General features: G+C 38.3%; 2 protein-coding genes across 5 annotated transcripts; both read left to right on the top strand.

Annotated features, from left to right (window-relative positions):
• The first annotated feature begins 10,006 nt into the window (after window positions 1-10,006).
• Window positions 10,007-62,718, top strand: PIK3C2A (phosphatidylinositol-4-phosphate 3-kinase catalytic subunit type 2 alpha). Of its 4 annotated transcripts, none has more exons than XM_074918589.1 (33): window positions 10,007-10,113; window positions 21,724-22,898; window positions 28,055-28,155; window positions 29,861-30,018; window positions 32,918-33,038; window positions 33,703-33,814; window positions 34,409-34,488; window positions 34,593-34,656; window positions 37,024-37,167; window positions 39,319-39,361; window positions 39,449-39,662; window positions 39,740-39,862; window positions 41,483-41,650; window positions 45,006-45,114; window positions 45,594-45,736; window positions 46,406-46,594; window positions 47,065-47,158; window positions 47,415-47,509; window positions 47,822-48,002; window positions 48,617-48,721; window positions 49,760-49,852; window positions 50,182-50,311; window positions 51,811-51,947; window positions 52,624-52,793; window positions 53,904-54,060; window positions 54,462-54,571; window positions 55,335-55,542; window positions 57,406-57,530; window positions 57,936-58,053; window positions 58,150-58,231; window positions 58,684-58,793; window positions 59,020-59,145; window positions 59,688-62,718. In XM_074918589.1, exons 2-33 carry the CDS (start codon window positions 21,789-21,791, stop codon window positions 59,868-59,870), a joined length of 5,103 nt encoding a protein of 1,700 aa, XP_074774690.1. In that variant the 5' UTR covers window positions 10,007-10,113; window positions 21,724-21,788; the 3' UTR covers window positions 59,871-62,718. The 4 variants fall into 4 exon arrangements, with proteins under 4 accessions (XP_074774690.1, XP_074774688.1, XP_074774691.1 ...); XM_074918587.1 differs by having other exon boundaries at window positions 28,049-28,155; XM_074918588.1 differs by lacking the exon at window positions 10,007-10,113 and adding an exon at window positions 10,237-10,703 and having other exon boundaries at window positions 28,049-28,155.
• A 194-nt stretch (window positions 62,719-62,912) lies between these two features.
• RPS13 (ribosomal protein S13) lies at window positions 62,913-66,869 on the top strand. The gene is made up of 6 exons (XM_074917997.1): window positions 62,913-63,015; window positions 63,466-63,514; window positions 64,905-64,983; window positions 65,469-65,638; window positions 66,018-66,118; window positions 66,791-66,869. Exons 1-6 carry the CDS (start codon window positions 62,993-62,995, stop codon window positions 66,822-66,824), a joined length of 456 nt encoding a protein of 151 aa, XP_074774098.1. The 5' UTR covers window positions 62,913-62,992; the 3' UTR covers window positions 66,825-66,869.
• Window positions 66,870-67,425: the final 556 nt, after the last annotated feature.

Raw genomic sequence — 67,425 nt, 5'->3', positions numbered from 1 at the left:
TTAAAGTTAATATGATTTTCTGAGGTTTTAAGGAACTTTTCCAAGTGAAGTGACAGCACAAAGATTTTTTTAGATAGTCAAATACAGTCTCAAGGCTTTATCATCTGGTCAAGGCAAAACTCCCTTCATGTTAATGACTGCAGACATAGGACTCAAATTTTGGGCAAGAATTGATGTTTTGCATCAAAATATTCTGACTTTTGTACCACTAATGGTTAGTAGTAGACTGCAATCAAGTTATTTAATCATGTAAGGGTTTTCAAAGCCAGTAAAAATATCATCATGAGATTTTTTTTGAATCCTCATTTACAACAAACATTCGTTGCCAGTGCTTTATGATCACAGAAGGACATAGTTTAAGCATGGGGTTTAAAAAAAAAAAAAAAGCTTTCAATACAAGATCTACTTCTGTCATCACATCTGTCTGCCTTTTGCCATTAGGCAAGCAGTGTATTTATCTTTGAAGTCCTTTATTTGCAAAGGTGCTAGTCATGCTCTGTTAGTACTCTCTAATCTCCATATGTGCACTTAGTTGAGAGCATAATACATTTTTCTTTCCTGATGAACTAATGGTTTCTAATGAGTTGCAGGGTCTTCAGTGTTGTGAAGATCTGTTTTGACCCTAAATGACTTGGGTTAGGTCACTAAAATGCTAGGTGATGAAATAACCTAGCATGTTTATTTGAGCTTCCTTAACCTATGTGCTTATTTGAGAAAGGGAAAAAAGCAAAAGAAATACAGCAGTGGAAAAATGTTATTGGTGATCCCACTCCAAAAGGTTAGTGAATTCTTGGAATTGTGATATCTGAAAGGAGATTAAAAAATTGTTAGTATTTTTAAAGTAATTTAGGGTCAAAAGGGTCTTTCTGGAAACCAGTTATGGAAGAGCCTGTGGGAAGCTGGATACCTGAGTTCTAGTCTTAACCACGTCCCACTATGTGGCCTGGTTTTCAGAGGCTCCGGAGTTTGCTGCAAATCCCCTTTATTGAGGGATCAGATGAAATCTTAACAAATTACCTTATGATACACACTGTCACGGAAACAGATAGTTCCAGTTTTTTGCTCTGAATCATTCATTCATTTGTTCTTTCTTTCTTTGTCTGAATGCAACAAAATAGAAGCTTTTGAGACTGCACATAACAGATTCCAAACTTTGGGAGAAGTTTTAGTTATCTGTGAGATCAACCCTGTTAATTTTGGTGCAAATAGAAAATGATTAAAGCTTAATTTCCACTAAAATCAGATTAAAGAAGGATTCTTTAAAAGCTTTCAGTGTAAGCCCTCTACAGCTGTCAGGCTATCTGTCCTTTTCCTTAGAAAGCCATGGTGGCTGCAAAGCTCGTGAAAATGATGTGAGCAAAACTAAGCATGTAGAAGTGGTTTAATTGAGAATAGATTTTTTAGCCTGACTTTTCCAAAATGTAGGATTTGTGATAGCAATAATTTGGGGAGGGGGAATCTTCCAAATCCCTGTCTTCCCCCTTTAGTGAGAGCTGTATGCATACTCAAAAATATGCAAGGAATTCTCTAAAAGGCTGGGCATGTTTCTTACATTTTCAGGACTGAAAAAAGTCTACTTCTGTCTGTCTTTAGAACAAGCTATTAAAGTCTCTCTCAGCCAAAGAGAGGGATCAGAGATGATCAGTACTGTGTATTTTCTGCTGCTTTAGGAAAATGCGGTAGCCAGGAACTACATTAATAATACTTCATTGCATGGCAGGGCCATTTTAAAGGCTAGCATGTTAATCTTTATTCAGGTTTTAAATCTTATAAAGACTACTTGTTTTTAGAACAAATCTGGCTCTTCTGTCTATAACCTTATGGATTTCTAAAGGTTTTTAATTTTAGCTAGAAGATGGGCAATTTACTTCATAATCTAATTAGTAGGTTAGAGTTGGACTTGTTTTGAATAATGTGAGACCAAGAAGGACAGGATGACATTTCTAACAGAGTATGAACAAATAGCTGGAGGACCTAGCTTTTCATTAGTTTGGTATTTTAATACATAGTCTCTCGCAGGTCAAGGATTCAGCCAGGTACCTTTGGGCAATGCCAAAACATTTCAGGTGGATTTAATGGGTTGAAGCAAAGATAATTCTGTTCTTTTTGGGCTATGCTTTCAGTGAAACCAGACTTCCATTGATTTAAATACAAAACCAAGATCATGCTTAATGCTACTGTGATGTGATTCCTGACTTGGATGATGAATTTCTGCTCTTCCAATAGACTATGCAGTACTCTAATGGCAGTAATATTTGCAGGTGACATATACGCAATTTAATATTTTTTTTCTGAAAGGCTTGGGATTTAGTTAAAAGTAGGTAGATGGAATTTTTTTCCATTGAGAAATTTCAAAGAGTCACTAGACCACTCTATACTTTCACCACACACACACATAAACCTAAATACTTGCTGCACTGTGGCAAATTAGTTATGGTATCATAGGCAGCATTAGCCAATGACACTATATTAAAGTGTCATTCCCTTATCCACATCATCTTCCATATCCTTCAGCTACTCTTGAGCCTATTTCTCAAGCAAAGGACCATTACTATTAAAAACATAATATTACATTTGTATTTGGAAAATAAGTAGGTTTTTTAACATTAATACTGTGTTTGCAAATGCTTCAATGCTGCTTGAGCTCTGCTCTTGATTAGGATGAGTGCTGTATTTCTCCATGGCCTGATGTGTCACTGCTTCATTGCAGAAGGATGACTGTGGAACCCAAGAAGGTTTGCTGACAGGTGATTTCTCTGACAACTTGGAAGATGAGAAGTGATGTTGCCAACGTACTCTGCACACCCACACTGGGGTGCATAAGCTCGATCCTAACAGAGTTCTGATACATTTGGTAGAATTACTCTGATGGATGAGGAGTATCCCCAAAGACAGGGTTCGTAATGAGGCCAGAACTGTGCAGTATGCCGATTAGCTGTCCTCCTCCTTGAAGTTTCTTGGTGAGCAGTGCATACATGAACACACACTACTTTTTTCCTCCCACGCACACAAACTCTGCATCAAGTTGCTTAAGTGAGTTGTGACAGTATTAATGCTGTTGGCTTCTTTCTGCCGGGGGCTGACTACTGCACTCTTATCTGGAAAGTTTTCCACCAAACTCAGAGATTATTTTTCATTAAAAAAATATCTGGTTTTGTCCCTCAAGCTTGGGTGTCTTTCTACTCATGAATGTAAACATCAAAGGCAATTAATAAATCCTTTTGAATAACGTGCCAATACTCTACTCTTACATAACTGTCAGTCCTAAGTAGAAGATGCTTTCTTACCAACTAAAGCATCTTGGCAAGGATTTCACACATTTTAAATTAATTCTGCTGCTTCCAGAACATACATTAGATAAAATCTGTTGAATTTGAATCATTGACCCTTAACCTGAAAAACAGTTTTACCAATGTCCTCCAGGAAACACATTGTGCACTTAACTTCCCCTATGAAAACTACAAAAAATTGTACACCAAAATACAAGGGCCAGAGCCATGACAGAATTAGACTTGGACAGGGATATGAAAACTACCTCAGCGTACTTGATAGGATAATTTCAGCAATATAAACTGTGTGACTACAAATAAACGCATGACATTGAGGAATTGTACATTTCTTTTTTAATAGTTTTTTTTTTGACTTGCAAAATATTTCCATTGACTCGCAATGCTTAAAGAACTGTGAAGTCGTGTCACTGATGAACATAGGGTTACTACAAGAAGCCTCATGCTATTAGCTCATACCATAAAGGAAGTAGCAGATTTTGTTGGTGAGGGCTTGGATCTTCGATGGAGTTGCAGGAATTTGGGCAGCTGGGGGAAGACTCTGTAGCCTGTTTCTTAGCAGCCTGCTAAAGAGATCACTGTGGAAGTCTCTTGCTCTAGGAGTCCTACTGCTAGTGGTGGTTTGGGTTTGTTTGTTTGTTTGTTTTGTTTTAAATTTTTGATACAGGATAATTCAAGTGAGTAGTCAGTGTGAAGCTTTATCATCCTCTGCCTTTGGATGTCTGATTAAGCATGACTTGCTGTGATTGGGATTTTAAATACCAGAAGTCTTTCCAATTACCTCAATTACCTTTACCCAAGGAATGATTGCTATTTCCAGGTACGCATCCTGTTGTCCGCAGTTTCTCCCTCAGGATTTTCTGGCATCATTCTTGCATTAATAGGCCTTACGAAAGCATACTATAGACTAGCAACTATCCCACGGTACCTCTGGAGTTTCTTGCAGCCCTGACACACTTTCTGTGTGCATTTTCTAACTCTTCTACATCCACTTCATTTTAGGAATGTTCAGAAGCTTCATTTTATTTAAAGTCTTCAAATGATAGAAATCATGTGTATGACACAGAACACATCCTATCCAAAAAACATTTCTTATAATTTCTTCTCTGATTATAAAAGCCATCTGTAAAAGGAAGTTATATGAAAAAGATTAAAAGGTATCACAAAGTAAATATTTACAGTAAAACAAGTAGTGAAATGTGTTAAATTGTTTCTGTTCTTCAGTTCCGTTCTAATAGCTCTTCTGAACATAATGTATTTGAAAAAATAGACTCAAATATGGAAAATCATTTATGAATTTCAAATGTATGCCCTGTCATGCTGGTTTGTGGAGAGTGTTGTCTAGATCTATGAGGCATACAATTGCTGTGCCAAGATCTGTAGTAGTATTTTGGCTTCTACTGCCTAAATTCCCATTTACTGAAACAGGACCTGAGTCCTAAGAAATGAACCCAAAAGAAGATTTTACTTGCACTTGAAACTATTGGCAGTATTTTTTGATTGCAGAGTAGAATTTTCTTCTTATGTTTGAACCTTAACTCATATATATATCTATGTAACTACATATATATAGTTAGCTGAAATTATTGTATAGATTTTTGAGAGCCATGTGCAGACCTGACATGTGCGGAAAACACATGCAAGCTATTGCATAACAGTGAAACAATAAAAATGTAACCATGGCCTATTTTTTTCTTTCATTCATTATGAACACTGCCCCTTTCTCCCTGAAAGAAATCTGCAATGAAATATTAATAGCAACATACTTTTGAATAAACATCTGCAGATGTAAGCATTAGCCATTTAAGCTTGAATAAACACACAGAACAAGAATAGTGAGTGTTAATAAAGTTCAAAATTACCAAGAAAAGGCATTGTCAGATTAATCCAGGAAATTATACTGCATTTTCAAAAAGTATATTTTTGAAGAAGTAACACAACCTTTTGCTTTCTTTAGGAGTGAAAAAGAACCTGTCTCCCTCTGCTGGCCTTCAGAGAAAAAAAAAGTTTATAAAGACTAAAAAATCATAGCCGAAATTTTGATACAAATTACCATATGTTCCACAATTAGAGTTTAAACTTGTTGCCTTTAAATACATAGAAGTCACCTTGAGGACATTAGAACCACCTGTCTTGATTAGCTGAGAATTGGTAGATTTTTGTAGCATTTACTCTGTTTAAGCTAATTGTTTCTCAGTATATTTGGCATGATTACTTTATATGTCCATCTTTAAAAAAATGTAATTTAATGTAAATTGAAACTGTTTAGCCTTTAATTCAAACCTCACTGAATCTTGTAGCTATCCTGAAGAGCAGCCTAATATCAGAGGCATAAATGTAGATGCATTATTTTCCTTTTCTGCATAGCCTGAGTTAGTGTACTTTATAATTCAGCTTCTGAGGTAGCTTTGCATTGCTCCAGCTGAGGCTGGGTGCTGTGGGATGGGTGCTCGCACCTGCCCAAACGCCGCGTTGCCCACCCTGCCGAGCTGCCAGCCCCCCAGTGCCGCTCCCTGAGGCGGGCAGACACCCACACGAGCTCTGCACCAAGGGGAGCGTGTCAGCGGGACGGGGCTGAACTTTGTGTTGCAGTCCCCACCCCAATGAACAAGTGTTTGGGAATTTCCACGGAACAGACGTGCTGCTCAAAGTACCGTGTTCTGGTACACATCATGGTGTCTGCCAAGAGGTTTCTGTCCTTGGTACGATACGCTCCATCTTCCTATTGTCAGAAAAAACACATTTCTCCTTTAATAACACCTCTGCTTCTACTAACAATTTCTCATTCACAAAAAGGGTCATGAAGTTTATTCCTTTCAGTTAGTTAAAGGCAAGTAGCAATTCCGGTAGTTAAATTGAGGCATTCATCTCTTAATTTGTAGGGCTTACATAAGTACATTTTAGACTGAGAAGAAAATTAAGGCAATTTTGTTTTTAAAGTTTGGGGTTTTTTTTGTGGAGACTTTTTTGTTTGTTTTGTTATTTGTTGGTGGGGTTTTTTTGTTTGGTTTTTTGTTTGTTTGTTTTTTGTTTTTTTTTTTTTTTATTCCCATGTGTTATCTTCACCAAAACACATTTGTTATGCCTTGTGACATGTAGTCGCACTTCTGATCTGGGTATACATCAAGCTTCCTTGTATTCTCAATATTGTGTTAAAAGGCATCTGCCAGCTACTGTTTGTCATATTTCCAGTTACTGCCAGTGTCAGTATCCTTAATTACAAAAGTCGATTCGATTTTTGCATACGTTGTTTGGAATTCTTTTGTGAAGTTTGAATATCAGGGTAGTGAGCACAGCACATACTTTCTCCAAACATTTGACCAAATTGTCTCATGTTTATTCTGCCTGTAGTATGTACTGTAAATTTTAATAGATATGTTCCTAAATAAAATTGTTTGGATTTTTACTGCTTGTTTATCTGCAATGCACTTTTTTTTTTTTTTTTTTTTTTTTAACAAGTTTTACCAAGTGTCTCCTGAAAACTCTCAGGGCAGCTATGGCATTTGGTCAATGTATCACAGCAACATATATAGTAGTGAGGTAGTGAGTCTGCTGACACACACCTTGTGCACTGCATTTACATGGACATATTAATAACTTCCTGTATAAGAAATACTTTAAAACTGATGTAATGTTTTCGTGTGGGAATGTGTAACTTGTAATTATCCATTCATAAGCAAGTCTGCAGGCTATGTCATTGTTCCCTTCATTGACTCAACTCTCTAGGGGATAGTATCGTTTTACCTAGGAGCTGGGCAAGGAGCAACTGCCAAGCAGTTATCTCTCTTGAAGCAGAACTATTTTGGCTGCCAAGTTGTGGAGAATGTTACGTGGCATGTGATATACAAATGCATTTTCTAAAACTGGCTGGTACTGCTTCTAGAGTGCACCTGATAATTAGTATATATTTAACATAGACGTAACTGAGAAACTATGAAAACAGAAGCAAAAGTACTGATGTTGGAGTTGCTCTTCAGTGTAAGGAGCAAAAGCAAAGGAAGGAATAGTATATCCAGTTTGTAATTTAGTGTGGTAAAAGCAAATCAGTATTTATTTAGCATGAAGTGGAATTTGGGTTTTATGCAGTCCTTTGTAACCTAGAATATTTTGCAAAAATTAGATATTGCTAAAAAGCATGGGCTTACATTATTAAAATTCATACAAAATAGCAGGAAAATTTCCTGGCAAGAAGGAAACAATTTCTAAGGAGAATCACAAGAGGCTCTTAGAGTTATCATGGGACTGATAGACAGGCTTGACAATAGTCTAAAATTCTGCACTAATCCATAGAATGAAACAAATAATCTTTTCTATCTTGACTTTTATGACCTGGTCATATTGTCATATATTACATAACGTGATGGGGGTTAGTCAGTCAGATAGTCATGATCCTGCTGAAATTGTTGAATGTGTTAGCCGCCTTCTACTTAGGCTAAGCAGATTAATGCTCCATTGGCTGGTGATGGATGAAAACACAGACAAATGGTTGTCCCAGGACTAAACCCTGTGGCAGGTGAGTCAGAGGTGCAATCCGGAGCAGTTCCCTGCGAGCCCTGTGTGAGGGGCAAAGCAGCACAAACACTGGCAGGACTGTGTTACATCTGGAGGTGCTGGTCCATTAGGATCCCAATGAGAAAGGCATTCTGCCTCTGTAAAGTATCATTTAAATTGCTGTTTATTAGACCCAGCACTACTAAGAGAGCATATAATAAATAATCCTACACCCCTGTAGATGCTGGGAACCCTGTTCAGCTGTGCAGTGTCGAACGGGCGCAGCACATTCTGCAGACCCCATCCTTAGAAAAGGGTTTTCCATGTCAGTCAGTGTAGGATTTTTCTTACAAGAAAACAATGCTGTCCCTCATTTCTACTGCCAAACACGAAGGGTGTTCGCATGGGAAGCTCTTGCTGCACATTGAGGTAAAGGCAAAGATGCGCAGGTGGTATAATCGCCGGTACCAAGCGGGAGCTGCCTGCAGCCCCCTGTTACAGTGAGCCACAGGGATTATCCTGCGGCCAGGGGATGCACACAGCAAGCACTGGCGTGAAGGCCGGGCTGTTCGGGCAGCACAGCCCAGCACAGGCCTCCTCCCATTGTTATGTGGGTCACTGACCCCCACGTACACTGCCCCACTGGCCAGCACCACTGCAGGAGCCCAACAGAAGAGGTGGCCAGGAGACCCGACTGCCAGGACAACAAATCTAAAATGCGATCCCAAAAGAAGGTGTATGTGGACAGGCAGTCTGCAGAGAAACATGGACCTTGAGAGCAAAGCAGATGTCTTCTGATTCTCTGTTCTGTGTTCAAAGTTGGAGCAGAATTGGCTTATTGACTGTCAATACTGGAATTGTGTCAGGATCGATTTCTGCTCTTAACTGACAACCCGAACACTGAGGGCTTAGATCACAAGGGTAGTAAGAACTCTCGTAATTTTTTTTAATCTGTGTAATTAAAGCATCACACCTGTGATGCTTCTACAGGAATGTGTTTTGTGTTGGCCTTCCAAGTGTCCATCTTGCTCTTGGTGAAGTCACCTGCAAGGGCTTTCATTGGCCTAACGGTACCGGGTCAAGATTTATCTGATAGAAAATGCTTAGATGGCTAAAATGGTGGCGTTAATGTATGATCACACAGAAAATGTCACTGCCAGCAGTGCGGTTTTGACATTCATTTACATTGTAGCTTCTAAACAGACACTTTTTTGTGTGTCTTCTATGCTTCATTAAGTGGTTTGTGTTCTTTGGTACTTTGGTGTGCTGCAAGTGCTGAATAAAATCGGCATAAACAGAATTCTTTTGAGTAGTATGCCCTGAATGGGTGGAATGTAAAGTTATTCTCTCTGAGAATTCTTTTGCATCTACATTAAAAATTGTATTGTTACTTTTAATAGTCCATTACGACTTTTAATTTGATTTTATGAAAGGCCCACTGTTGTATGAAATCCCCCATGCAATACTTTTGCGTGTACTCAAACCACTGTATTCTTTTGAAGCTGTTGTGAAGGTCAAACCAAAATACTGTCTTTGTGAAACGTGTTGGTATGTCAGGAAGGTTGGCGTTGACAACGAGCATCTGCCGCGGTCGGCGAAGTAGTTTCTGAAGTTAAATTCCGCGGCATCCGTTGTGGTGGATGGAACCCGTTGTTCCGAGCCACCGGAGCCGTGGGCTGCCGAGGGACGGAGCATTTCTTGCTCCGGCGGATCCCCCGCCGTGCTGCGCAGCCTCTGCCCGCGCCGCTCCCAGCGGGCCCCGGCCCCGCCGCCGCCGCCCAGGGCGGTCGTCGGGTCTGCGGCTCCGCGCCAGCCCCCCCGGCCGGAGGCTTTCGGTGCGCTGGGGACGCTTCCAGGCCTGCCGGGCGCTCCCGGGCGGGAAAGGGAGGAAATGACGGAGCGTCCCCGCAGCGCCGCGCGGCCCCCGCTGTCGTGGCCCAAGGGGCCCGGCCGCCGCCGCGGCGACGGTCACAGCCGGGCCCCCCACCGGACGCTACCGGCCCGTCTCCCCGGCGGGGGCGGCCCCTCGCTGCCGGCCGGGCCCCGCCTGAGCGGCACCCCGGGAGGGGACGGGGGGGGGACGGGGGACAGGTGAGGCGGCGACCGCCCGCGGCGGGGGCTGAGAAGCGGCGGGCACCGAGACAGGCAGCGGGCGGGCGCGTCGCCCCGCCCCCTCCGCCCCGCCCCTCTCCTGAGGGCGGCGCCCCGCCCCCTCCGCGCAGCGCCGCGGGCCGGGCCGGAAGTGAGCGCACGGCGGCGGCGAAGCGGCGGGGGGGCCGCGAGCGCGGCGCCGAGAGGGGAAATGGCCGCGGCCGCGGGGCGGCGGCGCTGCGAGGTAGGCGCGGGGAGCCCCGCCGCGGGGTGCCGGGACGAGGCTGGGCTCTGCTCCCTCCCCCCGGCCCCGTCCTTCTCCGCTGGTGTTCGCTTGCTTGCCTCCCCGCTCCGCTCCCCAGCCTTGCCCCGCTTCGCCCTCTCCTCCCTCAGGGGTCCCCGCGACGCGACCCCCGGCCTCCGGGCGCTCCCCGCTGCCAGCGCGGCCTCGGCGCGGCTCCGGTTCCGGTCCGGGGGCGGCCGGTCGGTGTTCCCCGCGCTGCCGGGACGGCACCTGCGAGCGGCGGGGCCCGGGGTCAGCGCTGCCCCCCGGCTCGTCCCCGCCTCTCCGTGTCGGCGCGGGCTCCCGGGAGGCGGCGGCTGGGGGAGTGTTTCGTGGGTCCGAGCGCTGGAGCCGCCCGCTCCTCACACGGAGCGGTAATCCCGAGGCGTCTCCAGGAGCTGCTCGCGCTTCGTAGCGCCGGGTTTCAGAGGAGCCTTTTGTACCTGCGGGTGAAGTCCCGGGGGCGGCTGGCGCGGAGCTGGAGGCGCTCGGGAGCCGCAGTGCTCGCCCTCTGAGGGGGGACCTTGGCTGTCGCTGCAGAGACCCACCAGGTTTTACCTTTCTTTTTTATTCAACTCCGTGTTGGCTTTTCGAGTGGGTTAGCTAACCTCGGCTTGGCGCCTTCCCGTGGTTCCCGAGAAGTTGGCTGTTTACAGAGCTGATCGGTAAACAGCTCTGCTGTTTCTTCCGGGAGCTTTTCAGACATTGGTAGTAATACGTGGAAGCGTTAACTGCTTTAATGTTCCCAACTTGATTGAGCTTACTGTTCTGCATCAGGGCAATAAAAAAAGGTATGCCTGCATCTTCGTTAGAGCAAGTGACCTCCCACGAACAGCTCTGCTGTTGTTGGGGAAAGAGACTATGGTAGTAACATAAAAGAGCTTGGAAGAGAAGAAAGATTCTGATGCTCTTCCTCGTCATTATATTCTTATTGCAGATGTGATCCTGAAGCATAGTTAAGCTGTTTTTGGGGTAGGGGAGAAATGCAGAGGTTTTAAATAACAGCCTTGCATGCTTAGTGCAAATCTCTTCCCGAAGGGAACTGAAAATTCAAGGGAAAATATGTGATGTTCATAAAAGATCTTGTGCAATAGCTACTTAGAATGTAAACTGTGTTCAAGAGTAGTAGTGATGGGTGATTTATGAAGAATCCAAAGGGGAAGCAGAAATGGGTCAGGGGGAATGAAATCTGGCAGATGGAAGTTATTTTCTTAGTTGGTTTTGTTAGCTTTGAAGGCAGTTGTGTCCTTCATTACCCCAACATAGAGTGGGCATGGAAAAAACTTGATGTCTGGGAGAAAGAGGAGTTGCTTAAATTAGGCTTATTTACTCCATTTGTGGGAGAGGAAGAACAGGACTGTAATACCCACCAAGTTAACTTTTTTTACACTGAAAGCAAGTTGAAATAAAACAGATAAGAACAAATGGACAGTGAAACGAAGTTGCATAAAAGATAAAGGCAGTGGGAGAAAGCACAGGGAGAAGTAACAAATACTTGAAGCTAAATGGCCTTTTGTTTGGGGGAGGGGGGAAACCACAAACCAAACAAGTAATAAACTATTTAGAGTCCCATCTTAAATGTTGTGCTGTATTTGTACAGTCTCTTACATAAAGATTCTTGTATATAAAAAAATACATAGGAGGTCTCAAGAAAGATTTAAAATTCTGATCGATTTAATAAAATAGATTTTTTTTCTACTTAATTGCAATGTAATAGTAATCCTGATTTAGATATTTGAGGTTCTGCTTTCCTTTTGGAGTATTACTGTCATCATTAAGAACTTAAATGTAAAGGTTCATCAGTACAGATAACCAGTGTATATAAATTGATGATTTATTTTTATCTCTTTTTGAGTAGCTGCCTATGTGGCAACAAAGAAAACCTAATGCCTTAAATGGAAAATGATGCATTTCAAAATGTCAAGTAAAAAAACGTTTTCTGAGTTTGTATTCCTCTGCTTACTTCTCAAACTAAGTTAACTTGAAACTGCTGATATTTTTTTGCCTAGTGCTGCTATTATATCTGCTATCTAGCTGAAGAAACTTGAAATAAAACGTTGCTTAAAAAATTAAAAATGCTGAGGTGATCTTTTGGTTTTGTTTGGGTGATTTTTTTTTTTTTTTTATTTATTATTTATTATTGCATTGGGCTTTGGTGTGGGACCAAAACCAGGCCAGTATGGGGCTATCTGGAAAAAAGAATGCTAGATTTGAATTTGATTAGAGCAGGATTGCGTGTTCTTTGTCTTTAAACTCTTGAGCAACCTTAAGCTTCCATAACAAATTGTGATACATTGATAGGTAGGACAGTATAAGCATGACGCTGACATGACTGGAATTCATAAAATTTAGTATGTATTTTAAGGTCAGCCTTAATGACATTCAGATAATGATCTGGGTTTTTATTTTAGATTTATTGCCTTTGAGTGTCTGTGTTAGCATAGAAATTACTGTGGTATTTATTTATTTTTAGAACAGCACAACAAACTTTAAAAAGAGAGTATAGCACAAATGTACCTTGTTTGCCTCATGGAAGTGTAACTGTAAACATATTCCTCTATTTTAAGTAGAAGATGTGGATGTGTAATTACTTACCAGAACCAGAGTTCAGTTTTTATCAGCAGTGGTTAATAACGTCATTCGTCTAACACAGCATTCATCCAGCCCCTTTGTACATGAAAAGGTTTCTGTGATGTCAGTCTTTGCAGAAGAATGCAGAAGTTGTTTCCAGACTGGACAAGTGAAGGAGGAAATGTTTCAAAGGGTGCCAGTGACGATAAACCTCACCTAATCTATCAAAGATTTAGAATAAAATGTTTTCCTCAAAGCTCACATTAAAAAAATTATGAGAAATATTACTTTGATCTGTACCTTAGTAGAAATGCAACCTGAAATTACACTTAGAGTAAGTTTAGTTTGTTCCAAGTGGTGGTGACTTCAGAATGCTTTTATTGAAGAAGCTGAAGTAGAGAGACAAGGTATGTTGTATATTCTATGTAACTTGTCATTTTAAGGTGTAAGGCATTAAAGTTACAAGCAAAACATCACTTACAAAAAACCAGAACTGGAAACTTGCAGTACATAGTGTATCAGGACCTCATGGTATTTGTGTTGAGTATGTCACTAGTTCAGATCTAGAGGCTGGTTACTGCATGATGACCTAGATGAAATAATTGGGCCCATATAGGGTTTGTAGCTCATAGGTTTCAGTACTGTAGTTGATGTTAGTAGTTAGAGGAGACACATCAAGAACAGGTCATTGATAATGGATACGGTTGTCTACTTAGATGGTAGCCAGCGCAGAAGAGCAGAGGGTGGTGACAGAGCTGAGCTATAAGGTGAGTGCTGAAAGTTTACATGAGTTCAGCATGCAGCTGCACAAATTCCAGGAGGAAAATATCCATCAGAGGTCTTTATAACAGAGAAGTTAGCTCAAGATTCAGGAAGTACTTAAGTGGTGAATTTGTGGAGACTAGAAAAGTATTTTGAGGAAGTGTCATTACACTCTTGCCTTGGTTTAGCTTTTTTCCATTTGTATTTCTGAAGCACCCTTGGAGACAAGTTAAGGATGGCTTGAACCTTTGGCCTGACTGAGTATAGCCATCCTGTTCAGTTTTATACCTGTGTCGTGTTAAAAAAAATAATAATTGAATCTATGTGTAATAAACACTTAGTATTTTATAATATCTAAAGCAAAAAGGTACACGTCAACAGTGTATTTTTTCTGTCAATCAACAATTCTGCTTAATACTTTCATAAATACTAGGTTTGTGACTAAGAAGCATCTGCTGGTTGTAACTGAAACTGTGCAAGTTTCCTGCCTGAGGGGAAACTCCTCTGCTGAAGCAAGTGGTAGAAATAATTTGGCTACTGCAGCACAATTGCTTTTTGGTTAGACTGGTAGATTGATCCTAATACAGGGGTATAGAGTTAAGTCTGGGACAGAGCTGTGGTGACATGGTTTTCTCTCCCTACACTACTGATGTTTTGGATTGCTTTTGGGTTGCTTGTGTGTATACTGTGTGCTGCTGCCCAGGGAACGGAGCAGGATCCTTGTGGGGGAGGATTGTTTCATCTCCCTGTGTTAATAGCCACTGTACATTGCATCATGAACTTCCTGCATTTTGCTGCGTTTCGAATGCTTTGTGACATTAGGAGGATATTTGCAGGGCTTCAGGCATGTAACTTAAGAAAATCAGGGTTTTTACCATGGTCATCAGTCTATGCTGTAGAATGTTACAAACATGGAAGGTGTTGGGGCATCTCTATTTGGGTGGTTAAAGCAGATAGCACAAATGTTTCTTTCCTCTTTTCTCTGTCCTCCCCATGCTCTAGAACGTTTCTGTATTTTTGATTGTACTGGATATCTAGTTTAAAAGGTTGTCTATGTTCTGCTTAGTACTACTGATACTGGGATTAGTGGAAATACTAGTATAGATAGATGCTGCAGGTAATTTGTCGCACTCCACTGTGGTCAGGCCTGCACTGTATGAATAACTAAAACTTTGTCTGCAGTATTGCTGGCTGGATAAAGCCCTGAGCACCTCTGTCACCTTCTCATAGCTGACCCTGCTTTGAGCAGGTAATGGAACTAGAGACCCCCTGAGTCTCGTTCCACTCTTAATTGTTCCATGAAAGTGATCTTCCAGAGTAAAAGTATTTTGCAAATCATGGGTTACTGCACAAATTATACATTTGGGGAATCAGAATATTTGGGGCAACGACATTACTAAAAAATGAAAACCCCAGACCCTAAACCAGTAGCTAACATTGATTCTGTGTGGAATATTTTGTATTTGTATGAGTGTATATTTTCAAATGCCCTTTGAAAAGAGGGTTGGTGGGGAAAAAAAAGAGTGAATCATAAGGGTGACATGGAGCAAAGCACAGCTTCAGCAGTGGCTAAAAAGCAAGAGAACCAGTAAAAAGTTTTAAAAATAAGACTTCTGAAACAGGAGGAGTGGATATGAAAGCGTTATTCTGTAAGGAAAAACATTGCAACAGAGCTAAAATTCTTAGCCTTTGTCAAACAATGCCGGTAATAGGCTTGGCTGCAAGGCATGGAAAAAAAATATCTTGGCCAATTGCATCAGAATGAAAAAGCCTGGGATGCCATCAGTTTCATTATTGCTTTTTCTGGTATCTGCATCTAGAAAATAGTGGGCAGGAACAATTGCAGGTATGCTGTTAGAGAGCTGAGAACGAAGTAGGGAGAAGTAGAGATGCAAAGGTTGGTGAGTTCTCCAGCTGATGAAACGGATGTCTTGTTTCCTGTTGATTTGTGTCTTCAGCTGATTGTCTTAAGGACTTTTTGCCATGATTCAAGCATTTATAAAGATTATCTTAGTAATAAATCTGTGTCATCCAATCATATGAGCTCATGCTACTGTTTTCTTCTAGTTGTGACACCCGGTGGTGGTGGTGATGTCAGATTGCTTGTTTTTATGAAACTTATATGGAATTTAATTATCTCTTCAACAGACTTAAAAGTAATGGTGATTGAGCTCAGAATTTGAGGGGAGGAGTATAACAGCACAAATATGCTGAAGAAGGTTGCAAATTTACTGTTCCAAGCACGCATGTATCTACCTCTGGTGGTGGAGTGGTTTGCGGTGGCTAATGGTGCAAATCACTGGTTCAAGAAGGGGAAAATTATTTTGTGGCAATGGAAAACATATGATCTGTAGGTAGCTGTAGCTGCCTACACAAAGATTAGGCTGGAACGTCATGACAGATGCTTCCACCCTTTGTCACTCTTGAAACATTGATCAAAAAAATCAAGATTCTGCTGTTACAAAGTATCTAGTAACAGTCTTCTGCACAGTGTCCTGGATGAAAATTGATTTAAGTTTGTAAGTGGTTTTTATAAGCACTGAAACAGCCGAGGGTGGATTTTTTTCAAGGTATTTGTTGCCAGTACTAAAAGACCTTGAAGCATTCCTGGAGGCTTCTTGTTCTGGTACTGGAAAAACCCTATGATTACCTATCTCAGAGGTTTTGTGATGAAATTGTACTTCTTAGATGTAAATGAAATTTCAAAAATAAAAGTTAAGAGATGCAGTTACTAGTCTCAGTACAGCTGCTTCGGTATTTACAAACTGAATGATTTGAGCAAAACAGAAATGAGTGCTGGTTCAGAATTTGTGACCAACTGAAAACTGCACCTGTATTTAAGCTAGTGAAATTGTTTTTAAAGATTCTATAACTATGGCCTGAAATGAAATGGATTCATTCAGTTAACTGTGTTAATCTCATCTGTGAGGGGCTACTTTCCAATTTTGCTAAAATGACTGGATTAAAGAAGCTACTAAGTTTTTAGTGGAAAGGCGCTGTGACAGAACTATATACATAAAACATTAACCTTTCAGGACTACAATTGTGCACACATTATTGGAAGACTTCCAATTTAAGCCTAACAGTATTTTGAAAAATAACACACTCATAACATGACTTCTTGGGGTATCTGTTAGGTTGTTTCTTGGTTTGTAGCAATCTGAATGCATCTGGCAAGAGAGGGCTTTTGAACATCAAAGTTCTGTGTTTTTTCTTGCTAAGGAGTTTTCCTGCTGTGGCAAATGCCTTGCTATGAATTCCTTTCCAGATGATTAGTACTTTCCATAGTATATTACTGCTGTCTTATTTTTCTAAGTTTTCCCTGTATCCCATAAAACCGCTACTGTCTCCGGTATGCAGGCAAGGTTTGCTAATTCTTTAGTTATCATTCAATATCAGGCAAATGCCTCCAATCTTTTCTTAAATCATGGCAAAATAACCACGGAGTTGTTGTGAAAATTACACTTGTTTTGAGGAAGCTCTGGCTACTGTGTGTCAGGGCATTCATTACTTTATAAGGAATGCAGGAAATGGTCTGACTTGTTATCATTGCTTCTGTATTTAGTGCTTGGACTCTAGGGAATTTATGCGCGCTCATTTGCGATAACTATAAACTATTTCCTAAGAATGAATTACCAAATAATACGTTCTGTGCTTGTTTAGCACTAGAACAACTTATAAATAGAATATTCAAAGCCTTGGTTTTTTTTGAAAAGTGCAACTCATCGTAAGTAGAGAAGAATATTAACACGTACTTGAGCAGATGGTGAGATTACCTCTGCTTAAGGTAACAGCATTTATCTCTAATCAATTCATCCCTTGATCATTAAGATAGGGAACTAATTTTGGGTGTCTTTGTTCTGTTAGAGATGTAATATCCTGTATTGATTCTCCTGAAGCTTCTTACCAAAACCCCATAAATTCCTCATTAGAAAAAAATGTCTTCAATTTTATGTATTTGCTAGATTGGTGCATATGGGTTTTTTATGTAAGCTTCTGTAAGTGAAAATCTGATTTGAAATTAATTTCTATTCCTTGTGGAGACTTTGTTCTGAAGGAGATGGTCAGTCTCTTGCTGTTTCTTGGTTCTTGATATTAATAAAGTTTTGTTGCTGCAGTTTTTTTAAGATAAATTTTATTCCTTTGAAATAATGAATACTGAGCAATACTCAGTAAAATTGCACAGCAATACACAGGTACTTGACTGAGCAAATTAACTTTAGACTCTAAATACATTTATTCAAAATTGCCACGGAGGAAGCATTTCTCTTAGGGAAGCTCAGCTAGACTGGAGCCAGAGAAAGAGGTCTGTAGACTCATGTCTGATCGCATCTGGTTGAATACTTAAAGAAAATATTGCTTAAAGTTAATGAAGTCTCGCTGCAAGAGACAGATAATCTTTCATCAAGGCTGTAGATAAATCAAGTGGTTGAGACTTAGACCTGCTTTTAAATGAAGCAGGTAGTATTGCTGAGTTACTGCTGGGGCAGTGTAAATATGGTGGCTTTGTATAAAGTATGAATGTGTCCCTTTAATTTTGAATTTGGGGGACAGATAAGTGGTATAGGGGATTATTTTATGGCTTCCTAATTTCTGTTATCTCTTCAATTGCTTCCAGGTTTTGGTGGTTTTTTTTTTTGTTTTGTTTTGTTTTTTTTAAAAAAGCATTTGACCTGTTCTTACTGTTCTTAAAGTGTTTAGAAAGAGAGTTGTGCTCTTGAAGGTGAACAGATTGACAGTTGAAAACTGATTATTACTGTTACTTAAAATAGTGTGTGGCAATTGAGATGAGAACAATCCTGACTCTCTTTAAGGATTACTTCTAGGTCTTCTGATGAGTTCCAGTTGTTGCAGACTTCTTGTGATTTTGTATGGCATGGTCAGTAATGCTTCAGGTATCTGGTTTTCCTGTTTCTGGGATTTGAATTGACACATTCTTCTGAGTGTTGGAGAGAAGCTCCCTGCTGATAGATGGTGCAAAAGGAATTTGCCCTTCTTTTTGTAAATGTTGGAGAAGTTTAAATTCTGCTGACTCTTTGCCTTTGAACTTAGATGACTAGAAAGTCAGAAGTTCAAAGTGAAGCTAAACTTACAGGAAAATGTTAACTGATGCAGTGTACTTAGCATTTAAAAGAAGGTCTATGCTTATGCCTAGGGAGCTTTTCTTCCGATGTTTTATCATGTGAATTTACAGCTGGCATGCAGGATGAAGTTGTGCTAAAACTGTTGCAATTTTATCAGACTTCTTAAAATCAGTTTTTAACTTCAAACTGAAAACTACAGTCTGCTTATAAAATTTGACAGAAATTTATATGCTGATTTTGGTTTTAGAAGTTTCCAAGGACAGGATTTAAATACAGCGATCAAAATGAATGCATGCTGATGAGACTGTCTTGCAAAAATAAAATTCAACTTTTCAGATAACCACTAGTAATAATATTCTTCTCTCTTGAGTACTGTCATTGGGATTTGTCAATGCAAGTGCAGTCATACACTGACAAAAATGCAGAACTGTAATGTGAAATTGTAAAATAAGCCATTATTGAGTGATCGGGATTCTCTAGATGTTACAAATGAATGTGCTGCAGTAGCTGTGCACTGTGTTTGAGTGATAAGGAGTGTATGTTTACCTGCAGTCATGACTTTGTGGAACAGTGACTTCTTGTGAGTAGGAGACTGCTTGGTGAGTATCGAGATCAAAGCTGCAAATTAAGGCTTTCTACTTTTTTTTTAAGGAGCCAGAGTTGTACATATAGTTACTTTAAAGACCATATAATCTTTATATTTTTTCCTTAATAAAAATTGCTCACTGCTGTAATATCAAGCAGCACCGGAATCCACTAATAATCTTCTTCAGAGTTGTAGCCCAAACATTTCAGAGTAGTCTCAGAAAGTATGATCCTATTTTAGTTTTTTGAGTAGGATTCAGAAAGAAAATCCTGCTGCTGTTTAGAATCCTTATGCAACAGCAAGACTGTGAAAACAGCATTTAGCTCATGTTGCTGCTTCTTGGAAAAGCCAGGTAGGAATTGCTGAGAGAACTTCCTAAGTCAGGGTAATTGCATCTGAAAATTTGACATAGCAATGTTAACCAGACATAAGTCAATAGAGATTAAAGCCTGCTTGGGTATCTAGGCAGGCTAAGCAGTTGGGGTAAAGTATATGAGAGTTCTTGTTAGTTTGTCGTCTGTGGCTGGTAGGTTTAGACCATTTGAAAAATACTTGGTACACCTTTAGGAGAAGGTTTAGAGTGACTGTCCTGCTAACAGGAGGACAGTAAATAACCAAATGGCACTGAGGGCCACAGCTGTGATGTAAGTGGGACCAGGGACCTATGCTGACTATAAAGGAACCCAGCAAAAACGTTTGGGGTTTGGTTTTGTTTTTTTTAAATCAATTCCATGATTGGGCTCAACACTCAGCTGTGCAAATAGGCAGTAGATATGACAGGGCTTCTTCCTAAAGCAAAAGTGGTGGCTTTAATTAATGTCAAACTCCACAGCTTAGTATATTGTATGGAAAAGCATCTGGTGTCTGCTTTTTTCTGTAGAATTCATCTGTGTTGAATATAATTATCTCCTAGAATGGATGCATACTAGTAACCTCCAAAGCTACTCCTTCAGACTTTATTCCCCAGGACTTCAGTTGTATGGTTTTCAGGGTTTTATAACTTTTACTCTGTCACTGTTTCAGTCTTTCTGAAGACATGCTCTTTCATTTAAATCTTCTCTTGGTACCTGTAACATCAGTTCTGGTTTAATCTTGCTTTGTGAAGGGTTTCACCTGAATTTGTTTTCAGATCTAGCTGAAATGTATAGAAGCTTTATAAAGATGTCTGTCTCACAGGGTAAGCCACTGAAATGAAGTAGATGAAACAAATGCTTGGCCAGAGTCTTAAAGAATTTAAAGAATCTGTTAAAGTCTTGCTGTCTGTGTGGTGAGTCCAAAGAAGTAGAGTTAGTTTGTTTGAAGCATGTAGCTCTAGTCTGATTCAAGGGGGAGGAAAAAACCCCAAACCCAAACAAAACAACAAAAAATCCCCAAACCCTTCTAACAGGTGTAAATAGCATGGGAACACAGACTTTTGAGTTATCTACATTGCTTGTTGCAGAGAACTCTGTTCATTTGTAGATTGTTGCATGACTTAAACGCATGATGATTTACATTTAAAGGGCTCATCTAGTTCAGTGAAACTGTGTTTTAATGAGGATTGCTGTTTATGTAACCCTCCTAGCAGAAACTCATTATTCATGATTTTTATCTTGCTACTTGATATGCATACGAGCTGTTGCTGGAAGACATCTTATCTCCTGGTCTCAACTCTGACCTGGCTGTGTGTAAAAGCTGTAGAATAATGTAAAAATAATACTGAAAAATAATGTAGTTCCTCTGGTAACTTCTGGAAAGATTATTTTAATAAAGAGGCATAGATATTGTGGTAAATATAGGAAGTTGTATAATAGTACTGAACACAAGATTAGAATCAGAGAAATGTAAGAGGTCATTTTTTTGGTGGTGGCCTTAAGCAAAAGTGACCTTTCAGGGTGTCTTCCCTTACCTTATAGTGAATGACACTTCTTTTAAGGGGCTGTTAAAGCGATTGCTTAATGAGCAACTGTACTTAAATTGCTTATTTTTCTGTCCAAGAAATAGCATTTCATAAGCATTATTTCTCTTGTTAAGAGGGTGAAGTACCATTATATTTTTTCAAAGGAACAGAGGTCCTTCAGCTTCCTTATGATCATTATAATCATGGTACATCAGTTTGATAGGTCCATTGTTTTTGTAATATATTGAAGTAAACTAGATGTCCTCTCAGTAATGTGCTTTATCAATGCTAGATATTTGTATAGTCTTTGGAATGTTTTCTGCTTCTGAGATTGAACCTGGCTAAGTATGCAGAATTGTTCAAGTCTGCAAACAGTTGGGTAACTGAATGTAGCTTTTCTGTGTCTTAGGTTTAGTGGTGTGAAAAGAAACCAAGTACTTACTAGTAGGTAGAGTAAGTACTAGTAAGAAGAATGAATAGGTCTCACGTAATTCAAAGGCTGTGAATTTGATTGTGTGGCTTCTCTTTTAAGTTTGACACACCACCACCACCCCCCTCCCGATCTGGTAAAAATTTTGTCCTGGATTTCTGAAGGACATGTGCAACCTTGTCAGTTGGTAATGTATGACTTAGTGGTTCTCAACATATGATTTCTTTTGTACATTTCTAATGTTTCATTTCCTTTACAGATCTGCTAAATCTATTCCAAAGCCACGGGTGGACAACCAATACGAGGGAATTGTTGCTTCTTTAAATGGACCTCTGCTCTTGCGGAATGGCCCAGATATCCAGTAGCAATGGATTTAAACAGCGCTCATCACCTTCTTTGGCAGCAGCAAGGTCAAAAGATGTGGACAAAGAGGAGGCATTGCAGATGGAAGCTGAGGCATTAGCTAAGATGCAGAAAGAAAGAGGCGTAGCTGGTAATAAACAAACTTTTCATTCTTTAAGCAGTACCAGACAAAAAACACAGACTCATAACAAACAGGACCATGATCTCATGGTGTTTCCAGAGTCTGATGCCAAGAGCATGGAAGATAAACTAAGTACCATTGACATAGAGAAACTTACTCATGCTGAACTGGAGAAACTGCTGCTGGATGACAGTTTTGAATCTAGTAAAGTACCTACGTTACCAGTAGGTCCTATTTTGAGCCCATCTGTGTCTTCACAGTTTTATCTTGGGCCTATGGGTCAGAGAAGACAGTGGATGCCTGGGATACCAGCGCCTGTGACGTGCACTTTACCTCCTGTTTACCCCTCAGCTTCTTACACAAAACAGACTGGTGTATTTCAGAATGGATTCCATCCAAATATGTCCTCCTATCACTCTAGAGAACCTATTTATCTTGGTCTTCCAAGACAGTCGCAATACATTTCATACCCATTGGCAGCTACTACACCTTTCCATCCACAAGGAAGCCTACCTATATATCCTCCAGTACTTACACCAGAAATGGCAAAAGTATTCGACAAAATTGCAAGCACCTCAGAATTTCTGAAAAATGGGAAGTCAAGCACAGACTTAGAAATGACTGCTATAAAGTCTGCAGTTTCTAACCTACCAGCCTCGGAAAGCTGCAGGGATGTTAGTAAATTTGATTGGTTAGATTTGGATCCCCTAAGTAAACCAAAAGTGGATAATGTGGAGACTTCAAATAAGACAGGGAATGATGGAGATGGGGCCTCAAGTATGACTGCCGAAGATCCATGGGATGCTGTGCTGTTAGAAGAAAAGCTGTTAGTAACTTGTCATCTGGAAAGAAAAGTTAATGGGAAGGCTTCTGGAGCAACAGTTACAAGGAGCCAGTCATTAAACATGCGAACAACTCAACTTGCGAAGTTACAGGGCCAAACATTACAGGTATGTAAATCAGTATTTTTAAACTGCAGTATAATAGTCAAGATTAATCACTGTATTTAAAGATTTTTGTTAAATATTCCTTGGCTTGAGCAGTGCCCAAATAATGGGATGTCACTGGCATATGTAGTGATACTCAGAAAATCGAACATTACTACTGAACTCAATCCCAAAATAACTCTGACCTTGTGTAATCTTTCTGTATTTACTGAGGAAATTGCTGTTTTTCTACACACTACAAAAAGAAATGGAAATAATCTTTAGAACAATTAACTATTTAAATAATATTGTTAAATATTTAATGAGCAATTCACATGATACTACGAAATAAAAAGAATGCGAGTTAGACACTGAAAGCTTTATCTTGAGCAACCTTTGTATCTCAGATCTTGAAAAATTTTTTTTGCCTTATATTTGATTGTCATATTTTTTTAAAAAAAGGTAGAATAGAAAGGTGTCATAGTCAAAACTCTCTTCTACTCTCTCAATATCACTTCAGTCTTTCACAGGAGCACTGTAGTTCCCTTCTGTAGACAGCAGGCTTTCCTTCCATCAAGAATGCTAGAGAGATCGTGACTGAACCTTTTGGTTATGCTGTCCTGGAAGGTGGGATGACTTTTGAGTCAGAAACCCTGTACTTCTCTTCTGGGAGAAGGAAAACCATCTTTGTGTGATGTTACCTTTATCGGGCAGGGCAAAAGGGTGATTTTTACTCTAGGATCAGGGTTGATTTCAGCAATTTCAAGACAAATGTTGAGGCTTTAGTTATAATACTCATCTTTCTGGACACTGAACACATGCTGTTTGTATCACAACTAAACTGTACAGCAGATGATCGATACTGTAGCAATCTCATCTGGTTAATTATGCCCCTTTAAGTGCAACCTACCTTTTCCCAAGTCCAATAGATGACTGTAGATTGTTTAACTTTTCCTCTCTTAAAATTTTTTCTTTGATAATTCTGTCTTAAGACATTACTTTTTAAAATATTAGTCACCTCACTAGAAAGTGAATATGAATACTTCTGTATCTTTGAGTTTTGGTAGAGAGAGTACAAAGAATGAACAACTTTTCAGCGGTAAAGTCAACACCCTGGCAAGGGTGATAATGGCAGGAAAAATCGTATTTGTAGAAACTGGGGCGGAGGAGGAGTAAAAGATTTGTTTGCCTTAGACTTTGGATTGCAGCTGTTTTGAATCTTATGTATTGTCTTTCTAGATGTTTTTAATAGGCTAGGGACATGTCATAAAAAGCAATTGCTATCAGTCAGGGATATTTTCCAAATTGCTCCTTAATTCTTCCCTCCCCCCCCCCCCGACTGGGGGAGTTTTCTCAGAAAAAGGAATATTTACTAGACTTTGGCTTAAAGGACTGTCTAAATTTCCATTGAATTAAAATTTTTGGCCCCTCATTTGAAGGATTTCCTGTTTTTTCTGGGCTAGTTGTCAGTATTCTGGCAAAAGTTTAATAGGCAGCCAGTGGAGAAGGACCAAAAAACCCTGTATGTCTGTCTTTGAAGGATTGCATTTTTAACGTTACATGTGTGAAGATCTTTGGTCCAACTTAATTTTATTTTTTCCATTCACTGTTGAGCTGTGAGATGTGAGCTCAGTTATTACCTAGTATTGGGAGAGGCATGTACATTTGGGCTCTGCAGCAGTTTGTGATGTTATCAAGCGATGTGTTTGTCAGTTTTCCAGTGCTGTTTGTCTGGTTGTAATGTAACTATGATCGGTGTTTCTGAGGTGTTGTCTGTAGAAAGTAATACTTGACTGTTTCTGAACACAATCTGTTTTTGTGAATTCCAGGTTTTTTTCAAGATTGCAGTATTCAAAAGGGTCTTTCCTGTTCCTCAGGTCTAATCCCATGCTATTTCAGATCACATGTTAACTAATTCATAAGGTGCTCAAGCTCTGCCTTCACATGTGGTCTTTTTCTTCTGCTACTTCTGGTTTAAATACTGTTCCAGACCCTCACTGTCCCTATCAGTCATCTGATTTTCAGCAGAAATGCATTCATAACTAGCTCTTAGAAAATGTTCTTCTTAATGGGATGGAACAGCAGATATTTAAGATAAAGAACCGTTTTGTTGTTTATCTCAACATGTTACAAGAGACAGTGACTTTGTCAGCTTTTATTGCAAGCTTTGTGTGATAGCTTCTCTTTCCTGTCAGGTTGTGGGTTTTTTTGAAGATGGTTTATGAGAATTTTGGTTCTCTCTGAGAGCACAGTGTATACCATGTGCCTTGTACAGTGGCCTGAATAACTGCTCATTACAGGTAGGAGCATCCTGCTTGATAGACTTTGATTGTGTTTGCTTTATTCACGATGGCATCACAACAGCAGATATCAGTCCTTATGATTTTCTTAAGCTACCCTCTTTCTCAAACAAGTTCTTAGTTTATCACAGATTGCTGCAGTGAATACCCAGTTGAAGATTCAAGATCTACTTTCCACTTGCGTTCCTCCAGTCTGTGCTTTACTAGTTCTGGCATAATACTTCAGTTCTAGTCGGTGTTACAGTTAGCTGGTGATACAGGGTTGTAAATTATCAGCAGGGTTATTTGTGCTGCTTCTGCTGAGTTATTAAAGAAGTTAATAGATTTAAAGACAAGTCTCTCAAATGGATATCCTTTCAGCATAACTGTGGCTTTTGCTTTCTCTTTTGCCCATCCTGTGCTACTACTTTTTTTTAGTTTAAATAATTTTCTGTCTGGTATAGTAGGAAGCTAAGTTATTTAGCCTCCATGTTTTGCATTTGTCTTGTATTTTATCCCGTTTACCTCCAGGTATATATGTCCTTCAAAGTATATTCTAAAGTCTTCCATCCTAACTTGTCTGGATCACTTTTTCCCCTGAATAATTTATAGTCTTACTGCTCCTTTAAACAAAACTATTAGTAAAAATTTCTATTCATATATTTTGGTTCTGTCATATTACATTTAATCCCTTGAATCAATAGATTGCTTTGAGTTTTGCTTCACATTTGATTAAGTATTTATATATTCAGTACTGCCTTTTAAATACGTGTTTGTCACTCTCCTTTCGGAAAGCAGAGGTGAAAATCATAATTCTGTCCTGCTCTAGGTGTTGTCTTCTCTGCTGTTCCTCTCCACAGAGCTGAAGAGTCTTGTGGCTTTATGTACTCATGGGGATTTAACTTAACTTGACTTTTGGTTATTTACTGGGGTTTGTGTTTTTATTAAGAGTAATTATGTTTGCAGACCACTACTATTTTTGCAGGCTGTACTGCTATGAACTCTTTATCTAGTTTGGCCTAAAGTCCCTTCTTACAAGTTAATTTCCCGTTTGATAGCTTTTGCACCTCTTAGATTTGCTCATCTGGGAGTTAAAGAAGTTGTTGCTCAAAACTGTAGTCATCTGAGTCCAGTGGATTTTAAGTATATTTCTTAGTTTATCAAAGCTTCTTGATTTGAAATGGTCGAGTTTTGTGTTGAGTGCTGACTAGCAGTTAGTTGAATCTTTATCACAGGTGTTTAGCTTTGACTTGGTACATTAACTTCCTCTTTCCTTATATGTTCTTTTTGTTGTGTAATTGTGTAAAGAATACATGTACTACATGCAATTGCACAGGTTTGTCAGCAGGTCTTGTGCAGCTGCCCGTAAGTATTTTATGTGAGAGAACTTGTTTGAGATGTTAGAAGAACTTTTATAAATTTAAGGTGCCATTCATGCTCCTGAATCTCATTCCAAGTTTTGTGGCTTTACAGCTTCCTGCTCTAATAGCTTCCCATGGTATGGCTAATCCCCAATAATATAGAATTTATCCTTTTGAACTGATGAGTGTTCATGGAATCAATATTTTAGCTGCAATAACTAGGTTTAGATACACTTAAAGTGGCAATTATGGGTTGCATATGTTATCCTGTCTAAGTTTATGCTGCACTGCTTAAACAAGTTAATTTGAGGGGGGAAAAAAAAGCGCTAAAAGGAGAAGACCTGACAGTCCCTAGCTCTGCATGTTACACACTTGATCCCTTTTCTGAGACAGTCTAATTTCTGTATTGTCTGATATGCTCTAATGAAATTAAATGTTCGGCTAACTTTGTCAGCTAATAATAAATTACCCACATACTAGTCAAGTAGTTAATCGCTAATTCAAATATGAATAAATTGTGATGATTTTCAGAAAAACTATAGTGTAGTCTGCTTTTTTGACTCCTGGGTGGATTAGAGGTTTCTATAAGCATTGTAAAAGCTCTGTCTTTATTCTCTGTGCACAATGACCCTGGTTTGGACATGAGCGAACTCTTCAAGATCAGCTTATTCCGGGGAGTATCTGGCTGGAGTTTCATGAGTGCTTCAGTCTAGTGGGGGCTGTTAGACCACAGATGATTGAGTCCCACCTCAACCCCACTGATTGTTCCAGCTGCTCTCTTGCTTTTTGCTTACACTAGCATTTGTATGGCTGTATTGTGAACTGGATCAGAAACAGATATGGATTAAGAGCTGCTGCAGGTTTTTTTGTTTGTTTTTTTTAAAAGTTTATTAGATTTCGCTGTTTGAAACTGCAGTTCTCTTAGCAATTGTGGTTTTGATTGGATACTCCAAAGACACTGGTTTACATTTTTGTGGGCTGGCGATTGCGTATGACATAAGGGATTAAAACAGCAGTAATTTGATACCATGAGATTAGTTCTGAGTTTTATGTTCTGAATGCTGCTTCCTTCCAGTGTACAATTTATCTTTTCCTGCTTTGTAGGAAAAGGTAATCATGGGCAGAACTAATGTGTGATGGTTCTTTCTGGGTCTATACTGAAGGCTGAATTGCGGAAGTGGAGGAAAAAACATTTGTCTGTCGTGGTATTTTTCCTCAAAATTTCCTCCTCTGGTTCAGCAAAATCTGGCCAAATTCTAATGCAACGGGTCACTGCTGAGAGCTCGGGAACTGTTACGCTTGCAGCTTAATCTTAACTGATAATGATGTTGTCAAATAAATTACCTTCTGTAAAGGAGTCACTGATCCAGTGAATCTTTAATTTTTCAATTCAGTAATGATATACATGTTTCTCCTTATAGAAGTAAACATAAAACTAATTGTAAACCTTAGACTCCTGAAAAATCTATCTTCTACACATGGCTTTGCTGGCCATAGGAATTTGTGGGTATTTAAATAATGTGTTATCTTTGAGTTGCAGAAAGACAATGGGACCACTGGCATGCTGACAGAAAATGTGCTTCTCCAAGAAATTGAAGGGCAGAATCAAGAACGGTCAGCTTTTTCTCAAGCAGTTACAAAGTAAGAAATTACTGAACGTGAATTAGCTTTTTAGAAGGGAAAAAAAGCACTAAACTTATTTTCAGTTAGGTCGACAGGGCTTGTCCTACGTTTTTTGCTTGATGGGACAGATTTCAGTATGTGTCCTCTTCCATTTTCTTATCTCAGTTTTTCCTAGTTTTGTCTTGTTTTTTTTCAAGAATGCCACAGAGTTGTGAAGGTGATCACTACTAAGGTTTTTGGATTATCATATCTCTTCTTTATTCTTTCTGTCCTGTGACTTTCCTCGTGCTTTTCTACTTGTTTTTGTAATACTTTTTTATCCTCAAACTGTTTTTCTGTATTTCAGTATATTTGTAGCTCCTTCTTCTATCTATTTTTAATACAATTTCTTTTGAAAGAATTTGAAGCATTTTTCTTTCTTAGTTGATGCATCTCACTAAATCCTGTCACTCAATGGCTTTCTAACCCTTAAATGTTCGGATCGCTATTGCTTCCACAACTGGAATTCTGTAACAAATAAAACCTTCAGACTTGATCTTCTTTTGATCAGGTGGTGACGTTTCTTAAAGGTCACACCAAAGAGGATGGGACTTGATAACCCGGAATGCTCCATCTGTTATTTTGCTTACTGCCACAATTTAATGAGAGGGATTTTTAGTTTTTCTTTTTGCTTTCTTCCTAGAGAAGATAAACTAGGAGTCTTGCTTTTTTTCCTCTCAAGATTCAAGAAATAATGGGGGAAGTAGAGAATCTGAAGCATAACAGTAACTTTTAAAAACAGGAATGTTTATGAAATGAAAAGCAAACTCCATTAAACAGATGAGAAGTCATATACCTGTGAAACTTACTGATGAACAACATTAAGACAAAACTTGCATAAAATAGGCTTGTTGCAACAGTTTCTAGTTAAATCTAATTGTTGCTCTTTCAAGACTCAGTGCTTAAAATGCTGATTTTAACTGGACAACTCTTGCTAGGGGGATTTTTTTTCCCCACCCATTCATGCTATTGTCAGGAATCAAGATGATGAAATAGATGACTGTTATAGATGAGTTCTGTTCTTAATCTCCTTTAATACTACTTTAATGTTGGAAGAAGGTTAAGGTTAAATTATTTTATCCATGTTAAATCGTAGAAAATAAAAAGCAGCTATTGAAGTACCATCTGGTCATTACTAGATGAATGTTTTACACTGTTTGTGTCTTGAATAAAAGCTCTTCCCTTCCTTTAGGCCTTTTTCTCAACTTCCACAACTTGGAATAACTACCTTCTGCATAGTATCTAAATTCAAATTAGACTTCCAAAAATTGAAAGATGTAAAGCGTTTTGTGGTCTTACGTGCAGAAAACAAATTATGCTTTTTTTTTTTTTTTCTTAAACCCATTTTCAGCAAATGCTATGGATTAGCTTTTTAACAACTGTTTTAGTGTTTAGCTTCTACAGAAGCTGGATATGGCCTGTAAGCAGTGACCTATTAAACATTTTAATCTATATGGAAAACTTGACTAATTACAAGCTAGGTGTTTTCCCCCCATCTACTGCTTGTATAATTATTGTGGGCAGTGTTCTGTTAAGAGTAGAAAAATTAAATGGTATTTTGTACATATAATTTAGGTAAAGAGCAAAAGGTAGTCTTTACTATTCGGGCTTGTGGTTATTACCATCTTTGCCTTAGTTTTAGACTTATCTATTGCAATGTTTCATAAACTTTCTCTGCTTTCAGATTGAGGACCAAGTTTCCTTACACCAATCAGCAAGCAAATCCAGGCTTTGTGCTGAGTCCAATCATGCTTCAAAGAAATATAAGTGGGGAGAGTGCCAGTATCAAGGTTTCTATAGAAATTGAAGAATTCCAGCAACCAGTAACTTTTACATGTGATGGTATGTTTCTGCTATTTTAAACTGGAGTTTGCTTGTAAGACTTAAAATGGTGGGTTAAGACTGTACACTCAGTCTAGGCCGATGGCTTTCAGTTTTTGTAACCCCTGGGTCTCAGGTGCGTGGATTGCTTGTGGGGAATGTGGAAAAGGTAACCAAAGAACCAACCTAATTCTGGGTCAGTGCCTCCATCAGGAAAATATTTGGAAGCTGACGAAGTGAAACATTTTTTTAAAAAAAGGAATGCCAGGCAAACCAGAAACACTATCTACAGCTGGGAATGTTAAAACTGTTTTTCAAGACTTTGACCTACTTTATGGTAATTGAGGGGATGATGACATCAGGACTGAAATTCTTAACTTTTAATTTAATTCTTTATTTCAACACTCTAACATGTGTCTTAAACTCTTGCAGGTTATCTAAAAATTCAGACAAATTGCTGTTGGGAAATAAGAATTCAGTGTTTATTATATATTACTTGACTTCAATACTTGCTTATGAACACCAACACTAAAACAATACTGTTGTGATGTGCCACAACTAGCTGGCCCAGTTTTGTGGGTAACCAGGAGTATTAGTTTGGGGTGGAACTTTTAGGTTTGCCGTGTACAGAAACTTACATTCTCTGTGCAGTCAAGACCGCACAGAATGTTTGTGTTAAAGGCTGTAACTCTGGATGCTGTCAACTTTGGCAGTTCTTGATAAAGTAACTGATAATAAATTACCTCAGAAGGAGCTTACTTTTTAGCTTCTCTGCTGCTGTAGTCTCAGCCCTTGCGAGGGTTCCTGTTCCCAGGCCGTGTCACCTGGTAGTGGATCTGTGCTGTGATGTTTTATCATTTGGTTATCTGTAACAGCGAGTTGCTCTATTACTCACTTAAACTAGCTGCTCTGTTGGAAAGCAAGCTCTCAATGCATAAGTTTTTTCATTCCATTTAATTTCTGGGCCTTATAGTTATTCTGCTGTGATTTAATACTCTTGTTAAGTAGTGAGGGGATTGTAAGTGTAGCTTAGGAAGGGTTTCTGCTCTTCATCCTTAAGATTACATTTTCCTAATATTACAGGCTTAATCTTTTCCTGTGAAAGTCTTTGGTAGTGTAACTAAAATGTAACGACTTCAGCCCTTGATTTCTAGTTTTGTGAGTACTTTGGAACATGTTTTACATTCTAGCCCCACATATCTCAGTCTTTGCACTCTGGTCTCCTTTTTTCTGATGCTGAAACGAATCACAGGTAAACTACTTGTCTTCTGTAGCTAGTGAAATACCGGTATTGGTAGCTCACGTGACTAGTAATATGCATAGTTAATGTTATTCTCTTCCTTTAATTCCTTCTGATCTTGGTCAGATTGTTGCAGGCCTTAGCATCCTAATGCTGGAACTACTTTAGTATGGTTTTCAGTCCTGCTCAGAAGGAACTGCAGCCTTTCAGTGTTCTGACAACCCTGTGTTAGAAAGGAGCCAGGAGGGAGACAGATGAATTTTAGAGCTTATTTGGGTATACATATTCATTTTTGTATCCATTTATTAGACTTTACAGGGAAGTACAAGTCTACTTGAGCGATCACTGAGTGTCAGCAAGAAAGAAATGTGTCTCAATAAGACAGAGGGCGAGGAAAAGGGTGGTAACATTATCTTTGTGTTACTCCACTAGGCTTTGCAGGACTGTCAGACCTTCACCAATGCAGCCTGTGACTATAGCCCATAAACTCTTACTGTATCTTTTTTCCTCTATCAGCCACCCTATTCTTTGCTGAAGGTAGTACAGCAGTTTCACTCATAAATAGTGTTTCTGCGTTCATACTTCTTGTCGTTCCTTGTTCTTGAATGCCATACTCATTCTTCATTTGCTATCAAATACTTCTATGCTTGTAATATTTAGTTATCTGTTAATGAGATGAACCAGTTGTGTTACCTTGTGGAAAATATTGTTGTGGCATTATCTCTCTTATCCACTACAGTAGTAGCATTTCTTTCTTAAAAAAAGATGATTTGGGAAAATTAGGAAGGTCCCTGGAGGGGGGGGGGTGGGGGTGCGGGTGGCAGGGTGGGGCACTTATTGATATTGTTTGCAAATGATTTTAAAAAGATCATAAAATGGGTAGGGAGGGGTAGAGATACACATTTCGTACTTAAAACATTTGTGGTCTTAAAACGTATCTGTATTTTTCATCGGTGATAGCTGGTGGCTGCAAGGGAGTGGATTTTGGGTTTGACTGGGATTATTTATTTTACTCTTTTGCTGGATGGAAGAGAAAGACTTTTCAAAAAAGCATTGGGAGACTGATGTGAAAGTACTGGTAGTTAAGAGTTGCTTTTTGTAAAGGCTTGGTGATGCTTACTGAACTATGATCTGTACAATGCAGAAACTGCCCTAGACCAAGTGGAAAGGAAAAAGAAAAAAGGCTTTCAGTAGGATTTGCCTCTGCTACAGCTGACACTTCCTCAAAAGCAGAACAAATAGAGAAGTTCCATGTCCAGCTCTTCAGATAATGTTTTTTAAACTTTAAACAGCTCTGGAATCATTTACCTATTTGATGTCCTTGATAAATAAGGCAAATTCATAATTAAAAAAAAAAAAGGCTATCCACATATAAAAACTTCTGGAAAACAGAGTGCAGGCTGCATTTGTACTTTTGGTAAAGTGACTACACAGTATCCTAATTTTAAAAAGGATTTGTTGATTTCTTTAACTACAGGCAGATTTTATAAGATGCCTTTCTTTGCAAGGAAAAAACTGAAGATTTCAAACTATGAAATTTAGGGGATTATAGAAGCATAAGAGTCTTCCCTACAAGTATAAAATAAATTTCATTAATAACTACAATTTATGAGTGCACAGTGGTTAATAACACTGGCTGTGGATTTGTATTTAACTTTTAGATGTAATTTCTTTAAACAGTGAGTTCCCCCGTTGAGCTTATAATAATGCAGGCACTTTGCTGGGTGCATGATGACTTGAGTGAAGTGGATATTGGCAGCTATATCCTGAAAGTCTGTGGCCAAGAAGAAGTTTTACAGAAGTAAGCAAACTCTTTTTCATTAGTATTTAACTTAATGACTTTTAGTGGTACAGTTACTGGGAAGTGTATCTTTAACAATTAACTATGTAAAAGCAGAAACCTTAAAGATGTAAAGGAGTCATACTTTGCACAAAGATCAGAAGTCTTTAGAGTGGCTCTGGATACAGAAAAGTAGGTTCTCAACACCTTCATAGAAATTGTTCTCATCTACCATCTGTTGTGTTGAACACAGTTTTTTTCAGATGCAGATTTCTAGAGCATTTCTGTAGATAGATGTTGTAGTTTTCAGCTGTTCTTTAAATCTGAGCAACCAGGAAAAAAAAAATCTACTGATTATTTCTGTTAATCTGAAATAATCGGGGGGAGTGAGGTGCTTGGGTTTTTTTTTTTTCAAAACTAATGCTTCACAAATCCCCATTAGTTTTCTGGATTAGAATATATGGTTTCAATGTTAGCCACTGTAGTTAAAAGCTTTGGCAAAAGTATGGGTATCTGTAATAGTATACTAAAAATTATTCTATAGAGGTAAAAATCAGGTCAAGAAGTGTGGTATAGAGAAGTTCCTTATTTTTGAGCAAACAGGTTGCCTTAAATATTCCATGTGAGTTTTTTGAAAGATACTGAACATTTTTAGTGTAACTATAGCTGTCCTTCTGTTTAACAGTAAGCACTGCATAGGAAGTCATGAATATATTCAGAACTGTCGGAAGTGGGATACAGAAATCAAACTGCAGCTCTTGACCCATAGTGTCATATGCAGAGATCTGGCACGAACAGTAAGTACCTCCTAAACTGCAGCAGCAATATAAGTCTTCAGGAAGTTGGGAGTTTGCATCAAAGTTAATGGATCTGAGGTGTACCCTTTCTGTGTTAATAACAAATTAGTATGTCTGCTTGGTGTTGGGAATTGTATTCAATTATACTAAGAGGAAGTGAAATTCATCCTGAATTTTTGCAAGGCAAATAATATAAATATGGATAACCTCTCTAACTAGACCAAGTACTGTAGCCGGAAAAAGTATGCATGAATTTGGACTAAACTTAAGGCCTGAAAGAGAAGAAGCAAATTTCAAAGTTAAATAAGTCAAGAACGTTTTTTGAGTTTAATTAGATATGTATCAGTCCATCAGAGGAAGGGAGGAATATTCAATATCTGCATAGTTAAGCACTTGATGCGCTTCCTTCCTCCTTCCCCCTGTCCCAATGTGTACATGTTTTGTAGACTATTAGTTATTTCTCTTCCCCTTTGAAGAGATCACCTTATATCTTTCCTCTTCTGCTCTACAAGTATTAGTAATGAAAATTCTAAAACAGTATTTCAAATTCTAGAAAGGTGAGAACTGGACTTAATGTCTATTACTTTATTGCAGGAAGATGATGACAGAACACCCATACATTTAACCAAACACCTCTACAAAGTAGAAAAGCCTTTCAGAGAACCTATTATAAGGTAGCGTTATGGCATTATTTTATTAATCAAGCCCACTGCAAAATTTCTGATCAAGGTTATGTTATGCTCATGTGCTTTTGTTCAATAACTGCTATTCCTTGCAGGTCTTCAATAGATGAGCTTCTTGATGTGTATCACAAGCAAGTTAACTTAGCTCTTAAAAATGAGGTAAGGTCATCATAAGTTGTTGCTGAACCCAAAGTAGCATGAGAAAGTTTACTAATGAGATAGCTGGAAATTAATTTGAGATCTGAACGAGCTATCAGATGTAAACAAGCTTGTCAAGCTGTCAAATGTAAATTTGGAATCATGGAGTTTTAGGTTGCTTTTTCATCTTCCTAGCTTTTCTTGCAAACTAATTATTACCTAGTCATCACAATTAGAATCGTATCTTCCAAGTCCTGGGGTGCAAAACGTTGGAAGAGATTAATTTAGGAGAATAATGAAAAAGTTTGTATCGGGACTATGTCAGTTGTCAGCCACGAATCATATATTGGTGACAGATAAAAATCTATACAAAAGTGAGCAGTAATAGGTGTGTACAATGGGAGGTATAACTGAAGCATGTTTGGAACATATACGTTTTACACAAAGTATAGTAACATCTTATTCTATACTACTGAATTAATTTAAAATACACTGTCAAAACCATTGTGTATTTCAGTGTATGACAGGCATCTTAAAACAGTTTGCATGTGGAGTAGTTCGAAGTGATTTCCCAAAGGCAAAAGCTAGCTGAAGATAACCTGCTTTACTCATTTCTAAAAGGAGAAGCTTAGTTTAACTCCTGATAGTAATGTGACTTGGAGACCTAAATTCTTAAACGTTAGATAACTAGGTTTCTTGAACAGTTTCTATATGAACAGTCTTGAAATGAATGACTGAGTGAAAACAAAAAGTATTATAATTATGTTTGTTTGCCTCTCCAGGAATGCAGGTCTCAACAAGCTAATGTCCACTATTTACATATTCCCTTAATGTTGTTTGATTCCCTTGGTGGTGATTCACCATGTTCTCAAGCATAGTTTTGAACACAGGCTGTTGTAGAAGAGTGAGATGTTATGCTCCTTGATATGGTGGTGGTTTTGTTTCTTTGCTCTTGCAGCTGCTTCAGCTTGCTTGTTTAACTGTGATTTCACAGGCTGAGGTGAGGAATGCAAAACATCCTAATTCAGGATTATGTTCTAATCTTTGTACAGTCATTTTGAGGTCAAGAGATGTAGCTTGTAGGTGATGATGATTAATCAGCAGTTGTTGCATTTGAAATTTTTTACTTCCTGAAGTGAATCCCTGAATTCTTCAATAAAACTGTCATTTTATTGAGATCAATTTGAGAGCCTGTGAGGAAAATAGCAGTGGAAATCTTGCTTTTCCTATCTCAAGACAGCTGTTATCTTCAAAGTGTTAGAGTTGAAAGTATGGCTTAAATATTTACAGTGTCTTCTGACTTCTCTGGTTATTTTCATACCAGGACAAAGTTAATTGTTGCCAGGTAACTCCTAATCCAGAAAAATTTTGATGCAGATGGCTTCCTTCTTATCCACTTGTAGGAAAGTCATGAGAATATGTCTGGGAGGGTGGGGGTTGGGAATCAGTTTACATTTTACCAAGAGGATGTTCACTAATCCCTCTTATTTAGTTTTAAGTGCTCATAAGTGATTGTGAAAGAAACCTATACATTAAGCCTTTTAAAAGTAAACAGTTATTTTGAAGCAAATATTTTAATTTTCTACTTTTTTTTTAAAAATGAAGACTTTGCTTATAATAAAAACCCCCAAGAAACCTAGGATAATTTAGATTAAAGTGGCTTTTCTTATATTTCAATAAAAGAAGGAGGGGAATATCAGGAGCATTTTGACTTTGCCTTAAGCAGCCTACCGGCATTTTAATTCTCTGATAAGTCGCTGAACTATCCATGTTAAGTGTATGACCCTCCCTTCCTTTCCTCCTCCAAGGTGACTGTTTGCAATTGCTTCATCTGGAAGAACCATTTAAATTAAATAATGTATAAGGCAAAAGTTGCAACAAACTTTTTCCAAAGTACATTGAAGTGAAGTAAAAATGATTAGGTTCCATGACAGAAGCTATACTGTAGTGTAATTTGAACCTATGTGTTTAAGAGGGCTGAAATTGAAACACTGCTTATTTAGCATTCCTTCCTCACACTAATTGAATATCATTTTTTAAACTACACTTTCTTTTTATGCCATGAGGGAATTTGAGCTTCATATTTTATTAGAAAATACTTGTTTGCCAACAGCTTAATAGAAAAATGGTTGGAAACCTCCAAATGTTTCCTGGGACCTTATTTTAGAATCTGTACTACTATGTTTTTGGCATTGATAACTGAGCTATAAGGAAGTTCTCAATACTGAGGCTTTTGTTTAATCGAATTGTTACACCACAGTTTAATATAATTGAGACATGCATCTCATAATGAAATTTTTGTGGTGATTCATTCTAAAAAAAAAATAAATTAATAATGGCATTCACAACTGATCAGATCAATCTGTTCTCTCATACATTCCTTATTAGAACCAGCATAAAGCAGTAGATCACGTAATTAAGACTGTCAGAAAAATCTGTTCCGCATTGGATTGTGTAGAGACTCCTGCAATAACAGAATCGGTAAAGAAGCTAAGGAGGGCTGTTAATCTTCCAAGGACTAAAAATGCTGAGGTAAACTTTCATGCTATAAATTACATTCCGAGGTATGCCTTTTAACTCTGAAAAGTATGATTTCATAATCTTTGGTAGTTGCAAATACCAGCAACAGTTCAGTCAGGGTTATGGTGGGATTTTCTTACCTGTCATCTTATATTTATTTTAACATCTTTGCTATTGATGCATTAATTTTTTGCTCTTGGAATCCTTTCCTGTTCTAAATGGCGACTTTTTAAAAAATAGTTTGAAAATGCTTTTTTCTGGCTCTGTAACTAGACTTGTGTCACAGCAGATTCCACTAAATCTGGCCAAGGGGAAACTGACAGCTAGCTCATGCCTTCTAAAATCAATTCTGTTATACTTAAAGGAGGAATCCACATCATGTATTTTCTGTGCATATTTATGTGAATACCATTGGCATCTTAACTCTTAACAGTTCATGCTTCTGCATTCCTGAACATATGAACAAAAATTAAACCTCTGAAATAACACGGATTTTGATGATAAAACTACCGTATGATAAACAGTTCACTTGAACAGAATTGGTCTCGAGTCATGTTGTCAAAAATAGTCATTAATTGGAGAAGTGTGCAAATAAAAAAGCTAAGTAGTCTTGTGATGCTGTTTCTGTTGTCCTGCTGCCATACTGGAGTGGTGATGCATGTGCTGTTCTATTTGCTTTTGGCTTCATCAGTTCAGTGATATATTTGTGTTACTGAGGTACTGAGGCAAAATGCACAAACCAAATGTAGCTGTCACGAGGCCTGAAATTCTTGCAGGTAAGTGCTGAACGCACATTAAGAAAACAGTGATATTTGGGTTTTGATAGGAGAAAGCTGTAGAAATAATTAGATTACAGTGTTACAGTAACTTCTGAAAATAATGCTATCCCCGGAGAATTTGAAAAAGCTACTTTTTTATCAATAAAACCCTGCAGTCCTCTTTTGATGAATGTTGGCTCAAACAGTGATGTGTATGAAGGCTTTCAGGATTGCTTTCAGAAATTAAATTGCTGTAAAGACTGGAGTCAGTTGCATTTAAACCTTATGTAAGATATTGTTTGATTTTTAATTTCTAATTTTTTCAAAGTAATTGTGGTTGAAAGAAGTGGCTGAAAAGTAAGAAAACAGTAGGTTGTCAAGTGAAAAATTACATGTAGTGCTGTTTCAACAATTTGGCATCCTGTCATCCAGAAGTACTTGGACTACTTGACAAGTATGGTAGAAACACAGTAGTTTTTCTGAAAGGAGAAAATGATGTGATTCCTCCTCCCCCCCAAGTTTCTGCACGTTTTTTATAAGGATGTGAAGTTTTTTGGTAGTTAAAACTTGATATTGACAAGATGCTCAGCTAGTACACTAAGTGTAAGGAGAGCTTTTGTTCTTCTGCAGCAGTTGTGGCAATCTTAGGCTTTCTCTGAAGTGTTATGAATTCACTGGATTTTGTTTTTAAATCACAAACTGAGTTTTCATTAGAAGTTTTAGGTTTATCAGAATTTGAATTTGGCATGAAACCCTTCCTTATTAGAAGGGAGTAAATTCCCATGATTTGTTTGTCACCTTTTGGCTTCAACGGTTGTCCTTGTTGAGACTAGACACTTCTGTAATACTGTATCATGTTTAGATTTCCATTTTAGCAGATCAAGGAGCAGACACAGCAGATAGTACGAAGTGACAGTACTTACTGTTCAGTTTTCTCAGTTTAACATTTTTTTATTCGGTAAATTTATAGTAACTCTGCCTACAAAAGATACCGTACCAAGTGCCACAAACAAAGCAGCTGTTCAGACTTAAATTACTGGGTAATAGAGCTAACAGCTTCTGCTTTCATCCGTAACAGCCCTGACCCGCTTTTATACTCAGAGAAGTTAGAGGATCCTGAGCAATATTTCAAAGTACTGTGTCTTTTAAGAGTTCATAAAGGATGTTAAAATAGCTGTGACACAACAGAACATGAGCTTTTGAACTTGGTGAATAGTTGCTGCATGGTGTGTAAATTGTGATGCTGTCAGTTAGCTCTTGAGGAACTTTGAGTAAAAAGATGTTACATAAACCCAAATATGGGCCTAATTCGGGTGTTTCATAACTTCTGCACAAGATACTTAAAAGCAATGAAAATGAATATGGGTTTCTTGGTACTGAAATTTGCTCTAACTTTACTCTGTAGATGTCCTTAAAGTGTGGTGATGACACTAGCAACAGCTCACCTGGTGAGTTAAGTTCTTCAATTTTATTTAAAAACTGCTTTCAGGTGGCTCTTTTAGGAAGATATGTATTAAAGATAAATTATAATTTAGTTTCACTGCAGCCTGAAAACCCTCTGAAAGTGAGTATAGACCAGTTAACAAGAGCAGTTGAGGCCCTTCTGCAACTCCACATGAATTCATGTAGCAGTTCTGCAGCAGTTTCTGCAAAAGACAGCAAGAGTACCAAGGAAGCATGGACTGCAACAGAACATCTCCAGTTCACAGTATTTGCTGCGCATGGAATTTCTCCTAGTTGGGTATCAAAGTAAGTAATTTATTAATAGTAAAATTTATCCTTTTATGGATATTTTTTTTAAAATATACTTTCTTTTCCTTGTCCAGTTATGAAAAGTACTACTTGATTTGTTCTCTGACCCATAATGGAAAAGATCTGTTTAAACCTGTTCAGTCCAAGAAGGTTGGCACATACAAGAACTTCTTCTACTTGATTAAATGGGATGAACTGTAAGTGACTTCAACATGTTAAAACTCACTAAAATATTTTGTTTTATCTAGTACCTACCTAACTTGCTGCTGAATACAGTCATTCAAGCAAGTTTTTGCTTCTGATTTCATTTGAAGTGTTGAAAGAACAATGTGTGAGACTTACTGACCAAAATCAGAAATATTTTTCTCAATAGTATTTCACTGTTCATTTGAAAAGTGGTAATGGAAATGCTGGACAAGTGCCCTGTGCTAATGTTTTTGTAGTATACAATTATAAGGAGTTGGGAAGGTCATAGCATTCCTTGTAATGGAAACAGTTTGTGCTGCTCAAAGAAGGATGAATAAAGCTGGCTTATAAGCACTGCTCAAATTATGTAAACGGGGAGGAAAAGCAACCCGTTTTTACTAACATTAATGCTGAATCTTTTTTTGTCCCAAACACTAGTAACAACTTTGTATCTGAATTTAAATATCTAATTTAGAATTATTTATATAAAGAGCAGATTCATAAGTACTTAAGAGTATCTGTCTATAGCATATGAGATTGTCTGGTTTGAGGTACTAAGCTTCAGTTGTTATTTATGGGTCAGGGGAAGAGGGTAGAAAGGAAGAAGGAAGTGCATGGAGAAGAGAAATAAGGAGAGGACGGCAGGTGATATCTGATAACTGAGACGGAAAAATTTTTTTTTCGCATCTATGCACAGCTTGCTCTATTCCACTTAATAGTTATCAGGCAGCTTGTCATAACTGGAGCATCAGGTGAGCTCTATGTTGTTGTATATCTGTTTTCCTGACAGTTTTTTAAAGCTCAGAGATAGACCCTGAGGATTACACAGAAAGTCTACAGTGCTGAATTATATCAGACCAGGAATGAGAGTTTCAGGTTCTAGAATAACTGCCTTTTAGAGAGTACTCCAACTACCTTTTTTCCGATGATGTAAAGGATTAATTGTAGACCTTTTGCTAGCAAGGACTAGTGTATTACAGCAAAAGATGTGTTAGATTGCTTATAAGCTGTGTAATATAGTTGTACTGTTCTAGTGTTACTGCCTTAGTGATATGCTGTGATCATTTTTAGAATGATATTTTGGTGTGTTACACAAAATCAAACGACAATTTAAGGAATAAAAACAGTGTAAACAAAACATTTTGAATTAGTGAGGTGTATGCTTCTCAGCTGCTTTCTTTATGGGTGCTGTTTTTGTAACATTTGAATTTGGCTTTCAGTAGTTCTTAATAGGCCTTTAATTAGGATGGGAAACTGTTGTCAGCTGACTCTAAATCTGAGAGGTTAGGAGACAGCTAACATGGAATTGTGTGTGTCCTCACAGTGAATAGAGCGGGAAGACTGGTTACGCTGGACAGTGCAGTTCTGTGTTAGGAATGTGATTTAATAGACAGAGATTAAAAAGTGTTGTTCCAAATCTGGCTCCAGTGCTGAAGTGTAATCTAGCAGATTTTGCAAGCCATTGGTACAGGAGATAGTGGAGTGAAATATAATTGCATAAAAATGTAACACTTGTTCTTCAATATTAATTAGCTTTTTGAAAGCCATAGGCATCAACAGATTACGTGGATAAACCTGTAATTTACTAACCGTCTTTCCTCTGACTGACTTTTAATACTTCTATTTTACAGAATAATTTTCCCCATCCAGATTTCACAGCTGCCTTTGGAATCAGTTTTATGTCTGACTTTGTTTGGAATACTAAATCAAAGTAGTGGGAGTTCTCCTGACTCAAATAAGCAGAGAAAGGGCCCAGAAATTTTGGGTCAGGTTTCTCTACCTCTTTTTGATTTTAGGCGGTAAGTCTCCAAAATATGGGTAAGATTATTAATAATATTTACTCTATATAAAGCTTACTCCATTTCCATAACTATAGAAACTTCTCTGCTATTGAATATAGTAGGTCTTGATAAAGATAAGAATCGTGAACTATATTATTACAGAAATAATACCTTCAGGTAAAGAGTGTACAAAGCACAGTCTTGTGTTATAGTATTTCCATCTAACTGCCTGGAAAAAATTGACTGCTGGAGGAAGTTGAATATTGTTTGGATGAAAGTGGTTTTATTTGCATGATATTTTCATAATAATGTGGACCAAAAGAGGTCACATGTTCTGTAAGGATGCAGCAATTGAGTATGTAAGCATAACTCAAGTCAGGGAATCCACTGACATTCCACTCAGTTGCCCTAAAAGACATATGCAGTGAAAGTATCTGCAGGTGGCACTGTCTATGGAATTGACAGCTTTCCTTCTACTGAAGGACTGTGCTCCTGGTAGGTGGCATTTCATGAATTCTGATGTCCGAGTAGAAGATCCAAAAGTACATTATATTGGCTAGAGGCAGTTCAGTCAGTATTCACATATTTTAGCAGATAAAGTGTAAACATGAAGTTCTCAGCCAGTTCATGAACCATGGTGATAGAGAATGCAACTTGTACAAAAGTGTTCGCAGCAAGCCTTGTATTCATCAGCAATCATGTCCAGTGCAATACAATACAGAAAAGAATCCTGACAGCTGGTAAACAATGTGCTAAGCTTCCATCATATCACTGGGAAAGAAGCACTTTTGCCTTAAAACCTTCTTAAGATAGGAAAGAATAGCACTTACCTTAACCCAGTCCTGTTTATAGAACTAAATATGGTGATGGCTCAAATTTTTAGAAATAAAAGATCATTAATTTAATGGCTGCAGTATTTCTGAGTACTACTATTCTTTAGAGACATCTCTTCCTTGGCTGCAGAATATTCAGTGCTGCATGTTTCCTAAGTTTACATGTACAGGAGCCAAACTGGAGAATTTTGGATAATTTTTTTTTCTTTAATCCTTTTAAAAAATCCTAAATCTGATAATAGGGTGGCAATATATAAGCCAGTAAGAGAATCAAAATACTCTTTTAAAATTTAGATATATTTTAAAATACAGGTGTACTTTCATAGATAGGGAAAATAAGCCATTTCTTTCATCAGCCTGTTTCTGAGTAATAGAGATCCCAGGATGTTCTGAAATTACTCCTTTTGATTCAGAGTTGGACTTACTAAAAAATTTAAAGAGATAATTGACTACTGTGTAAAATTTATGGCATACTTCTAGCTTGAACTGGCCTTCTTCCAAGTACAGCTGCCTCATCCTGCTATACTTTTTTTCCTAAGAATGAAAACCCTACTGTAACTTTCCTCAGTTAAGTGTTCCTAGATTTGTTCAAGTTGCCTTGTCCTCAAAACTTCCATTATGAAGCGTATTCCAAAACACTTATCACATTGGTAGCTATTCAGTGAAACATTAACCAGTAGACTTGAACCATGGATGCCAGAGTTAAGCATGATGTTGTAGAAGTGATCACACCATTGCAGAATAGCATCAGGATTTATGCTTAAGATTTCATATTATTTCCTATTTATATGTGCTTCTGACTTCTAGGTCTTACTGGAAGCTTAAATTATGTAATTGCCAACCAGGGCTGCAGAAAGATAATCAAGTCTTTCCTGAACAGTTACTCCTATGTATTACTTATGTCTGTTTCCATGTGGTTTGCATCCTCTGGTTCTAGATTTGGTTCTACTTGTTCCACTTCCCCTTTTGTATGGTGACAATTCCTACAGCTTAGGGGTGCGTGAGAGTTTAGGCTTTCCTGCATTGCAAAGATGGCCTGCAGCTGCTTTCAGTCACCACTGAAACTTGGATTTCTTTTTATAAATTACGCTTACTTCAGTATTCTGTTTAAATGTGGCATTTAAGTCTCCTGTATAAATACCACATATCACAGTATTTGATTGAAAACATAGCTTTTGTTTTGATCTGAATTGCAAATTGATCTTGTCTTCATGCTGCATGGTGTTCTCATAGTAGTTAGTTTGGAGAAAAAAACTGTATTTTCTGTTTATGCAGAGCACTACAATAGAATGTGTTGTGCCAGGGTTTACTGAATGGCCTGTATATGGCAGCTGTGGAGATGCTGGTGGTCTAATCCACTTGCAATGTACACAATTAAATCCAGACCTAGGTAATTAAAAATACCAGCCAGGTATTCCAGTTATAGTTGAGAATACCCTCAATAGCAGGCAGGAGCTAAAACTTGTAGCTAACCAAAACACAGAAAGAATAAAAGGTCATATATGTGCTTTGGAAGGATCTGTAGTCAAATTAAAATCCCTTCAGATAAAGTGTCTGTGGAGTGCCTTAAAATATCTTTACTCGAGGATGAGACAGAAGGCTGTGGCAAGTATATTAAACTAGAGAATTATTAAAAAGAACAAGCTGTTCAGTTACACTTCAGTGGCATGATTGAGTAATCTTAATTGGCATCATAAGTTCCCAGATAATCAATATTCACATATAAAGAACTGTTCTTTGAAACACATATAAACCCTAAAACATCTTTCAAAATATACTAAAAGCTTTACCTTCAAGCAGTCTTCTGAGACTGTATTTTGATTTTAAAGACCGATAGAGGTTTTCTGTGCCTAACATTTTTTATTTTAATCTGAATACTTATGAAGTATCCTCAGTTGTGCCTTACTACAGTTGGAAGCGGTATTAATATTGGGGATAAACTGGCAAATACGAATGTCATCTGATACGTGCTTGCAGAATCTCGTAATGTGGAAAGTCCAGGCAAATGACGATGTCTGTAATATTCATATATCTGTGCCTTTTTTTCTGAGTGTAAGCGGGGGATGGTGGTGGTGTTCAATTTATTCCTCAGAGGCAAAAGTACTCCTTTTCTCCCTTAAGAAATAGGGAGCACTTAATGTAGCTGTGTCAGCACTGAACTTTTCCTCTGTCTTTTCCACCTAACAGTTGTATGCAGTTTTAAAGGACTTAAAAGTACAGAAGACATCCAGTGAAAGAAATAAATTAATGTCACAGTTACCATAATTGCCTTTTTTAAACTCTAAACTGTATTGGCTAGTACAGTTTGATTTCCTGTGTTCTTTTCTGAACATCAGTTGAAATACTCATCATAAGACATTTTCTTATCTCTGCAGTAGAAACAAATAGTCAGTTTGAACTATTCTCCTATACCACACCGATACTTTTGAATTGTTTCTTTGTAGTGACCATTGGTCTTCTCCAGATAGTATTTTAATAACTAATATCTTGTTGAAGTAAACAGATTGTGACAGTAATACCTGTACATGCTTTTTTCTCAGATTGTTAACTTGTGGGACAAAGCTCTTGCAACTCTGGACCTCGTCACATCCACATCATGCGCCAGGGATGGCCAGTAAGAAAGGAAATATGGAAAGAATAGTATTGCAGGTTATATATAATTCTGACTTGATCTGACTATGTTTCATTGGAATAATGTGACTTTAACTCTTACATGAGTGGTAGTAGATCAATTAATGTTTTGGGGCGAGTGTAAATATTGCTAAGTCGTATTTGAAAGCCCGTATAGAATAGTGATTAATAAGTGTTAAGGGCAAAGAATGAAAAGCTGCTGTAAGTGTATACAAGTCCCTGTTGAATCGTTATCTTGAAGTAAGAAATCGGAGATGCCTTGGAAGGACATGCTATCAGTACTGGGAGAGAACATTTTTGAAAAGTAGTCTACAGAAATGTATGCCGAGATGGGAGTTGTCTAGACCCAAACAACAGAACATAAGCACCTCTCATTCTAAATTCAGAGTCCAAATTTCTCTCAGAAGAGAAGGCACCTTGTTAGGCATGACTTAGCAATCCCAAAACATGGTCAGTACTGTTCTTAAGGACTTGCATCATCTCTTTCTTTTTTTTAGATTGACTTCCCATCCCATGCTTTTGATATTGAATATAAAATTCCTCAAGCTGCAAAGACTACTGTGCATCATTCCATAGAAACTTTAGAAAAACCTTTGAGAGAACGTCTCCTTGCCATTCTCTCAAAGGATAACACTATTGGGTATGTTTGTCTCTTTTTAGCTATGGTCTCTTTGTACATTACAATTTGTGGCGAGGGTATGGAATGCTTATTTATTCTTAAATTTCTTTAATATGGTTCTATATATTTTTGAAGACCTGTGGCGACTTAAACAAGAGTTTGAATTAAACTTGCAACATAATGGTGCTGACTTAATTTACATGTGGTTTCCATGGCCGGTGTCATAATATTCTCCTGTCACAACACTTGCCACCCTTTTGGCTGCCTCTTATATATGCCTATTCCTGCTTGGCAGTTCTTCAGTTACAGGGAGCAGTGGCAGTTTCAGCAGTGGCTGTTGGTATGCCATGGAAGCTGTTCTGGCAGGCCTTCCCACTCATCTGCACCAAACTAACACTAACATTTTGGTTTATTTCAGATTATACTAAAACTTATTTTTGTTCTGCCCAAATTATAACTTTGAACAACTGTTTCCGTAATGTTTGAGGCTTTATTTTGCTGCTTGCTATGACTTCTTTGGATGAAATAGCCATTTTAATTTCATTCAATTTTGTGTGTTAAATTATGTTTTAAAAATTTCTGTGAATTGTGTGGTACTAAATATGTATATACAACGAGCAGTTGCATTGGGGTTATTCAGGTGATGGTCTGTAATGTATGTTATAAACTGAAATTAACTTTTGTCTACAGGCTATCAAAAGAAGATAAAGAATTTTTGTGGGAGAAGAGGCATTATTGTCATAGTCATACTAGTAGCCTACCAAAAATACTGGTTAGTGCCCCTCACTGGGACTGGGCAAGTCTTCCAGAAATATATTCATTACTTCAGCAGTGGCCTCCTTTATCACCCTTAGCTGCACTGGAACTACTTGATTCAAAGTAAGGAAAACAATGTAAATAAGTTCTCTGTGTGTTGTGCATTAAATAACTTCTCAGTAGAAGATTCTGAATGGTGTTCTTGTGGAAAATATTGCTGAATTTCTTGTATCAAAAACTAAATTTTCTTAAAATTTTGAAGAACACATGCTTGCTTTTTTCATGTAGGTTTAACCAAGTCTCGTAGTAAAAGAACAGCAATAGCAGTTAGGATTCTGAAATCTAATTTCCAGTAGGAGAGCAAGCTATACAGCCAAGCTATCAAGACTGCAGTTTTGAGAGATAGCATATTTGTCCTAAACATGCACTTGTGTTTGCATCTTAGGTAGTGAAGGGCCTCAAACTTGTTGGTCCTTTATTGAGCCATTAAAGACTTTATATTCATTCTTTTGTATCTAGTTGATCCCAGAAAAGAAAAGACAAATCTTACATGAACAGAATAAACTAAATGTGGATTTGTGGTAACTTTCTAGGTTTGCTGATCAGGAAGTACGAAATACAGCTGTGAACTGGATAGAGACATTAAGTGATGATGAGTTAACAGATTTCCTTCCTCAGTTTGTGCAGGTAGGACTTTCTGCCTACACTGAAGTTTGAACTTTTTTGCTCTTGAAAACCCAAAGGAATTGCTGATTACTAGTAGCAGAACTACAACTGCAAGTCTCTATGCTTAATAAACTTAATGCGTGGTATGGAAAACAATTTGATTAAATAATTGCTTTGTGATTGCTCTATGGATTTGTGGTGATTCTGTCTGTGCATTAGTCGTAAAATTTCAGTCTTCATCTAGAATTAAATCCACTTTCATTTTCTTTGTATTTAGGCATTGAAGTATGAAACCTACCTGGACAGTGCTCTTGTCAAATTTCTTTTGGCTCGGGCACTGGGAAGCATTCGAATAGCACACTACCTATATTGGTAAGATGTTCTTTGTTCCATTGTTCACGTAACATTGACTGTAAGATTAATATTGCCAGAAAAAAAAAAAAGCGTTCTTAATATCACAGTTCATAAGAATGTTATGATTGGAGAGTATACAATATGTAGATCCTGGTTCTGTCATGAAAACAGACAGTGTCTCTGAGGCACAAACTTCTTTCTTTTTATTTCCTATATATCAGTAACTTTGGATATATATAGTACTGATTCATTAAAATATTTGAATGTCTTAGTATTGTATTGTTTGCAGTATTTTCCTTAGGAAAATTTAACTTAAATCCTGTATTTCAGGCTTCTTAAGGATACGCTGTATGATACAAAGTTTGGTGTAAGGTATGAGCAAATTCTTGGAGCTTTTCTTTCAGTCTGTGGAAAAAGGCTGAGGGAAGAGCTCGAGAAGCAGACCAGACTGGTTCAGCTTTTTGGAATGGTGGCAGAAAGAGTAAAGCAAACAAGTGGATCTGCTCGTCAGGTGTGTGTATATGTTTTTAATATTCTTTAGGAAGATTAGACTGAGTATACCCTGAAAACAATGCACTCAATTGCTTTATTGCTTTTTTTTTTAGTCTAAGTTCAATAAAATGTTCTATATAATACATAAGAAGGTCTAAGAATCTATTGCTCTGCGTTTTACAAAGATAATGGCTTAATGAGGTTGATATTTCAGATGACATCAGATTTGACAAGAACGTTAGATTGTGTGAGGTGATAGGGTAAGAAAGTAGAATGGTTTCTGTGTACAGTAAACTGGAATTGTATTTAAACCTATTATTGCTGAAGAATGATGCCATTATGCAGAAGAATGGAGTATCTGTTTATATGTTAATAATATGAACTTACAGTTTGATAGAGTGGGATGCTATCATCAGTCAAAAAAAACCCCCCCACAGAATCCCAAAAATCTGTGTGATATTAGTGTTGTACTGCTAGGCTTATGTATTTTTAATAGCTAGAACAGCAGTTATTTCCAGTATCCCTTTGACAGTGAGGAGTTAAAACACTGGCTTCAGTTTAACTTTATCCAGAAGTTTTCTGTAGATGCTCCAGTTAGGAAGATGTAAGCTGAAATATTTTTTTTGTCTGCAGGCTGCCTTGCAAAATGGTATGGAACGTGTGCAGTTATTTTTCTTGAAGAACAAATGCCGTTTGCCTCTCAACCCCAGTCTTGTGGCAAAAGAGCTAAATATTAAGGTACTGCACATTCAGAGTTGAAAAACCTTTTGAAAATTACATATAGGCAAAGCTTTTATGAATTGAGAAAATATAATTTGAAGTACTTGAAGGCTCTTTAGACTGAGGGGGAGAGTTTTGATTAAAAATTCTGATTGAACAAGGCAATGAAATTAGCTGAGCAAAGATAAAACTTATACAAATACTTGTGTAAAACCCGTGAAGGTACTTGTATTTTTTTAAAAAAATCTGTAATACCTTCCTATTTCTTCAGACCCTATCTCTCTTGAGACCAACTATTCTGGCTACAGTAAAGCCAGGGACTATTCAAAGTGTATGAAAAAAACTTCTTCACAGTAGTAATCAAAAGAGAAAATTGAGCAAGTCTATAAAGCTCAAACAATGAGTAGATACTGTGAAATAGGTGAAACTACCTGTTACTGCTTGTGTCCAAGAGATTCACTGAATCCAGGGAGGCACACAGTAGCTCTAGTTTATTGTGAAGGTCCAACAAGTAATAATGTAGGGAGAAGCAGGTAAATTATTTTTCCAGAACTCTGCAAGATTTGGCAATATCAGCTCAACCACAGTCTTGATTATATCATCATGCATGACTGAGAACCTAAAGGTCTGTGAACACTGGATTTAATCTTGTGTGGAGAGACTTGCTTTCCTTCTCTACTGTAATTATTAAATCATGAGTATGTACTTGAAAGCAGATAAATGAGAAAATGTAGTGGAACTTTCAAATACCCATTTTTTAATATCTTCTAGGTTTCAGAAAAAGCTGCTGATAAAATATTTATCCTTGTTTTATTCACTCTTCCCTTCAAAATGTATAAAACATCACTGTGTAGCACTGTTGGCTTTTGTACAAGAATTCAACAAATAACAGCCAAAGGGCTCTTTATTCAAGGGAAACACATATTCACCACAATCGCGATGTTAGAAGTCTGAATGGGCACATTGTGTGTCAAACCTGCTTGTTGTCAGAATATCTTGTTCTCTGGGCTAGCAGGAATAGTCCTGTTTAAGTACTAACACTAAATCTATTTGTAGGCATGTTCGTTCTTCAGCTCCAATGCAGTACCACTGAAAGTTGCACTGATAAATGCAGACCCTCTGGGAGAAGAAATTAATGTGATGTTTAAGGTAGGTCTTGCTTGTGTGTTGGAGAAAAAATGTTGAATGATAATCATTATTGGTGTCGATGAACTTTAGTGTAGACCAATAAGATTAGTTAGTTTGTGAGTTTGTTGCTGTGTATCTAGAAACCAATGTCTGAACAGGCTGTAAAATGTGAAAGTAAGTCTACTTCATGTGAAAGCTGAAATATAGCCTATTTCTCTTTAAATGCATAGCGATGAGGAGGTAAATAGCATAATGTATCACTTCCTAGAAATGTAAAGCAAGTACGATCTGTGAAGTTTAGTTTTGCTGAAAGCATGTTATGTCTCTTAACTTCTATTTTTTCATTTAAGGTTGGAGAAGACTTGCGACAAGATATGTTGGCTTTACAGATGATTAAGATTATGGATAAGATCTGGCTGCAGGAGGGACTGGATCTACGAATGGTTATCTTCAAGTGTCTCTCAACTGGAAAAGACAGAGGTGCAAAACCAGATGCTGCTTATAATTTTTGCTCCCCCACTTCAATTTCTTGTCAAACTGATAGTGGAAATTTCTGTGCAGCAGCACAGAAACAGTGGAAGGCCAGAAGCCCTCCATGCAAAGAAATTCAGAGTCAAGAGTATAGCAAGTTAACTTGTTCTGAATTTCCTGAAGGCTGAGTTGCATTTAAATGTGTTTCTTCTCTTGAGTCCTGACATTGTGTTGACAATGAGCAGCAGTACAAACAAATATAATGATAAAAGCTAAGGTTTCTCTTGATGCCTTTAATGCAACACAAGAAAATAGTGGTGCCGTAGCAATCCTCATTCTGAAAGTTTAGTTATGATGAAAGAAAGTATTCAAGTCAAAACTGAAATTCTAAAGTATTTGGAATCTGTTGCCGTTGGTTTGCAGGGTATCGTTCACATACTGAAATATGCAAAAAGAAGAAAAATTTAAAACACACGCCACACACTGTCCCCCAGAATGAGTGTCATATGCTGGTGTAAGTTCCTTGGAAATACGAGGCTGTCTTTCACGTTTGAAACTAGGTCACAGAACTCTTAAGTTTGAGTGTAAATACCACCCTGCACCTCGAACATGCTTTTTCCTAGTTTTCAGTAATTCTCTAGAACTAGCCAACAGGAACCACAAGATCTTTAAGATGATAAACAATAACTTAAATATTTCTTCAGTCAGATGCTAGAACAGCTTGATGAAAACCCTTAAATACATGGAAATGTTAAAAGTTTAGGTTGGCAAAATAAGCGAAAAGTTTCTATTTATGTAAGACCTGTTTTTTTAGAGAAACAGGTGCCTTTTCTTCCTTCTTTGAACAATGAATTGATTGCATGGCATGTTATTTTTTTTTTCAATCGCTACTATTGGTATTCCTAAAGTACTTGAAGGATTAAAGTGAAAAAGAAAAATGGATGTAAATTACAGATTTGCCTTCAGTAGCTCTTGTCAAGATATAAATAAAATTCTGTTAATCAAATAAATATTTTCCTTTTATGATTTAGCTATACAAATATTTTTAGTAAATGGTATCTCCAAAATAAGGCCACATTTAAAGCCCACTACTTTATTTCTGGAGCAATGTTCTGGTCTGTTTCAATGCTTGACAGCCATTAAAGTTACTGAAGTGTCAGTGTATGAAGAGTGTCAGCATCAAAATATTTTGCAGTTATTGCTTATAGTTCAATACTAGTTTATGTAGTAGAAAGTAATTATTCACAGTGTAATTTATATATGCATTCTAGCAATCGTAACTAATTGTAGTAAAGTAAGCCTAAGCTGGATTGCTACATGTGTTTCATGGTATGCTTTGTAATAGTCAGCAGAAATGCTTAGTGCACTATTTTTACATCTCACTGGGGTTTAAAGGAAGCTATTTTAAGATTATAAAATCCATTGTCGTCAAGAAGGATTCTACTGAATTATAAAAATGCATTATAATTTAAGGACATGATTAAATACAATTTTTGTTTTATATAAAGGCATGGTAGAGCTTGTTCCTGCTTCAGATACACTTAGGAAAATTCAAGTGGAATATGGAGTGACAGGTTCTTTTAAAGACAAGCCTCTGGCAGAATGGTTGAGGAAGTACAATCCTACAGAGGAGGAGTATGAAAAGGTAATTTTTTTTCAGTGTTGTTCTCTTCTGAAGATCTTTTAAAAGGGAGAAATACCATCTTATGAAAGAATGAAATTCTTATTCCAGATCTTCAATTTAAATTTTTGGTTTATATCTTTAGGAAACTTAGCTTTTTCCTATATTTGAAGAAGAGCAAATAAAAATCCCTTATAACTAAAAAGGATCCACATGAATTCTTAGGATTCACATCAGGAGTTTTTACTGGATAGAGAAAAAATGTATTTCACATTTAAGATAGGGAGGAATGGTGGCTGCTCTTAATTGTGTTATAGGAACAGTGGTTTCTTCTCATACAAGCACATGGGATTCAAAAAAAAGACATTTTTCTTTTGGCTACAATGCTGTTAAAACACATTGGAAAAATAAGCCCTGTACCCTTTTCTCTATTAATGTATTTATTTCCTTTTGTGATTTGTCTTCAACTCCTCTTTTCTCTTGCATTTTTTTTTTAAAAACAAGTATTTTTTCTGGGAAGTGTGATATCCAGAGATACTTGTGAAGCTATCTGCCTGAATGCTGTTTTGGAAAAAAGCAAATTTTAGAGGCCATCTTGTCTGCCTTGGATTTACCCTTGTCAAGATTGATGGTTGAATGCATGAATGGTGTTTTCCCACTGATACTTGTTCTCAATTCACTTTTTTTCTCTCCTTCCCAGGCTTCAGAAAACTTCATTTACTCTTGTGCAGGATGCTGTGTAGCTACTTACGTATTGGGAATTTGTGACCGCCACAATGATAACATCATGCTCCGAAACACAGGGCATATGTTTCACATTGACTTTGGGAAATTTTTGGGTCATGCGCAAATGTTTGGTAGCTTTAAAAGGTATTTTCTGTATCTGAGTGATGTGGAGAGCGAAGTGATGTTTACTATATTTTTATAAGCATTATAATTCTAAGCATTAACTTTTAAATTCCTGTTATCTGCTGTTCTCATTATGAAGCCAGTGTCTTCCATTGAGCCACAGAGTTTCCAGAATGCATTCAAACATAACTGTACAGAATTAATTTTGAAAAGGTTCTGGCTTCCTGTTTTTATATTCTGTTCTCTGAAGCTGTTTTAAGTCAGAGCACATAGGCATAACTTTCAGATAAAATTACTTTTCCTAGCTACTGGTAGATTGAAATAAGGAATTTGGTGTCCTAAACATCATTTATCTTCAGTGCCTACAAACTGCATTCATTCCTTAAGAGCTTTGTGGTATACATACTGGGCAAATCTCAGTAGCAATTTCTTTACAATAGTTATGGAAGCCAAGTGTTTGGGTACAGGAAAATATTAATATAACTCTTTATTGATATTTGGGATCCTTATATCTAACACAAATATTGGTGTCATACTTTTCCAGGAATATTGGATAAAACTGTAGTGTAGGTTCACCCTTTTAGCTATATTCATACAATTATGTATTGTGTGCTTGTTCAGTAAACTTTATCAATGAATGAGAAATTGAGTGCCAGAACCTCTGTCGTCTGGGTGTATGAGTGTGAAACAAATGAGAACAGACTCTGGCTCATAAAAACAGTAGTGAATGTCATTATTATAGAAGAGTGAACAGCAGGTTTGCATTTACTACCCCTCTCTGTAGGGGAAGATAATCTATATCCCGGACAAAGGAGTTACGTTTTAGTCAGGTGATAATATAGTCATTGCCTTTGCTTTGGTGTGTTATGGCTTCCAGAAATGAGGGATGGAAGGCATTGTAAGGTAACCTGTCCTCCAGGCGTTGCTCCAGGAGATCTGCTGTAGGGCCAGTACCATGTGAATGTGCTGGGAATCTGAGAGAGCACTAAGCAGCTGAACCCACCCCGAAAAAGTAAAATGGCATTCACGGATTATTTAGTATCACCGCCTTGGGGTGGAAGGGAGGAGGAAGCACATGACAAAGTGAATAGACCTTATAATGAACTTAGGAATTCTGTTCTTTTTGAACAGGGATCGAGCTCCTTTTGTGCTAACATCGGATATGGCTTATGTCATTAATGGTGGTGAAAAACCCACTATTCGCTTTCAGTTGTTCGTGGATCTCTGTTGTCAAGCATACAATCTGATAAGAAAACATGCAAATCTCTTCCTTAACCTACTTTCATTGGTAATCATTTTATTAAATTCAATTGAAACTTGATAGATCTCATGTAGGATTTTATTAAATGCTGTGCTTTTTATGCATGCCTTTAAAAGTCAGAAACATCAGAAATACTTTTTAGGAAGGTGGTATTTGGATTTTTCTGTTAAGCTTTTTTACTACCTAGCTATTTCCTGAGAATTTAAAATTAAGATGATACCATAATTTACACTGCAAAGTGTTTTAATGGCTTTTAGCTCAGCAGAAATGGTGAAGGGAGTAATTGTTGATTGTAAGTAACTGTTGGCCATTGCTGTTATCATTTAGCAAGTTAGTGCAAACTTCAAATGAATTTGGTGTAAGAGTTTTAATCATTTCAGTGTAAAATTGTATTAGTTTTATTGCATTAAAACTGTAAATTCCTGCAGATGCTTTCTTCTGGGTTACCAGAACTAAGTGGTGTTCAGGACTTGAAGTATGTCCAGGATGCTCTCCAGCCCCAAACAACAGATGCAGAAGCTACCATTTTCTTTACAAGGTACTGGATAAGTCAAAACTAGCATCATCCTCTTAATGGGAGCTTTCTGCTGTGAAAAAATGTACTAAAGATATTCACAAACATGTCTGTAGAAGCTGAATAGTTACACCGTACAACTGTAAAATATTGGTTAACCAGTGAGCTATAGAAATAAGTTTTATGTTTGAATCAGTTTTATATGATTAATGCTTGTGCCAAAATACTTTTCCTTTAAGACAAACTTTTTGCATAAATTTTGTTTGAAATGCTGTTCAGCTGTTTGAGACTTGCATTTTAAATGGATCCTAAATTGCTGAATAGCAGTGTATATGATGGGAACCTTGTAATGCATGTAAATAAGTTCTCTTTCAAGAAGAGAGCTCACTGGGGATTGAGGGATGATGTTCCAGTGCAGTGAGTAGGGCGGGGGTGTGTGTAGTGTAACTAAGTTGTTGCTATGTGTTACAAGATGTGTTATTGTACTTCTTTTAAAATATGTGGGGGAAACTGCAGTAGCATGCATGTAACTTTTTTACCAACTCTGGAAAGGCTTCACTTGGATAACAACCCATTCCAAAGTTTGGATACTGAATCTTCTATTAAATGCTGATACATTCTTTTATGTAGCCCATTGTTCACTTTTAGTTTAAAAACTGTTTCTCTGTCAGTAAGAAATTGTTTTTTTTTTTATTTTTCTTAGACTTAAGTCTGATTCACTAACAGAGCTTACCTTTGTGCATTCTGACGTATGCTCTAGTATTTGACATTATTTTTGCTTTTCTAGGTTGATCGAATCCAGTCTGGGAAGCGTTGCCACAAAGTTTAATTTCTTTATTCACAATTTGGCTCAGCTGCGTTTCTCAGGTCTACCTTCTAATGATGAACCCATCCTCTCGTTTTCTGCTAAAACATACTCTCTTAAACAAGATGGCCGAATCAAACAAGTCTCTGTGTTTACATATCAGAAGAGATATAACCCAGACAAACATTATGTAAGTATGTGGAATCTGTTTCCACTCAATGAAGATACTGTGCATTTTCTTCCAACAAGATAGTCGTCATCCTGCTAGAAGTTCAGTACTTAATTGTGGAGAAGTAGTCCAGGGGAAGCTTGTCTTGTTTAGCCTTAAGTAGCTACCTTTGAGGTACATGACGAGGTTCCCTTTAGTGACATAATATAGTAAATACAGCTATAGATACTTATTCAGTTGGGCACTAATGTCAGATTTAGTATGAGCTGTAGAGTTTTCCGAAGTCTGACTGCATTGACTATAATAGGAGCCCAGAAACCTACACCAGTGTTGACACCCAAAACTAAGCCCCACTGTGAATGACTTGAAAGTGAGAACAAAATCCATAAGTGAAATCTAGATGGGAATGGGTTTGCTTGCTTGCTTCCTGGAGAAGAACAGAGTTGTATTGGCTCTGGCTGGGCTGGAGTTACCTATCTTCATAGCAGCCCACACAGTGCTGGGTTTTGGGTGTTTAACTAAAACTGTTGGCTAAAGCACCATTGGTTTGGGTGTTGAACAGTGCTTGTGCAGCGTCAAGGCTTTCTCTTTTTCTTCCATTTTACCCCTGTCCCCGCTGCAGTGAGTAGGCTGTGGGTGAGCAAGGAGCTGGGAAGGGACACAATGGGGACAGCTGACCCAAACTGGCCAGAGGTACTCCGTAGCATATAATGTCATGCTCAGCAATAAAAACTGGGGGGAGAGGAGGAAAGTAGGGGTGGGAGGATGTTGTCTTCCAAGGTGGCTGTTGCTTGGGGACTGGCTGAGCATGGGTCTGTTTGTGGGAGGTGGTGAGAGATTGTCTTTGCGTCACATCCCCTCCCTCGACTGTCTTTATCGCAACCCACGGGTCTTCTCGCACTTGCTCTTATTCTCTCCTCTGTCCAACCGGTGAGGGGGTGGGAGTGAGCAAGCAGCTGTGTGGGTGCGTAGGTGCTGGCCAGGGTAAACCAACCACAGGAGTGCTAGAGTACAGATCAGTATTTTTAGCATCCAATAATAGTCTGCGAAAATGAAGACACTTCTTTAAAAAAAATCTAGAAGGAAGCAGAAAGGGCAGAAGTAGTGTTGGTGGAGATGATTTTTAAAAACGGGGATTTGAGTCATGTTTATGTGCTTATGTAGCCGCCTTCTGTAAGATGGCTCCTTCCTGAATAGAAGTTAAAGTCAAACACTTTCTGGTTTTGTTCTGACCTTCCATTAAAGTTGTACTTGCTTCTCCTAAATAAAAGCATCATTCCCTGCATTTATGCACCTACACTCCTGGTCAGTCTTACTAGAGGCAGCAAGCATTACAATTTGTTCTCAGGATTTTGATAGACTTGAGTTACACTTTAAGACTTGTATTAATATTTGTATTCCTATGCAAAGGTTCAACCATCTTAAGCTTATTTTTTTTACTTTTTTACTGCTGTTGCTGGCCTAGACTAGGCAGCTCAAATTAAATCTTCCTCCAGTTGTTTAAAAAGTGAGCTATACTGATACTGGCCCCACAGATACATATCTAGATACAATCCAGCACTGATGTGTTAAAATTCTGTACATGTACTATGAACTTACAATGAGGCTTAAAAGGGAGGATGTGTACAGCTTAGCCTTAACTACCTTTATCCCCCTGTCAGATGTGGATCTACGTTACGGGAAGATCATGTGATGTTACTTTGCATTATAGTAGGGCTATTTATAATTCAAACTACTATAAAATGTAAATGCCGTTGGTGGGATATGTATGCAGGAGAAGAATTACCATAGTAGAAAGTGTTAATTGTTAAGAAAATTACATTGTTAAGTCAGTTCTGTAATATTATCACTACTTTTATCTTTGTGTTTTTGTGTTTTGGGCAGATCTATGTAGTGAGAGTTTTGAGAGAAGGGCAAGTTGAGCCAACATTTGTCTTCCGAACATTTGATGAGTTCCAGGAGCTCCACAACAAACTTGGCATTCTCTTTCCTCTTTGGAAGTTACCAGGGTATGTTCCTAACTCACTCATCACTATTACAATGGAAGCAACAAAACTGCTCCCAGCTGGGTGGAGGAAGAAATAGCTTGAAATGGAGACCAAACTGCTAAGAGGCAAACTAGACCACAAAGTTGGCAATTAAGGGAGAAAACCTTTGTCTCTAGGTTTTAAGGAGGAGAGCCAGAGGAGCAGCTCAGTGTCTTTAGTCTGTGTGTCGTACTGCTTATAAAAAATCCCCTGTAAACCTTTCCTTGCCTGTCTATAATGTCATTGCCTATTAGCATGCTGTGTTTCCACCCATGATTGACATTAAAAAATGGATGTCAGCACTTCAGGATGGAACTGACAATGAAATCTAACTGCACTTACTTCAGAGAGGTTAACTGAAAAGTCTCTTTTGTTCTGCCCTTGTAGCTTTCCTAATAAGATGGTTCTGGGAAGAACGCATATAAAAGATGTAGCAGCTAAAAGAAAAGTGGAGCTCAACAGCTACATACAGAGTCTGATGAACAGTTCTTCAGAGGTGGCAGAAGTGAGTTCAAATAACTTAAGAAAATCCAGTGCAAGTTTTCACATTTTGGTGCTTGTTAACACTTAAACTGATATATAACGTTTTTTCCAAATTTAGTGTGATCTTGTTTATACTTTTTTCCATCCATTACTGCGTGATGACAAAGTGGAAGGAATAGAAGGAATAGCCAGACCTACAGGTAGGTAATGGTTTTGGGGGGTGTTTATAAATTGGATGATTATAATATGACGCCTTTGTATGACTTTGTATCTTCTTTTAAAATATTTTGTAATTCACTGCAGTTTTGCCTCATTGAAAACTTTGCATCACTGTCTTTCCAAATGTGCCTGCATACGGTTTTGAGGAAATAAAAACATAACAAAAATTGCAACAATATATGTGATCACTTGGGCTTGCTTATGGCTTGACTAAATTATTCAAGTTTTTACTCTAAACCTCTAAGTTGCTTCTTAGAAGAGAATGCAGAAATCTTTAAAACCTGTGACATGGCCTTCTTACTAAGAAACTAGAAATAAAATCAGAAACTGAATTTTGTCTAAGGCTTGTATTTTTTCTCCCATATATAATAAGTCAGTGTAGTACTGATGAAAATGTACAAATATTAGAGGAAATAATTGTATAATTTTTCAGATGCAATTCCATCAAGTCCTACCTCAGGCAAAGTGGGAGGAGAAGTGAAACTATCCATATCATATAGAAATAGCACTCTATTTATCATGGTGATGCACATTAAAGACCTGGTAAGTAGAGATTCTGAGCTCGCTGCCAAAAACTATTTCCGTATTGTCAGTTACCACCTTGACTTAGTTTGATGCAGGAATGGTCGAACTCTCTTTCCCTCCAAATTTCTAACTGCCAACTTAATTAACTGATGCCTTTGGTTAGCTTAATTGCAGTCTAGATACTTGAAAATATATTCAAATAGGCATGCACTAACTAGTTTTCTGACTTGTTTTTGGATTGTAGGTTACAGAAGATGGTGCAGATCCAAATCCCTATGTGAAAACTTACTTACTTCCAGATACGCACAAAACATCCAAGCGCAAAACCAAAATCTCCCGGAAGACAAGAAATCCAACTTTCAATGAAATGGCAAGTTAAAATTTATGTATTTACTCCCTGTGGTTTGCTATTGTCTCTTATTCGAAGCAGTAATTAAAATGTCTTTAAAAAAAAATCTGCAAAGATACATAAAGAGAAAAGTAACTTGTTTGAAAAACTTTGTGCTCTGTTTAAAAACAAACAAAAAGCCCAAAGCAACTGAGGAGGTAAATATACAAGTAAGCAGAAGTTTCTCAGACTGACTCTGAGGAGTGATGGGGAGAAGGAAAGGAATATCAAAACTAAAGATTCACCTGCCCTGGATTCAATGGTTTATAATGTGGAGAAGAATTAATACAGAAGTCTTGGCATTTAAACAGTACTCCTGTCTAAAACCACTGGTCCTTATCAACACTTAACATTGGAGCACAAAATGAAGCATGTCTGTACTTCAGCCCATCTTCTGAGAAACAGACATACTGGAGGGTCATAAATGTGCAGTTCAGACCTTTATCAGTGGCTAGACAGTCAGAAGAAAGGGCAATCTAACTTCATTGGGATAACCAAAAAATTCTTCGCTTCTTACCTTCTAGCTTGTGTACAGTGGATATAGCATGGAGACTCTGAAACAGAGAGAACTTCAGCTAAGTGTGCTCAGTGCAGAATCGTTACGTGAGAACTTTTTCTTGGGTGGAATTACACTCTCACTAAAGGACTTCAACTTGAGCAAGGAGACTGTTAACTGGTATCGCCTAACTGCTGTACCTTATCTGTGAGCTCGTTTCTACACCTGAGTAAGACCGGAACAATTGTATTTGCTTGTGCTTTGTGCATCTTCCTACTTGAAGATAACTTGTACATCTTAATACAAGAGACTCTGCATTTCAACAGATATGTTGGACCAATGTTTATGTAGCCTAATTTGGACGATATCTAGAAAACCTGGTTTATGCTTATGTGATGCTATCAAAGCATCATTGTAAACATTTAAGAGTTGCGGGTAAAGGAAGGGGTTTTTAAACCATCCATGAAAGCGAGATGAACAGTTTGACCATGCTGGTTGGTTAAACCATGACTTAATCATTAGGCCTGTGGATATAGTGCATATTTGCTTTTAATTTGTTACCTGTGTTGTGTCATCCATGGCATGATGCTGGAGAACATCAAAGAAATGACATATTTTAGGATTACATTCCCACTAGATATCACAGAAGCAGTGACGGGTAACGTTTTGGTGGCTTCACACACACCTGTAGAAATGAAGGTTGAACGGCTGGAAAAATTCCTTAGCGTTGCATTTAATCCCAGATTGATGCTTCACTGAGAGTTACTGGAGTGAGTGCCAATAATGGAAGATGTAAATAATGGTGCCTTATAATTCAAATGCTTCTCTTTTACCTCATATCTGGTATTTAAATATGTATACATGTTAACTTTTAGCTCCTTAAAAAGGGGAAACGTTCTCATATTTGATACCTTGCAGGTCCTACTGGAAGTCTTCCTGAGATGTGTTGCTTACAAATAACATCAGTCATACTGATCTTCATAGTTAGTGCAACTTATATACATTTCTTCCAACCCCATCTTCTGCCCATGATCTCCAAAAATTGAATGAAGACTGGTGTACGTGGTGCTGTAGGAAATGTGCCCAGCTTTTCGGTGATTTGAAATGTCTTAATTTCTAGGACATTTAAATACCACAGTGAATAAGTGTGGAACAGATTCAAACACTAAATCCAAAGTGGCATTTGCACCTGTACCTTCAGGTAAAGGGTAGCCTCCAGTTAAAAAGCAGAACTGCTGGATGAATTGCAGGCCAGAAATGAGGTACATTAATGGAGCTTTGGGAGAGAAACTTGGTTATTTGTTTTTTAGCAGTTCACAGTAACACTGTTTCTTACTCCCAGTAAGAATTAATTCCCCTGAAAATACTTCATTCCAAGGACTATTAGATTTTAACTATACTGTGACAGTGAAATACAAATGTCGTTCTCACGTTAATACCACTGGTTACTTAATTAGGTGTTTCTGTACTACAGGTGTAGCCTTTTTATTCACCTTAGTCATGTTCTGTCTAAACACAACTATAAAGTTGCACACTTTCCTTGAATCGGGACGGACTTATCACCACTGACTGTGACTAGAGCAAAATTTTAAAGTAAAATATGCAACTATAAACAAAGACACAATACCAAGAAAGCCCTTCTATATATACCTAACACTAAAAACTTATTTCATAATCTGATTTTCCTTCCCCTGCTACTGACCAATCTCCCTTCAATACAGAAGAGAGAAGTAAACTTGAATCTCCTGGTGCCTAAAAGTATTCATGGTCCAATTTCGTAGGAATTATTACAATTAAAAAGCTAAGAATATCTTGAATGTTAGAAACTGGGTTGATACTAATGGGCGCTAACAAGTCCCAGTTTTATTAGGCATCTTCTGCATATTTTTTGTTTAGTATATAGCCTGTAAATAATAAACTATATAACTAACTAGATATTTCCTGCTCACTTGACGCTTTTGAGACTTACTCCATTCCATCATTAGAATCACAAGTCACTTAAACACAGGAAAGTAGACTACTGTTTTTGTGAAACGTTCCATTGTGAAATAAAATAAAAGCAATATGTACTGCCTTTTTTGCAGTTTGCTATTAAAGCACAGTGTCTTACAGCACAAAATACAAATAAACTAAAATCATTTAAAAAGATTTGCAGTTTTAACAGTTGTCTGGACTCTGAAAAAAAAAAAAAGCATAGTACTGTATTATTGTTAGCACATGTCCTGACTTCTGGTTTAATCTTCTTCACAGCTTAGCTCATTTTGTGCCTTTCCCTTCCTTTTCAAAATAGTCACTGGCTGAAGCTTTTTATGGTCATGGATTTTGTCTATGGGATCTGGCCTTGACCTCTCTTCACATGTAGAGGAACAGCCCTAAGCTTTCCCCTCTTTGCACTATTCTCAGTTAAGAAAAATGTGATTGTTGCAATAAGACTTTAATGTACTACATCCAAAAAAAGGTGGATGTGAAAATATTCAGTTGGGGTGGAATTTACCAGTACACTAAGTAGCTTGAAAACGTAGTTTTAACAGCTTTTTATATCTCGTTTAATGAAAAGAAAAAAATCACTTATGCAATGTATGACCTGCAGCCAGAAATATAATTGTCTGTACAGACCTTGTTGGGGTATTTCAGAGTAACAGCTTGCGCTAAGACCTCTTCCTTTTCTCTATTAACTTAGGACTTTGCACTGAACTTTTTATTACTGCCTTTTTACGACCTACAGCTACCTGTCTCTGGAAGCGTGTGCGATCTCTGATAGAAGCGTTCCTCTATCGTTACACGGAGGGTTGTGTAGGAATCCCCGTCACCTGCCTTAACGCCAGGGCTCCCCCTGGGGCCCGCCGCCTCCCTGCTCCTCCCTCGGACACTGTGACTGAGCGGGCGGCGGGGGCGCGGGGAGCAGTTTGCCTGCCCTTGTCTGTATGTCTGTAAGAACCAAATAATTAAACCAGCTCGTTAATAAAGGTGTACAACACTGCCCTCCGGCCTGCCCCCACCGGACGGGTTAAATGTGACTCCGTAACTGTCCTGTAAGTACATTAAACGCTATGCTGGGACAAACCACCGCTCCGTGTGCTGCTCTTCTGTCCGCCGGGGCGGGGCCGGGGGCCGCCGGTGACCGCCCCCGGGGCGGGGCGCTGCCCGCCTCAGCCCGCCGGGGCGGGGCGCCAGGCCGCGCTGCAAGCCGGGCCCTCGGCTGGGGGCGGGCGCGGCGCCGTCGCGCCGCCGCTGATTGGCTGGGGGGCTCTGGGTGGCCACGCCCTTTCCTGCGGAAGCGGGGCGGGAAGGGCCGCAGTCTCGCGCCGCCCTTTCTTCTCCGCCGCCGCCATCATGGGCCGCATGCACGCTCCCGGGTAAGCGGCCGCTGCGGGGTCGGCGCTGCCGGGGGCGGCGGCTGGCGGGCTGTGGCCGCAGCTAATAGGGCGCCGCGGACAGCTGTGGGAGCGGGAAGGCTGTGCGGGAGCAGTGCGGCGTGGGGGGGGTGCGGGGGAGGCCGGCGCCTGAGGAGATATGGCGGCAGGGTGGGGAAGGGCTCGGGCTGGCGCTGAGGTGCGGGTTCCCTTGGCCGGCTCTGTGCAGGGACTGGCCCCGGTTCCTGTTCCCGGTGTTGTCCGGGTGCAGCCTGTGCTGGTGGCGGCCCTGTCTCCGGGCGAGGAGGGACCCTGGGCGGCCGCAGGCCTCGGCCCTGCGCGCTGGACGCGGCCCTGCAGCAAGCGCTTGTAGCAGGCCGCCGGGTGGCGGGTCAGGGCGGCAGGCTGCCTCGTCCGGCTCCGCTTAGCGTGTGATCTGCTTCTTCCCCACAGGAAGGGCTTGTCCCAGTCTGCCTTGCCCTACAGACGCAGCGTGCCTACGGTAAGTAGCTTGTGGGCCCGGGCGGCTGCCGTGTGGCGTTCGGCGCAAGGTCCGGTTCCCCCAGTGCAGCTCAGCTGTGCTCAGGAGAAGAAACAAAACGAAGAGCTGTGATATTTTGTGTCATCGTTTCTAAATTATGGCCTGATAAAATGCTACCTTAGCCTATGGTGTTAGAATGCTGAGGAAGCAAGTATCGTTTCTTAGCTAGATGATTTGTTGAGCAAAAAAAGTCTCTTTACCTTCTTTGTACCTCCCTTTAAGTGCTATTTCAGTTACTTTTAGTTCATGTGATCATAATTCCTAGTGATTAAATTGCTCTCTTCACGCTCGAGTTTGGCCTTTACCATTGTGGAGTACACTGGCTTTTTTCTAAACTATTCACGACTGTAATTTGCTGGTCAGAACACTAACAAGTAATATCAGCATGCGTTTGGTTCATTCAATGTATTTAGAAAACAGAAAGATTAATTTGTGGTGCGTGTGGAAAAGCAGGTGCTGAAAACCACTTAAACGTAAAATTAAAGCCCAAAATGTGAAAATAAAGAGGTACAGTTTGAAGTGAGATAATGTGAAGCTGCTTGAAGTACTGCTGGTGGTTAAACAGTTTAATAATGATTAGGATGCTCAAATGCTACAGTTGCAAAAAAACCCACAGGGTTTTTTAAGCCTTATATTTATTTGTATTCTGTTGTAAATTGTAATCTACAAAAAACTTCCAAATATGTTTTGCTATGGTTTTCTATTTCATACTGTGACAGTATTAAAAAGGAAAAAAAACAAGTGAGGAGGTTTTGTAGCTTATTGAAAGAATGAGGATTGCCTGCCTTGTTGGTGTTGTCTTCCCCAGTGAAACAAATGGATCTACTCAGAAGAAATAGAAAAGGTACAGTTCTTTGTTGAACTGTGCTGAGTAGATCCATTTGTTTCATTTTGTAATTAATTTGTGTATTTTTAGTCTGATTTTCACTAATCTCTGTAGGTGCTTTACAAAGAGATAGCTAAACGGTTCTCAATTTTGTGTTTCCGTCAAAGGTCCAATTGAAGGAGTTCCCAATGGCAGTGACTTTTTATTCTGTAAATTTGCGTTCATGCTTTAAGTGTGGTCGTTCAAGTAAAGATGATAAAGCAGCTGGTTGGAGGCTGTATGGGTTGTTTTAAACAGAGACTTTTCTTCCTTCACCCCTGCCTTCCCACACCGTATTTCACTAGCGCTATAGGTTCACAGTATGTAAAAAGGTTTCTGTATCATTAAAAGTACAATTTTAGTTTTTGATTTTTCAAGCATTACAAAGCATCTATTGCTACCACTTAAAAAAAGCATTCATGTAGCTAGCCTATGCTTCTGTACTAAGCAGTGTTCATCAGATTTTATTTTTTTTATTTTCTTTAGTGGCTGAAACTTACTTCTGATGATGTCAAGGAACAGATCTACAAGCTGGCTAAAAAAGGCCTGACTCCCTCGCAGATTGGTAAGGTTTATGAATCACTCCTAAAAGTTTAGTTATGGTCATGAGCTATGTGGTGTACTTAGGTGCTATGTGAATATTGTTTGGCGTTTTTTGAGTGTGATCTTTAGAGTATTAATGATCCCTGTGGTACAGAAGTAAAGAGTAAAGATATCTATGACATCTTTCTTAACCTTAGAGAAAAGGGTGATTGAATACCTAGTTTTAATGAGTACTGTTGAAAATTTCCAAATATTGTAGCACTTAATGTGTTACCTGCCTAAATGTGATGAGTGGGTTAGCTGTCTGTTAAGTGCTATCTGATAAAGTGTTTCAGCTTCTGTAAGTTATCTTTTGCTCACTCATTGTCTACCATTTGTTCAGTTTCCACCAGAAAGGTTTTTGATTTAGAGAAGACCTTTTTTGGATATCTTCTAACTATAAGGTTGATTTTGTAGGATTGGTTTAAGGTTTTTCTTTTCAGTGTGAGATTCAAATGTTTGTTTCAGGTGTGATCCTGAGGGATTCCCATGGTGTTGCCCAGGTTCGCTTTGTTACTGGCAACAAAATCTTGAGAATCCTTAAATCGAAGGGACTGGCCCCAGACCTTCCAGAGGATCTTTATCACTTGATCAAGAAAGCTGTTGCTGTTCGCAAGCACCTTGAGAGAAACAGAAAGGTGAGTGCTAATTTAAGTAGGTAAGTCTCTGTGTTGTTTTTTTTCAAATAATACAGTTGTGTAGTTACAACTTGACAGAGCAAAGACTTCAGTGTGCTTCCTGTTAGCCACCCCCTTTTGAGTAAACTCAGGTGTTTGGAGAAGCATTTTGGTAAAGGAAAATGGTCTTTGTCTCTGAAAAGGATCTTAAAAGCATTGCTTAAATCACATATTTCTGCTCCTGATCTGATTTTACCAGATTCATCAGACTTTGGTAATGGGAAAGAGAAGTTCGTAGCAGCAGCTGTAGATTTTTTGCTTAATTATAAAGCCCATCTGAACTGTACATCATGGCGAAGTCAAAGTAGGTGCTTGGTTGTAATGTAACTTTCTTTTCAAGGATAAAGATGCCAAGTTCCGCCTGATTCTGATTGAAAGCAGAATCCATAGGTTGGCTCGCTACTACAAAACTAAGAGAGTGCTGCCGCCCAACTGGAAGTAGTAAGTCTTCTCTTGTGTTACTATTTTCACTGAAGTCTCGTGGGTTTAGTAAACAATATGTTGAGGCTGTTCAGAGGGTGAAGAGTGTATTATGGTCAGGCATGTAGGTAAACCAGGCAGCAAAGAATAGGTGTTTTCATAAATATTAACTGATAAATTAATGAAACTTATTGCTGGGTAAAATGACTCTCATAACACTTAAATAATTATTGCCTCAACAAATTAAGTCACTATCTATTAGGCAATTTTTATAACATTTTATACAAACTGAAGTCTTTGTTTTCACTTACACTTTTATGTTACTTTCAAAGTTTACTGAAAAATGGCTTAGTAGCTTTTGCAAAAATGAAAGTAAGTTGTAGTTTTTCTCCAGGATATTTTAGCCAACATAGGAGAATTCCCATAGATGTTAGAGCTAGCTTCTCTTTTTCTGAAAAGACTTAAGTGCAGCCAGCCAGGTTTGGGAATATACAGTTTTGTGCTGTTATCCTAGTTTTTGTATTTTAAAATGAAGAGTGGTATCTTTAAACCAGAAAAAAATTTCATGGGAAGTGGTTAAGCTTGGGACTGGAAGATAAATCTTCGAACTGAAGTGGTATTTTTGACAGCTGGTTTGAAAAACTGCCTCTGCAATTTATATTTATCTTTTTCTCTTTTTTTCTCTCTTTGTAGTGAATCATCAACAGCTTCTGCCCTGGTCGCATAAGAGCTGTCAGTGACTTACTGAAAGAATAAATTTTCATTAACTAAGTTTGTGTTGTCTCTAAATGGTTGGTGTCATAAAAAATTCTGCTTGTTCAGGAAGCTGCATGTAAATGGGAAGTTTTCAGGGTGGGACAGACGTGTGGGCCAAGCTGGGCAGTAGTTGCTGTCGTTCCAGAGCAGCAGTGACCTGGACATTCACAGCAAATGCATTTTATTCACGTGGGGCTGTGTCTCTGTGTGTCCTGCAGGAAGAGCTGTGGAAGAAAACAATGACAGGAGAAAGAATTGGAAATTCAGAAAATGCAGAAAGGATTAGGTAGAAGGAGGGGACAAAAAAGGAAACAAAATTGGAGAGGTTGATTAATTCATTGTAGGTAGCGTGGATCTGTTCCATGTGCAGAAAGCTTCAACAGACCTCAACCAGTTCCTGATAGTAACTATTACTGTCATCTGTAAGTAATTTTAAAAATAAGCTTTGAGATTTGGAAATGCAGACAGCATCCTCAAGTGGTCTGTCGTTACTGAGGTAGTTTTCTCTAAACCCAGGGAGTAGCTATTGTTTAGTCCCTGTTGCTGAGGTGGTGCTTCCAGGTTCTAAATAG

The sequence above is a fragment of the Athene noctua genome, chromosome 14 (genome assembly GCF_965140245.1).
Source record: "Athene noctua chromosome 14, bAthNoc1.hap1.1, whole genome shotgun sequence".
Classification (NCBI taxonomy): Eukaryota; Metazoa; Chordata; class Aves; order Strigiformes; family Strigidae; genus Athene; species Athene noctua.
The sequence above is the reverse complement of the archived record's forward strand: the minus strand, read 5'-3'. Positions and strand labels throughout refer to the sequence as shown.

Bases quoted from the DNA above. Each gene is read 5' to 3' on its own strand.
- PIK3C2A (XM_074918587.1), top strand. From the start codon at position 21,789: ATGGACCTCTGCTCTTGCGGAATGGCCCAGATATCCAGTAGCAATGGA. The intron at 30,019-32,917 runs GTATGTTTCTGC...TTCTTTAAACAG, and splicing joins AGTAACTTTTACATGTGATG to TGAGTTCCCCCGTTGAGCTT. The intron at 57,531-57,935 runs GTATGTTCCTAA...CTGCCCTTGTAG, and splicing joins CCTCTTTGGAAGTTACCAGG to CTTTCCTAATAAGATGGTTC.
- RPS13 (XM_074917997.1), top strand. From the start codon at position 62,993: ATGGGCCGCATGCACGCTCCCGG. The intron at 63,515-64,904 runs GTAAGTAGCTTG...TATTTTCTTTAG, and splicing joins ACAGACGCAGCGTGCCTACG to TGGCTGAAACTTACTTCTGA. The intron at 64,984-65,468 runs GTAAGGTTTATG...TGTTTGTTTCAG, and splicing joins CCTGACTCCCTCGCAGATTG to GTGTGATCCTGAGGGATTCC.